The sequence below is a fragment of the Trifolium pratense genome, linkage group LG7 (genome assembly GCF_020283565.1).
Source record: "Trifolium pratense cultivar HEN17-A07 linkage group LG7, ARS_RC_1.1, whole genome shotgun sequence".
Lineage (NCBI taxonomy): Eukaryota > Viridiplantae > Streptophyta > Magnoliopsida > Fabales > Fabaceae > Trifolium > Trifolium pratense.
In genome coordinates this window covers 53749822-53807970 of record NC_060065.1, presented here as the reverse complement: position 1 = coordinate 53807970, position 58149 = coordinate 53749822, and the positions used below count along the sequence as shown (strand labels likewise).

The following is a 58149-nucleotide window of genomic DNA, read 5'->3' as shown; positions in this document are numbered from 1 at the left end:
TTTGTTGAGTTAAGAGTTTGTTGGAGGGCCCAATGAAGAAAAATTAGAAATTTCTCATCCTATCCACTCACTTTCTCCCCTACCCCCCTAGCAATTCGGAAAACGTTTTCCGAATTTTTTATAGTGTAAATTTTACACTAAAAAAACAGTTCGAAACGTATTTTACGATTTTTTTGCGCGCTAGAGGAGTAGGCGAGAAAGTGAGTGGTGGGATGAGAAAATTTCGAAAAATTAAGCTTCTTTATCCATGTTTGATGGTGCGTCTATGTATTAATATGTGTGTTTGTTTTACATATATTGTATATTAACATGATTAGATCGATCATCTTTTGTGTTTGGGAGGAGATTCTCGAGTCACTTTTTTCTTGAGTGAAATCATTGTCATCCATTTAAATGATGAATAGTAATTCACATAATAAAGTAAATTAAATGAAGAGTAGATCACAGCATTGCTCCCTCTCGTTGTTTTTCCACGAGAGGTAATTTGTTATCGTGTTTGGCACCTTCAATGGTGTAGGTTGTGCCATAAACCACAAGTTTTCATAGAGTCTTGAAATTATTTTGTAGTCATCTCGAAGATTTTAATCTTATTTATATAAGTTGACATTTTTATATGGAGTCTTTTGAAGAAAAAAAAATCACGCTATTTGGAATGAAAATAATGTGTTTTATAAAACCATTTTCGTTTTATATGTGAGGAAACATTGTGAGGATAAAATATCTTAATTGAACCAATGTGTTTCTTCGTTATGTTTGGAGTTGTGTAATTTTTGTGGTCATAACGAAGCCCCGAAGTCATTCCATGTCTTACAATAATAGCACATACCTTTCAAGACACACCTCTTGATTTGATTTCTTGTTTGAAATACTTTATTTTTTCTCATGTAATTAAACCATTTTTCTCACTTTGCTGAGTTGTGTCTATCTTCTATTTTGTTTAGTTTTATAATTTAATTTGTTGAAACTTAACTTGTATTACTCTCCTATGACATCACTTACTTTTCCACAAGAAAGTCTTGAGTGATTTGAGTACCAAACGATTTAATTGATGTATATTTTCATGAGTTCATTTCTAAGGAGCATATTAAAGAGTGAAATATGAAAGATTTAGCTAGTGATAGCATGGCAATAGTAACTTTGTTAACAAAAATTGTGTTCTTTGATTACATTTATTTATTCTTTTGAAACCAATTGTTGTTCATTGTCTAATAATACAAAAAATTATTGTTGCTTGGCATTCCTAGTTTATGCATTTGGATTACTTCTCATTCTCAAACACCGCTTCTTTTGATTACTTCTAAGTTTTGTTGTTTCCCTTCTCAATTTTATATCTACTAAACTTTTATTACTATATAGTTTTGTAATAATAATAATAATAATAATAAACAATCATAACACACAACAATTATTTCATTGCTCAAGCTAAATCATTACAAAGGATTTTAAAATACATCCTCTAAAGTCATTCAATACTTTAGTACTAGTATACTTAATTTGCTTAGCAATTAATACAAGAAACTACTAGATTTCATACCTTATTTTATTTCTGTGCATCCTTGTCACAACTCAATACATGAGTACGTGCTACGCAAACTTTTTTATATATAAAATATATTCATAAAAAAAACACAACTTAATGAAGAAGCAAATTACAAAACAAGATACATATTTGTCACACTGATTGTGACTTAAAAAAGATTCCCTATGCATATTCATGGATCTAATCTGTTAGCTAGGGAGTTCCTTTTTATGGTTTATTAGTCATTTTTTTCCTTATTTGTTTATTTCATCAGTTTGGTAAAAAGTTTAACCAAAACAAAGTTATTATTATCATCATCATCATCATTATCATTACTGTTATAATAATGAAATGATGATTATGATTATTAATCATGTCACATACTCACATGTGTGTGTGTGTGTGTGTAAGTGTGTTAAAGGACAAGTTGCAAATGCATGTGGATCTGCAGTAATTGAATTCAATATGTCCATTCATTTGGCAGAATCATATCATTCTGAACATCATTTGGCGATTTTGTTGACTGTTGATTCTCATCAACTGAATACATGCTTTCCCTATTGCTCAAAACAAGATCTGCAAGTTGTTGTAATACCAATATTTTAGTGCAAATTGATGAATATTCACAAATAGTAGTATATAGTAGTAATAATAAAATAAAATATTGCTAGTTGATATAGAGTATTTGGACTGTTGGAAAAAATGACACTAGTTTATCTCCATGAACTTAATTAAGTTGATATAGACATTGTATTATAGATGCTTTTTCTTGAAATTTTCAGCCATTAAACTATTTGACAAAAAAAAAAAACATTTTCTAAGACCAAAATTAGTATAGAGAGATTAATTAGTACTAACTAGAATTAATATTAGGTCTAGCTTCCATGTTGATGGTGATTTTCCTATTCACACTATTAAAATATTGTTGGTCGTTCGACCAAGATTTGACCGTTTAAATTTAAACTTGGTATTATGAAATATGTCGTTTGATCAAATATCGAACGAATCGAGGTCCCACAGAGGAATCCAAATTCTTAATATTTGTATTAATATGCATGATGTATGCCAAAAAAATTTATGAAAATAAAGAACGAGATTATGTGTGTATGTGGCATAATACAATCAACATATATAATAAAAGAATAAGTCTAACATCTGATTAAGACTCTCCTTTTTTAAAACTCACATCTGATTAAGACTTAAGTATAAGCAATTAAATGAATAATTTGATCATAGGAAATAAACTATTTTTAGGATGAGAAATTTAATTCATTATATTCAAAGAACTTTTTAAATTACTAAACAATCTAAAGCAGCTACTTACTCCTATTAATCATATGGATATATGGAGTAGTAAGTAAATGGCATGGCATGGCTATGGCATGAGGAGTAGTAGCAATAAATCAAAGTTGTTGGTTGATAGTAATAGAAAATTAAGAATAGTACCTCTAAGTGGAGGGAAGTCAACAACTTTGGGTCCTCTAGACATTGCAGCTGTTTTGTCAAAGTGTAGTTGCAAAGCCTGCACAACTCTGGCTGGTATAAGGACAGTGGAGCAACCTTTTCCTAACCATATAACGTGCATAAAACAAATCAATTTTGGTGTAAGATGTGTAACAAATTTCATACAATTGTTTGGAGAAAGTAAAGTATATTATTTAAGCGTTCCCATGAGTTAAATTCAGTTGAAAGAAACATTGTATTTTATATGTAGAAGTCGAGTTCGAATTTCAGACACTTCACTTATTCATTTGAAAAGTAAAATTCTAGCCACTAGACTATCTAAATAAAAATATAATTAAGGATTTGCTCAACATTAAAGAATCTTCAATTTTGCTCACCAAACTCTCTAACTACTTAATTTAAAATAATAATAATAATAATAATAATAATAATATCTGTTAATTGGTGTGGAAAATAAAACAGGTAAGGATCAAATCATGAACTCAAACATGTGCAGCATGTAGTAGATTAGAGGGGGCAAAATCAAGTTCAACTCCATAAAGAATATTTGGTCACCACTAGCTATTAGATCACATGCAAACCAGTTTCAAATTTCAAAGGCTAGCTAGCTAGGCTAAACATGGATGATTTAGTAGATATATGAAGCATAATGTAAGCTTATTTATAGTAAATTAGTAATACTTAAATCTATTCAACTGAAAAATAAAAAATAAATTATGTATTTTTATTTTATTCCATTTCCATACTACTTATTTTTAGACAAATGTTATCTTGTAGTTTTATTTAGTTCTTATTATATTTTTTTTAGTCTAAACAAAATTTATTTATATTAAAATTGATCATCGTAATATATAGAATATTTAAATTTAATCCCTTAAAATAAAGACAAAATTAAGTAGTTAGAGAGTTAGAGATATTGAGTTCAAGTAGTTAATAAATTCTTCTTGATCGAACTGTTCAGGAGAACTTGAATTTAATAGTAATTTTTTATCGGAACTTTAGTTACTTCGCAGCTTGATAAATTTTTTTAGTGTTGAGTTGAGACAAATTAAAGAAATCTATCCTAGACAGGAAAAAGCAAGTTGAGCTAGAAACAGAGTAAGGAGTGGGAAAGTAGACATTCCATTTGATTCATATCAACCAACCATTACCAACCAACTACTCAAAAACAAAACATGAAGAGATAATTCATTACCTTGCTTCTTTTTTGTTAATTCTGATGGAGCAACTACGGTTCCACCACGAGGTAAGAAAACACCTGTCCCATTTCTTGAACCAGAACCACCAATAAAAACCGCCCTCATACATCCACCACCACCACCACCACCGATCTGCAATGGAGTTGGCCTTGGTAGACGAGGAAGAACCCTGTTCCTTCCATTACCTTTCTTCTTATCAATCTCTTGTTTCTCTTCATTTTGCTTTGGAGACAGAGCATGTTGTTGATGTTGTTTCTTGATGTCATTAATGTAATGTTGTTTTACTTCAATGGCTTTAATTTGTTCTTGAATCAATGCTTTGTGTGAATAAAGTACTCCATGATCAATATTGTGTTTGGAAATTGCTCTTTCTTCATAGGTTGTTGTTTTCCAACATGGTGTAGCTGGTGGTGATGGTTCTTGAGATGACCCTTCTGAGCTACCTTGGTTACAACTCACCGGTGACCAGAGAGTTGAATCAGGTGAACTCGTTAACTCCCATGGCTGCATAAAAACAAAAAATAGAGCATAGCTCATTAATTACTACTCTGATCTCAATGTCAGAACCGACTCTCGAATCAGACAGCAAAAAAATTAAATTATATAGTACCTCCGGATTAGTTGAGAAATGGAATGAGTTGTGATCATCGTCTTCTTGAAGCATGAAACGAGACATTTGATGTGTTAACTCGGAGATAAAATCATCGTCGGAATGGAGTGATGATGAATTTTTATAATTATCATCAGCCATGATAAAAGGAAAAGAAATTATTCCTACCAAAACAATAAAAAGGAGAGAAATTATAGCGTTTTAAGTATGGTAGAACAAAAGAACCTACTATTATAATAAACAATGAATGAATTTGATTAGAGAAACATGGTGAGTATGGGGCATACAATATGTAAGTATGTAAAAGTTTGTACTAAAAGTTGGGTTTGTTAAAAGCAATTCCTTTATGAAGAAAGAAAGAAAAAACACACGCTAACAAGAGGTAGAAGCTAAAGCTTTAAATGGAAATAAGAATAATTAATTTCTTAGGGAAATTAAGGAAGAAAAAAAAAATGAGAGAGTGATGTATTTATGAAGATAGAAGTGGGTCCTAATGAAGAGAGTATTTTTATGCTGAGAGTTCGGTTTAGTAGTTGGACTAGACGAAATACATAGATACATATAACAAGTACAACTCACCTGCCATTTGTTGGACTTGGTACAGCTTGCACCCCCCTAAACATGCAAACAACTTAACAGTAGGTCATGACTCTTTCACATTATTTTATTGTGTTAGTGTTGTTTTCGATGTTGAAAAATAATTTTCTAAAAAATAGAACTGAAGATTTTATTGGTTGAGTCGTGTACTAGGTTGTTTTCTAAGACGTTTCACGGTACTGTTCAAATTGTGCAAAGCAGACAATCAAATCGTATCGTGTCCAGGATAAAACAGCCTTGGTCAACACAGAACCGATCAATTACTGCATTGTAATGATCGGAGAAGGAACATCTTCTTGAATGATTCTGCAAAACCACTTGAAAATTGATTCAACAATATCAATTTTACTGATGCAACAATATCAGTACTCCTACAACAATACCAATTCACAAAACCAATGAAACACAAACAATCGTCTTTTGACAAAGAATGAAAGACGAGAGCAATATTTGGAGTATATATGAATTGTTTTTGTGCTATATGAATTGCATTTGCTTTTGAAATGATGAATTATATATTCCTTTTCACAAGAGAAAGAATGAAGTAAGTATTTAGAAAATTGAATTGAAAGGCTCCAAAAATAACGTAAGGGACATATTCATTGTGAGGATTAACATAGGACAACCAAATAATAACGTATATGGGACAATGAAATTATGTGTGGATTAATGGATTAATGGATTAATTGAAGGATAAGAATCCGTTTTTCTTTCAAACGGGAAGAAATCAAAATGTGAGTCAGCAATAAGTGGCTTTTTTTTTGCTTATAAAAAAAAATGGTTTTTTTTTGTTACAATAGAGAAAACAAAAGAAAGAAAAACAAAACATCAGTAAAACTATTCTCGGATAAAACCCACGCCCCACGCGTCAGCTAGGAGCGGCAGAGAAAGCTCATTAGGGGTAGAGATTGCCACTAGGGGTGAGGTAGATAGGGCACCCATCTTGACCAATACATCCACACACACATTACTTTCTCAGAACGTGTGATCAATCACAACCTCTCAATCTCTAGCAATAAGTGGCTCCTTTGATCGACCATCTTAATTAACTAAAAAATAGTTATAATTTTGTGATTAAAAAAATATTAGTCACTTTGGGATATATATATATATATATATATATATATATATATATATATATATATATATATATATACTACTAAAGAGAGTGTTCTTAGCAATGTGGAGTTTTTTCCCACTTTTTTCAATCTACCCTCCTTAGTTTCAAGTCCTACAAGACCAATGTATTCTTCTCGTTATTTTTTCAATCACAATGGTGCACCCTCCACACATTAAATGAACTCAACTAAGTTCATTTTCCAACGGTTAGTTTATGCAATTCATTTCGTGGGTGCATGTGGTGTGATTTTTTAATTTTTTTTATGGACTGCGGTGTGAATTATATTGGGAAATGGATCCACAGTATAGCTTATTGTCTATGTCTATGTTCAATTTTTAATTTATACGTAGTTTATAAATTTGTACTATGATAAAAGAATACCTAAAAGGCTTTATGTGGCTTAAGTTTAACATAATTTAACTCAATAGACTTTTCAAAATATTTTATCCTTGTCTAATTAAAACAATGCCTATTGTCAAAGGCGGATTCTAGGGTGGGAGAACTTAATAGGTTTCTCACCAATGCACCCAGTGGCGACTCCAGGAATAATATTAAGTCTGGGCACAATTTTAACCACAAATGTACGAATGTTTATTGGTTTAAAGTTTTCCGATCGGAATTCAACCGGATCTGACCGTTTCTAACTAATAAAATATATATTATTTATATACTGAAATTATAATAAAAATAATTAATTTTAAGGAATTAATCTAAATATTTGATAGTCATAAACAAATAAAGAAAATAAAAACAAAAAAGGAAAGAAAATAAATGAGTGAGGTGGGAGTTGAACACAAGTCCCCCATGTGAGAATCAAATCACAGTGCCACTGGGCCAGGTTACGCGTTCTGTTTAAAATCATGCTTCCTTAATATATATAGGCTTTTATTAAAATAACCTTAAAAACTACTGTTCATCATCTTCAACCTCTAGACCAAAATAAAAAAACGATATTTTTCATTCTTGCACCAAACTGGACAAGTAAATATACCATTTTGCTCAGAATTTCATGAGGATTATGAATATGCACTTAAATTTTATTAATTTTTACTCAAACATTCGAATTTTCAGATTAAAGTAAGAACCCTAAAAAAAAAATTATATAATTGGGAGCCCAGGCACGTGCTGGGCATGCCTGGCGGCATAATCGCCCCTGAATGCACCATATCTTTTATCCATTGGATGAAATGGATTGAATGAGATGTATGATATTATGGTGTAGTATCAGTATTATATAATTTTTTTTTTCACTCTATTTTGTATCAGTAATATTGGTGGATTATCGCAACCAAATTTTATGTCCAAATTTTTCGGGTTCAAATTTAATTAAGATGTTTGTTATCTTTAAAACATCAAATTAAGATTTTGCCTCAACAGGGAGATGCTGAGTAGACTTTTTTGTTGACGTGAATATTTTAATTAACATTTTCATTTAACTTTTCACATTAAAATTAATTTTTTATTTCTCGTAAAAACAAAATTAATAAAAGAAATAGAAGTTAAATGAATGGAGGAATGGAAAACCCATACAATGTTATCCATTTTCGCTATATTTCTTCTTCATTTATCCTCTCCCTCGGTGCCTCCATAATTGTCCTCCTCGTGGTACCTGAATATCATTTTCTACCTATGGAACTGAAGAAGTTTGATTTAGTATTTTCAGAGTTTTATTTTTTTTATGTGTTTTGGATCGAAGTAATTTTGTAGGAGGAAAATGTTTTTTGGAATTTGAATTGTGAAATTTGTTGCGGTGTTATGTAGCAGGAACTTGAAGAAGATGAAGAAAACAAACCCTTTTAATTTTTCCCTTTCAATTTTATTAACAATTTAAATTCTAATATTTAACTAATTTTGTTTTTATGAAAAATAAAAAATTAATTTCAATGTGAAAAATTAAATGGAAATGTTAATTAAAATATCCACGTCACCATAAAAAGTCTAGTCAGCATCTGCCAAATCATCATAAATTTGACATGTCAACAAAAAATTTAATTTAGGGACCTTTTTAAAAGTTTTGAGAATTTGCAGAATTAAAATCAAACTTTTATTTTTTGCAGGGCTAAAATCAAAACAAGGCATAATTGCAGTGACCATTTTCATATTTAAGCCTATGTTTAATTAATACCCCACATTTAATTTTTTTCAAGTAAGATGATAGGAATAAAAAATGATAAGCTATAACCTATAAACTCATGAAGGCTCTGTTTGATAGCTTATAGCTTCTGGTCAATAATAGCCGCCACCTCCACCTTAACCTAGTTTTTTTTTCTTGATCTACCAAGGAGGGGTGATTTTAGGGTCAATTTTTGACCCAAAATCATCCCTCATAATTGTTTTTCCTTTTCTTTTTATTTAAATAAGTGATCTTCACATTGATCAAGTTTTTCTTTTGTGTTTTCTTTTTTGTGATTTCACCGTCTGAGTGCGGCGTTGTGTTGTTCGTCGTCTTGTGCGACGTTTTTGTTGTCCCGTATTGTTGCGGTGTTCATTTGATTTCTATTGAAAAGATCGGCTTCAGTCAATTACAGATTCAACCAATGATTTGGGTTTCAACGCTGCAGATCCGGAGGCATGGATACTTCGGTGACTTTAACTTTATCATATTATTTGTTGTAGGCATTTTGCCGTTGTATGCTATTAACTCGGATGCTGTGAGTTTTGTTCGCAGATTCATCCTTTATGTTTTTAGCGATGTTGATTTCGTGGTTGTATTTGATGTAATCTATCAATTTGAATGAATGAATATCATTTTGTTATTGTCAAAAAAAAAAAAAACCTATAAACTCATAAGCTATTTGAAAAATAATAAACTAATAAAATAAACTATAATTGTTCAAAAAAAAAAAAACTATAAGCTATATCTTAAAAATTGTTATCAACTAGAGAAACACAAAGAGAAACGAGTTGAGATCCTCTCCATTTCTTATGTTTTCCATTTCTTTTATTACCAAAGTTTTTAAATATTTTGGGGTGTATAAATAATATTTGGACCCACTTGATGTCACATTTTTGCATTTATATTCCCAAAACTATATAATAATAGAGAAAATGGAAAGAATTGGAAATAAAGAGATCCTAACTCCAAATAAACCATCTTAAAAATTTATGTCTAGTGTAATGAGTCCATAAAGTTGATTAAAAAATAAAATAAAATTTATCAAACTAAAATCAAACTAAAAATATGAGGTAAATTAAGGTGCCTTTAGAAAGGTGAAAAACCCAAAGGGGCGGGCGGTCGAAGCAAATTTGCAGACGAACATCACCGTCCCGTCGGTAAAAATGGAAGCTCGTCATGCATCTCTAGGTCGACGAACGGTACAATTCTCCTTCTTCATCACGCGCCACGTTCATGCATTACCATTGCCACAAACCAAATTTTATTGCACAAACCAATTCATATCAATCACTTCATCTTCAATTTTTTTTTCCTCAATTTATCTACATTTTATTCATCTCTTTCCCTAACCATTTGATTTCAATTCAATTGCATGATCAAATTCATTCATAGCTTGAAGAAATTCGTCAAAAGAGAGCTGCGGAAAGATTGGTTAAAGCCTCTTCTGGACCAGATCTCAGCCAGGTTCCGACCATCCCCGGTCAGTATTATCTTATCGCCGAATAGAAAAACCCTAATTCAATTTTTCTGTTTCTTCAATAAAAATCTTTTTTTTTTCAGAGATGGCTGGGATGAACAAATCTGATAGCGGAAATAGACTCTCTGAGGTAACAACTATTCTCATTTTTTTTATTGTTGATTGAAGTCTGTGTTGAATGGTTTTGATTCGAGAGACGCGGTTTTTTGGAAATTTGAACTCGATTATGTGTATATTGTTAATACAGACAGATGTTAGTTCTCTATTATCTCAAATAAAAGAACTTCAAAAGAAGAACAATGAGTTGGATGAAGAAAATAAGAAAACAAGTTTAAAGGTGAAGATTCAGATTGTTATTTATTCAGTTGTATTTATAGGTTTACAAAAACAAATGCTTAGGCTGATTTTTAGTTTGTCTATTGTCGCAGCTTCAAACGATGGAAATCGATAATGGTGCAATGCACAAGAAATTGAGTGAACTGGTAAACAAAAAGTGTTGAAAGTGAATTTTGTTTTTCTAGTTTTAAGTTACAAATTTGATACAATGTAGTTAGTAATTATGGAGATTGTAATGGTTTAAAGTTTAAACACTTAGTTATAAAGGACAATTTGATTTGCGTAGGAGCAAAATACGGTGCCATCTCTCAGAAAAGCTCTCAGGGATGTTGCAATGGAGAAAGATGCTGCAGTTGTTGCACGAGTAATTATACGCTAAATTTTATCCCTGTCTCAATTTTTTAAACTTTGGCAATACATACTTTAACTTACGTATTGGTGCAGGAGGACCTTTTAGCGCAGCTTCGTACCCTGAAGAAACGTCTTAAGGAAGCAGAAGAGGAGCAGTATCGCGTATGGGAACTTTTAGTTTATTATTTTACTAAAAAACTATAAGATTAAAGACCATGTTTTATTCTTAAAATCTTGTTGGTTATCTTGCTCTAGGCGGAGGAGGATGCAGCAGCATTGAGAGCAGAATTGAACTCAATTCAGCAACAGTCAATGACTAACACAGTTAGTACAATTCCATCTCTTGGTGGTCCACCAGACCACCATCTTCAAATATTAGAAAAGGAGTTAGCTGGTTTAAAGTTGGAACTACAGGTGAGTTATGACTGTGTTACTGACACTTTGCCCATTTTATTTATTCTTTTCTGTTTTTTGTCTAATGGTGATTTAAATCTACAGCGCGAGTCACTGATGAGGCACCAGGGGCAACAACAATTAGCAAACGAGCAAAGCCGCATTGCATCACTGATGTCTGAAAAGCAAGAGTTGGAAGAAAAACTAAACTCCATGTCAAGAGAGGCTGCAGGTTCTGCTCATAAAACTTACGGATACTCTATATTAAATTTCTAATGGCTTATTGAAACAAGGCATGCTAGCATTCAGTTAAGTAAGTAGTGGTTTTTCTTGGATGCTTTATGTCATCCTTCGATCTTAAATGATATGGCCATAAAATCAAGTTCTTTATTGGTGGAAGCATTCTTCTTTTTAAACTAGTAAATGTTTATTACTACCACCATGTGCTCCTCAAGAAATACTAGGAGTGGTCTCTGGTAACTGCTCTCTGACTTCAAGTAATGTAGTTTCGCATCTACCTATAGATTTGTGCCATGGAATCTTTACGATAGTAGGGTCCCTATTCTTTAGCAAGGATGTCTATGAAATTAGTATTTGGTTCTATTTCACATTGCATTTGACTCAATTTTCCTTCTTGTTGTATTGGTGCACTATAAAATGGAATTGACCCTGGATTTTGCTCATGCAGAAGTCTCAGATAAAGCAACTCACAAGGCATTCACTTTGGTGAGGAAACCTTCTTTGATTTAGTGAATTTTCAATATTTGGCATCTGTTAGCTGATCAATTATGCCAAGAAATTTACATTACTGTTTCGTTTAAATCACTGGTGAGGTATTAGCAAATCAACCCCTCTGAGTGAAGATTTTACATTACTCTTGAATGTGAAGATTTTTCTTAATCTACTTTCCTTTTCAATGTGCCATGTGGCTTATTGTACATCAAACATCTCACCTTTTATTATTTTTATATTTTGCTATCCTCTTAAGTACTAATTACTTAAATGATCAATCACGTAACTTTTTGGTGGTCAATATCAATTTTCAATAACCATACATTTGTAGTTCGTAATTAAATTTTGACAGACCATATTAATTCAATAAACATAAATTATAGTATGTCTTGATTCAATTTATTTATTTTCATAGTTTCTTAGCAATTTAAAAAGTTTCATTTTTACAGTTTATACAAATATCCTTTATAATTTTAGATTTACCTCTTAAATATTTTTTATGTTTATTTTGAAAATTTTAAAAATACCGTGCAATAATCAAGATGCTTTTTAGTTATGGTATTTGGGTTTACTGTGATCTAGTTATAGGTTATAACTTGTTTAAGATTTTAAGTAGGTGGAAAATAACACTTAGGAGAGTCAAATTGAAGTTAGCTTAGAAGAATGAATTCTACTGGTTGTATGGTTGAGGGGGAGATCTCTTTCAATCTTCTTTAAGGATGTAGTGGTAGTCACCAAACTTTTTTGGACTAGATTACACACGAGTTGCACATTCTTTTACAGCCGTTCCATGTTTTTTTATATATCAAGCAAGTGTGAATTATTTTTGTTCATATTTCACTCTCTTTAAGTACTACCACTTCAAGCATAACCATAGTCTTGTTATCTATCACGGGTGTTTTGGCAGCTGATGATGAATGACCTATTGTTACCCCCAACTCCATTTCCAGTCTAATACGTTTTTGTTTAATGGTCAACCTTTTGCCGAATTTCAGGAAGACAAACAGAAACTTGATAAGCAGTTGCATGATATGGCGTTAGCCGTAGAGAGGTTGGAAAACAGTAGGCAGAAACTTCTAATGGAGGTAAATTCTTCATATCTGAATTTAACTTTGTACTTTTCTGTGTATATTCCATCTGATAGAGTGGTTGGTTTGTCATCTTGTTGAAAGATTGATTCGCAATCTACAGAAATAGAGAGGCTTTTTGAGGAAAATTCTAATCTCTCAAATTCATATCAAGAGGCAACTGGAGCAGCAACGAGATGGGAAAACCAGGTAACAATTAATATCAGGAGTCTGACTCAATGTGATATCAGGTCTCATCTATGCAACCATGGTTTAATATTTTATTTGACTTGTTTTCTTAATAGGGAAATTCTTGCCTATTTATTTAATAGAAAAATACTGGTTCCGATCATTTTTCTTTCGGGGTCAAGGCTGAAGAGTCTCTACATCTTTTGACTAATGAACATCAGTGAACAAATTCCAACTAAGAATTTAGTGATGTTGTTGATTTATTTGAGAATTTTTGTTCAAAGGCTCTTAAATAAATGAAATCTAGGTTCATTAATGTTGTTCTAAATAATGTGTTTTGCCACAGACGAATATCCTTGTGTGTTTTGCAAAATCTTGCCTCACTTGACAAATTAGTAATACACTGGTGGATATGACACCCACTTTTTGGTTTTATTAGTGCCGGTCATATATTATGTTATTATGGCTTGCTGGTGAAGCAATTTTATGTAGAGTCTTATACTGAGAGGTGATTTTCTCTTGCATGTATATTTTTTCCTGCATTCTATTTTGGCTAAGACTGATATGATCGTTAGATATATTTTAGTGTTGACAATTTTTATCTATTTATGCTGTCTTGAAATATTTCTTTAGGGTGTATGCATTATGCCAAATGTGATTGTTCCAGACTGAAGAATTTTGTTTCTTACTATTGCTGTGTTGACTGGTGATTCTGCAGGTGATGGAGTGTCTTAAGCAAAACGAAGAGCTGCGTGGGCTCCTAGAAAAATTGCGAGTGGAACAGGCTAATGGCTTACCAGACTCCTCTAAGAATGGGGTACATGAGGTTGGTTCCTCGACATCTACAGGAGAGGTGGCATCTCTGAAGGTTATTATACTTACCCTACTCATAACTTGTTGTCCCCTTCTTGTCTTCTTGGGTCAAAAGTTTATTCTAAATATAACTGTCAAACTGTAATTTTTTTATTTGTCTTATGAGAAACTTCAGGGAATTTTGTTTCATTGAGGTCCCTCTGTTCTCAAAACTTTGATATCTTATCATCTGTTTCGTTCCTTATTTCTACACCTGTTTGATTGCTTGACAGGGCCAACTTGTGAAGGAACTGGGCAGAGCAGAGGCACTATCAGCAGAAGTCATGCAGCTCTCTGCACAACTTGAACAAGTCAAACAAGCATATGATGGTCTTGCTCGCTTGTAAGTCCACTCTCTATTTTTTCACTGTATTAAGCACATCATTGATTCATTCTGGCGTTAAGTTTCTTGTATCGGATGCTCCTTTGTTAATGCAAATCCATGATATTGCAGTTATAGGCCAGTGTTGCGCAACATCGAAAGCGGTCTCATAAAGATGAAGCAAGACAGCTCATTGGCTGTACAATGACGGCAATGAGCAGTTTCATGAATGATACTCTGGTTGTGATTGTGAAGTCCTTCATTGATGACATGAATTGCAACTGTAAATGGTTTTTTTGTACTATCCTTCATATCAGTTTGATACAAACGAAGCAGGATGGTTTAGTAAACTGGTGGTGGTGGAAATCACAGTTCTGTTGGACTCGCAGCATTAGAAACCCTGTTATACAGTGACATGAATTTGTATAATGTATCATTCTTTATACCATATTTAATATGTAAAAGACAAGCTATCAGATCAGGGTATATTTCAGTGATAGTTTTGTATAAACCACACTTAGATTGAAAGAGTTGTATCCTAGGGTGCATAACAAAGTTGTTTTCTGAATTTCTGTTGTTTGATTTTTGAGGAATTACCTTCTAGTTTAATATCAGAAAATGCTTTAATGAAAAGAAGAAAACAAAATGACATCGATGTTACTTCTTTCCTTGTTATCATCATCTTGGAGTATAATAGAGAAATTATGTAAAGTGAAGCTTTTGTTGTGTGTCATCATGGGTTGTCTAGTCACTTTACACTATTAACTTGAATTATATGAAACAACTTTTAGAGAATAAAAGGTTTATGGTAAGATAAATCAAATTCACTGACATAACATATTAAAATACTCCATAAAACAAATAATAAATTCAAATTAAAAATATAAAAAATTAAAACCAATACATAATAATAAAACTCTAAATAAACAAGAAATTAACCCTACTTAAATCTTCACTTAAGTCCTACCAAATACCAATACGTAATAAAACTCTAAATTAAAAAAAGAAAATACTACTTAAAACTTAGAGAACCTAATTAACATTCAAATTCCAACACTTAAATTTTCACTCCAAACACCACCAAAACAATATCTTCACTCCAAGGCTTTGAGCATGAAAATTCATATAAAAGTTGCCAAAACAGCCACCAAGAGCATTCCAGCAACACATGGACGTTTGGTGAAGAAATTTCTGAACTTAACCATCATATTTGGTATTGATATAGGGAATAAAACGATGATAATCGCTAAAAGCCACGCAAATAAAGCAACAAAGGAATAATCGGTAGAAAACTTGAACATGATGATAAGTGAAGCACCAGCATACAATGCCATAAAAACAAAGATTTGAAACTTAGTTTTGAACAATAAAGAAGAATAACCAAGAAGCCCGAAAACCATGAACTGAATATAAAAACAATGCACAAGTAAGTTCAAAAAAGAGTCTATATAGAACCAAAAACTACAAGATGGAAGAAGTTAGCCATAGCAATTTGGGTTAGGAATTTCAAGGCTTCTCTTTTTTCAACCGTTTTTGGTTCACGAGGTTGAGCTCGAATTCTTGGTTGTGGTGGTTGATGAGGAATTGACATGCACATGGTGTTGGTGATGGAAGTTTCTTGGTTGAAGGGGGGAATGAGATTGAGATTTTGTAGGGTTTGAGAAGAAAATGGATATATGAGTAATGTGAGTCTCGGCTTGTAAGTTATCTTTTATAGCAAAAAAAAGTGCAATTTATTCTCCAAGTAGTTTTCAAAAAAATTTATTCTTGTAAATCTTGGTTTTGTATTTTAGTTTCTTGCGCACTCTTGGAGTAATAATAATTTTATCCTTTACTTTGTGACTTTATCATTAACTTCAAATTTAAGAGTTTTCATGGTGGGTAATCTAACAGTAAGAGATATTATTTTTAACGTTTTAGCTGACGTTATAAAAATGATAATTTTTTGAAAAATACGCCCGCTACTTAAGTAGCTGAGGTTATAAAAAAACAAATCTGATAGGATGTTTCTGGGATGTATCCGCTATTTAAGTATCAGACATGATTAGTTTTGTAAATTTTTAGGGTGCGCAAGAAAATAGATAAAGTGACGGAAGAAAATCTCAAACAGTAATAACTAGTAACAAATGAATAAAGGACTAATCAATCAATACCGGTATGTTTGGTGATTATTCCTTTATGAAAAGCAAAACCATAAAACAATTATAGGACCAATCAATCATGCTTATGGTTTTGTTATAAAAGAGGGAAGAAGAAGATGTAAGCTGGCAATATATCCTATTTTCTTTTCCTCTAAACCTTCAATTACTTCTCTCCAACCATGAAAATCAAAACCATATTTTTCTGCTTCAAAGGGAAAGAAAGCACGGGTAAGGCAAACGAGGTGGAAGATTTAGAGAAACTCTCTGATGACAAGCATAGTCACAAGGGAAAACATAAAAGGCATGTTTCAACAACTCATGCTGATGATGGTGGCGGCAATGTTCATGGAGCCAACACGATCGCTAGCACCAATGCAGGAGTAGTTGCTGCAGCTGTGGTGACTGCAGCTCAGGTGTCTTTGATGAGTCAGGATGGAAGTGGTCATGGTGGAGATGGTGCGGGATAGTACTGATCGATTAATACATCATACATGTATAAGCAAGTTTTTTTTATTTTATTTTCCTAGCTGCTACTACTATAACTTGGTTATCTTTCTTGTAATTCTCTTCTCATCTACCTGCTTGCTTTGCAAATTGCAAGCTTATAAGAAAGCTTTATTGCTTTATATGGTCCTATCCTATGAGTTGTTTATGCATTATTACATGCCAGTTTTTCATATTTTACGGTTTAATCAATGCTACTTGCATCACTTTTGAGTTGGCTCTGTTGGATGAAATTAAGCTAAAAGCATACGGCTGAAAAAGTTATAGAATTAAATTAAAGTGTTTGGTAAATTTAGTGTCTATTTAGTAAGTTCAATAAATTAGCTTTATAGTTTATTGATCTAGTTTATAAGCTTGTTTGATATATTAAAATAGGAGTTACGATCCTCTCCATTTTAAAATAGACGTATTTGGTAACAAATTTCTCTAATTAACTTATAGTGTTTTTTGAGAGACTATTTTAAGTGGCATTCGAGCTTATAACTTTTTACATCTTATTTCACTTTTACCCTTATTATTTTCATTTTATCATTTCTTATTTTTTTTTAAAATATAATAACTACCCATTAACCATATTTTTTAGTAGATGGTTTTTTATTTAAAAAATTAAAAATTAAAAAAATTAAAATAATAAGGCTAGAATTGGAATGAAAGGTAAAAAACTATAAGCTAGTGAAAAAAACTTGTTATCAAACTCCTCTAATTTTATGAAACAAGTTTATAAGCTAGTATAATAAACTATAAGCTAGCTTATTTATGTTACCAAAGAAACACTTAATATTTTTCACTATGTATTTATAATAATAGTGAATACACTAATACTTAATAAATTTAATTTAGTAAAAGTAAAATTATATTTATGTTATTTATTAATTTTTTTGTCAAGCAAAAATAGCTAAACTCACACATTTTATAAGCATGGAAGAAATAGGAAATCTGAAGTTTGAGTAACTTTTTTTTTTTTAACCAAACAAACTTACTGCATTTTATTAAATATCAAAAGTTCAATACATGAAGGAATAATCTCAAATCTATGGAAACTAGTCCAGGAATTGGCAGCCCTAGCTAAGGTGTGAGCAACCGAATTCACTTGTCTCCTAATAAACTTAACTTCAAAGTTCACACATGAAAACATAACAAGAATAATTTCATTAACGATTGAAAGAAACTCTGAATTGCCTCGCCGTTTGGTACGAATGGCATCAACCAACACTTGAGAGTCACTTTCAAACTGGACGCTTTCAAAACCTCTACTCTTAGCTTCATTCATGGCTTGCAATAGTGCCCATGCTTCACCCTCCTCTGTTGATAAAGTCAGTTGCTAACAACTGAGCTACACTTACCGAACAATTATTTACTTTATTTTACCATAATTATTCACTTTTTTTAATCCTAATAAAATGGTTAAACGAGTCTCTAGTTATAGAAAAAAGGGTAAAATGTTGGCTTTTGCGGTCCACAAGTCCTAGTTTAGTTTTTGTCAAAAAAATAAAATAAAAAGTCCTAGTTTAGTTAATAAATGTCAATATTATTATGACAAAAACCTTCACTTGAGTTTGAATCCATAACTTTTTTTTTGAACCAAACAAACTTACTGCATTTCATTAATTATCAAAAGTTCAATACATGAAGGAATAATCTCAAATCTATGGAAACTAGTCCAGGAATTGGCCGCCCTAGCTAAGGTGTGAGCAACCGAATTCACTTGTCTCCTAATAAACTTAACTTCAAAGTTCACACATGATAACATAACAAGAATAATTTCATTAACGATTGAAAGAAACTCTGAGTTGCCTCGCCGTTTGGTACGGATAGCATCAACCAACACTTGAGAGTCACTTTCAAACTGGACGCTTTCAAAACCTCTACTCTTAGCTTCATTCATAGCTTGCAATAGTGCCCATGCTTCACCCTCCTCTGTTGATAAAGACAGTTGCTGCCACTGCGTAATTCCAGCCATAAACTTACCAGAATTATTACGAAAACAAGCACCCATCGCGGTCCTACCTGCACCGACAAAAAATGCTGCATCTACATTGCACTTTAACCATCCTATACGAGGCTTTTCCCACCGAATGGTACTGACAAGCGGAACATCATGATCTTCGTTACTTCGCAACTTATGGACGGCAATCCACTCGTTCCACTGATCAAATGCAGCCCGGCCAATTTGGGTTGGGCTTCTAACATTATCGTTCCAAATTTTATCATTTCGGTTATGCCATATACTCCATAATAGCATAGCCACTCTACCTATAGTAGCGTAATCCTCATTCCGACACAAGGCAAACACTCTATCTGCCGCACTACCTTGCTGACAAGCTGCAGAACCCAAGACTGATGACAGTCCAGCTGCTTGCCAACTGGATTGAGCAGAAGCGCAGGTGAAAAAAGCGTGTACATCATCTTCTACCTCATCTTCACATAATGGACAATGAACATCACAATCAACATGACGTTCTAGTAACCGACACCTCGTTGGAATACATCCCCTACATAATCGCCAAAGAAGGTGACGCGCTTTATGAGGAGCATGCGCTTTCCATATTTCTTTCCAATTACCTTTCACATGGTATTTATCATTACGGAAAATACACTTCATAGCAAGCTTGTATCCGGATTTGACAGAGTAACACCCATTTCGTTCCTCCTCCCAAACCATTTTATCCACATAAACCGACCCAATGAGAGGTGTCGCAATAATCCTCTCTGCCACCTGGACTGGGAATAACATGCGAATTTTAGTCACATTCCAAGCTTTATAATTATCTACCATCAGGTCCCTAACAAATAAGTTATACATCCCTTCAGGTTGAGGCGAAGGAATCCAGCGTTCCCCATTCCCACGTAACCAAGGATCCGACATGACGTGTATCTTATCACCACCACCAATCCTCCACCTACACCCAAGTAACAGAACCTGTCTAGCTTTCCAGATGCTACGCCATGCAAAACTAGGATTAAAGCCCAGGGACGCCTCCAACAAAGTACATCGTGGAAAATACCTTGCTTTAATAAGTCTAGCCACCAATGTATCTGGATTTTGTAAAATTTTCCATGCTTGTTTCGCTACCATAGCCATATTAAAGGCTTCAAAATTCCGAAAACCCAAACCCCCTTTATCTTTGGGGCAAGCAAGTCTCTCCCATGCCAACCAATGAATACCTTTACTATTACCATTACCACCTCCCCACCAAAAGGCATTTATCATTTTTTCAATATCATCGACAAAAGAAGAAGGGAGGATAAACATACTCATAACATATGCTGGGATTGCTTGAAGCACTGACTTTATCATAATCTCTTTTCCAGCTTTCAATAAGGCTCGTCCTCTCCATGAATTTATCCTCTTCCAGATACGATCTTTAATATAGGAAAAAATTGCCTTCTTACTTCTACCTACCATAGACGGTAGGCCGAGATAAATACCTGTGCCCAACACATGTCGCACACCGAGTATACCGGCTAAATCTGCTTGAGCCGCCTGTGACATATTGCGACTAATGAACACTTCAGACTTAGACAGGTTAATTTCCTGACCCGATGCCTGTTCATAAGTTTGTAGAATACTTAAAAGTTGGGTCACCTCAGCAACATTAGCTCTGCAAAATAAGAAACAGTCATCTGCAAACAAGAGATGAGACACTTCAGGGGCGCCTCGACAAATTCGCACACCATGAATGTCTCCTTTACTAACAGCTTGGTGTATTAGAGCAGTCAGTCCTTCCGCCACAAGAATAAATAAATAAGGGGACAATGGATCTCCCTGCCGTAAACCTCTTCCCGGAGTAATAGGACCAACTTTGTCAAAATTCATAAGCACTGAATAGTTAACAGAACTCACACACATCATCATCCATTGTATCCACTTCTCTCCAAACCCCATTTTGATTAACATACCACGAAGGAAACCCCAATCCACCTTGTCATAAGCCTTACTAATATCAATTTTTAATGCTAACTCACCTCTATATCCTCTAGTCTTTCTCTTCATAGCATGTATAACTTCAATAGCAATAAGGGCATTATCAAGGATCGACCTACCTTCGACAAAAGCTGACTGCTCCTGGGAGACACATTTATCCAGACAAAGCTTCAACCTATTAGCAAGCACTTTAGAGACTATCTTGTAGAGGACATTACAGAGAGCAATAGGTCTCAAATCTTTCATCGAAGTAGGATTATCACATTTAGGGATGAGACAAATATTAGTTTCATTAAGGCTAGAAGGAAAATACCCCCTATCTAACCAGGAAGATGCGGCTACAAAAATATCATCTCCGCAATGTTCCCAGAACCTTTGGTAGAAAGCTGGGTTGAAACCATCAGGACCTGGTGATTTATCCGGGTGCATCTGAAATAAAGCTTGTTGTAATTCAATTTTGGTCAGGGGTGCCATAAGTAAATGATTATCCTCCTCTGTCACCCTTTGCTGGATAAGATTAAGCACAGGTTCATGAATACCACTTATATTTCTGAAGAGAGCATTAAAATAATTCTTAGCTACCCCGCACAAATCCTCTTGAGTATGAACTATAGTACCTGCGTCATCCATAAGTTTGGTAATCCTTTTTTTCTTACTACGAGCTGAAGCGGACATATGAAAAAATCGAGTATTCAAGTCACCTTCTTGAAGCCAATGCATCTTGGCTCGCTGCTTCCAGTACCCTTCCTCCTGCACCAGTAAAGTAGCATGCTTATTAGAGCATTCCTGAAACCTCCTACTCTCTACCTCCCCCTGCTTATCCCTCAACGCCTCCATCTCGCGGACACATTCTTCAATCTCCTGTTTAAACTTCACTCGTTTCCTTTTGCCCCACCTTTGTAACTTGTTAGCACACCGAACAACACGATCAACTACCGCAACATTGTCATTCGCACCCCAACCATCAATCACCGTCTCTTCCAAATCTGGTTCCTTCAGCCATTTATTCTCAAACCGAAAGGAGCCATTGAAGCGGACTGTTAAAGTAGGAGAGCATTGAAGTAAAATTGGGCTATGATCTGAATGTGAGGCCAAGAGGTTAGATAGTCTTACGTCAGGAAAGAGATGCAGCCAACTCGTACTAGCCATAGCTCTATCCAACCTCTCTTCAATAACATGAGGTGTACCTCGACTTTTGATCCAAGTAAATGGGTGTCCTGCAAGAGGAATATCGATTAAATTACAGTCAGCGATAGCTTGTCTGAATCCCATACACAACCAATTAGGATGTGGGTGAATGCCCTTTTTATCCTCCTGTGAAAGTAGATCATTAAAATCACCAATTATACACCAGGGTACAGGGGACACATTAACTAACTCTCGCAAAAGATTCCATGCATGTCTCCGTCTACTACGCTCTGGATATCCATAATAACATGTTAACCTCCACTCCCCCTTCTGCTCATCCTCCACTAACATATTAATAAAATTTCTCGAATAGTTTAAGACGCTACATTTACTATTATCCTTCCAGAACACCGCCAGACCTCCACTCTGCCCCTCCACATCAATAGCCAGACAAGAATCGTAACCCAACGTGACCCGAATAGGTTCAAGGTGTCTAGCATGAGATAATGTTTCAGACAAGAATAAAATATCCGGCTTATGTTCTCGGGCAAGCTTCCGCAAATTAGGAATTGCACTCGGGCCGCCCAAGCCCCGACAATTCCAACTAAGAATATTCATGAGTCCCGGCAGTCCTGGGAACTGCCAGGACCTGCCGATAAAAAATGCTGGTTAAGTTGCTCATCTGTCACTGCTGGAGTTATGCCATCAGCACGTCTGCGCTTTTTCTCCATATGAGTTTCCATCTGCTCAGGGTGAGCCCCTTCAGATAACAACGGGGTAATCTGTCTACTTTCTCTCAGATTGGATCTAGCTGAGAGGGCTAAACGCGGTGTATCCACAGTCCTAGTAACACCTGGTTCAGTGGGGACAACTGAATTTCGTCTATTAGCTACCATTGACGGGGTAGATATTATGTCATTGTTGTCATGAAGCACCACAGAGTTAACCCCTGGTTCACTTTCCCTCTCCGTAGCACGTGCACTTGGGCGTTCTGAATGAGATTGGGAAGAATGCGAAGAATTCGGTACACTTCCCCTTGACTGGCTTCCAGTAAACGTATCAGCCCTACCTCTCCCTTCCTCATGCAACCATCGCGAGTCCATACGACCACCAGGACGGCGGACATCTGCTCTAATTTCGCTAGACCAACTTCGCCTCCCATCATCCCTCTCCATGGCATATCTAACATCACACTTATCTTCGGAGTGGCCAAGGATACCACACACAAAGCAAAAGAGTCCGAGTTTTTCATATTTGAATTTTACAACACCTCCCTCACCACCATTCACAGCAATCTTCTTCTCGATTTTTAATGGTTTTCTAACATCTACCCGAACTTTCACCCTCATATATTGTCTCCAGAAGCTCGTATTATTATTTTTATCATACTCCAAAAATTCTCCAATATAGTTTGCCAACCCTTTCCCTACCTTCTCAATCATCATTCCTACTGGAACGTTATGGACTTGCACCCAAAAGTTGACATGAAATAACGGAATATCATATAGTGAAACTCCCACCTTCAACCTTTCAACAATCAGTGTGAAGTTGTCAAAAGTCCAAGGCCCACCCTTGATTACCGCTTCAATATCCAATGGATGAAAGAATTTGAACAAATACAGACCATGTGAAGACTGCTTTACTGACATACTCTTCACCGGCCTCCATACCTCAGCCAATCGCACCTTCATGACGTTGAATTTAATAGGGCGGTCATGGACAAACCGACCTACTAAGCATAAGCTAACATCATCTTGTTCAGTTTCATTCTCCTCCAACTCGAAATTCAAAACCTCCTCCTCACCTAGATTAAGGTTCTCTAGAGTTGCTTCCATGGTTAAAACAAAAACGCAGAAACCTGACAAAAATCAGAACAGAGCAACAACAACCCAGACAATTCTTTGAATGCGAAAACGCAACGCAACCAGGAGAATAAGCACACCGTGACAGACAGGAAAACAGAGCAAAATAAACGGAAACAAAAAAAAAAAAAACGCACAACTCTCACAATAACGGAGAGATAAACTAACAACTCTCACAAAGGAGACAATCCCAAATCCCTAGCAAGACCCCGTGGCTGTCTTGCTATAATTTCCAATAACCCTGGCAAAACCCCTTGAATGTTTTGCCTATGTTGCAAGCTTAACGAGAGACAGAGGAACGGCGGAACCAGTATGAATCGAAAGGGAAAAGATGCAACCGAGAGACAACACAAACATTGAATCCATAACTTTGATAGGATTGTTTGTATTTATATTGCAGAAGTTGATACCGTTGATGATTTTTTTTTTATTTTTATGTGTTTTACTACGGGAGAAATACACTATATGTAAGGAATCCTCAAATCTTTCTCATTATTATTCATAGTTATATATATTTTTTTGAAAACTAACTATATGTTAGAGCTACATTTTTGCACATTTTCTTTATTTTAATCTACCAATAAATTTCAATAAAAATATATGTGGCATTTTTTGTTGGACAAGAAAATCAGTATAAATAAGAGAGTGTGTATTTTGGATCAGTATATAAAGACGACACGTGGGGGGTCGGTGATTATAATCGGATGCAAACCTATTTATATTCCTCTCTTTATTCTTCCTTTCTCGTCCGCCTCTTGTTTTCTCTCATTCTCTCTTCTTCTTCCTTCATCTTCCTCCTCCTTCTTCTTCTTCAATCACAAACCCTAAAACCAAACTTACCTCTTCACTCTCTCCTTCAAATCCATGGCTGCTGCCGCTTCATCCACAAGCCAGGTTTATATCGATGTAATCGAAGATGTCATGACCAAAGTTCGCGATGAGTTTGTCAACAACGGTGGTCCTGGTGAAGAAGTTCTCCGAGAGCTTCAAGCCGTAATTTCATCGTCTTCCTTTTTAATTAATTCATTAATTAATTCATCGATTTAGTTTTTTTTGAAGTAATTTTTGATTTAGGGTTTTGGATCTGAGGATTAGGATTAGGATTATGATTATGTTTAATGTTTTTGATGATTTGTTTAGATTTGGGAATCGAAGATGATGCAAGCTGGTGCAGTGGTTGGTCCAATTGAGAGGACTAATGGACCGAATAAACCGACACCTCCCGTTCATGATCTTAATGTTCCGTATGAGGGAAATGAGGAGTATGAAACTCCTACTGCTGAGATACTTTTTCCTCCTGTGAGTTTTAAACCTAAACTAGAGTTATTAGTTTTACAACTAAGGGTTAATGTGTTTGTTGTGTGTGAAATGTGAATGGAAGTTATTGGATTGTTGATATATGGGTTTTCCGATGTATAGACGCCATTGCAAACTCCGATTCAAACTCCTTTACCTGGAACTGGGGAGACCCCGTCATATAATATTCCTACTGGACAGAGTGACTACTCTTCTGGGAATGATACTGGTGCAAATGCTGATCTGAAAGGTGGAAGAACAGGCCCTTACATGGTAATGTTCATGCTTTTAACCTTTTGATATGTCGTGAAAGTTTTACATGCTAAATTATATGTTTTTCTGTGAGGGTGGGTGCTCTCGTGCATGCATCTCTTGAGGGTAGCAAGAGAATGGGGAGGGGATTTGGAGAGAGATAGAGACAAATGAGTGTTATAGAGGGATTTGTGGGAGAGGATCAAAATATGTTTTCCATTGTTTGTATTAAGTTTTTCAATTGCTATTTTCAATTTGTGCAATTGATTTAATCTTTATCTATTGTACAGCAACCTCCTTCTCCTTGGATGATGAATCAGAGGCCCCCACTTGATGTCAACGTTGGTAAGTCTCGTTGAATTGATTAACATTAATAAAATGGATTTGCAGTAACGATGGATTACATAACTGTAGCTTATGTGGAAGGACGGGATGAGGCAGATAGAGGAGCTTCGAATCAACCTACGACACAGGTAAGCAAGTCATTGAGGGCTTATAGAAGACCTAGTTCACTGTTTTTTAAGATTTGATGAGACCTTATGGTTGAGCTGTTTTGTTTAAGCTTTTGCAAATATTGCTCCTTTCATGCTCCAAGACATTTAATGGGTATTTTTGTCGAAAATGTCAAGTCTTGGATGGTTATATTTTGGCGAGAAAAACTATAGACTAAAGTCTAAACCATTAAGAAGGATTTAGATTTGATTGCTGTCATTATTCATAGTTTTCAGTAAAGCTACATTGTATGATTTGGTCTATATAGCCAACTTCACTTTGTGAAGGGAGACTTATTGCTTTTCGGCCTGAACTTGAAATCAAGACATTTTTAATAGATGTTTGAAAAAATTCCAGGACTTCTTCCAAATGCCTGGTGGAAAGCGGAAACGCAATGATTTGCCTCCACCATATGATGCTGGAGGATATATACCTCAGCAAGATGGAGCTGGTGATGTTGTGTCTGGCGATTTTGAAATTGAGGTGTGATATTTATCCCCCAATTGGTCAGCATCAACCTTTTATAATAATTTAAATTATATAACCTAGGTGGTTGCATATCATTTGCAGGTAGTTCTGTTATAGTGTTAATAGTCAAATTTATTGTTTGTATCATCAGTGTTGGTTTTTTGCTGTAATTGGTGAGTGTTGATTTATAAAGCAAGAGATTTCATATCACTTTGTTGGATTTAGCACTTCCGCTGTCCTTTTAATTTATGGGGCAGGGGCGAGACAACAAGACTACAAAGTGGATGGTGCTTATCGGAACTGATTTATTTTTTTTTTGGGATGGGAATTGGTGTGGGGTTAAGACAGGGTGGGGCACCAGGGATGATGGAATTTGGAGGCATGTTTTGCCATCTCTACCTAATTTGCATCTTGTAATTTTAAAAATCGGTGTAGGTAATGAACAAATACTTTCATATGTGATGATGTACAGTGATGGTTTTCCAAATAATTCTTTAATGATTTCAAGCACTTCAAAGCTAGCATCCACTATGGTGGGTGCTTCACCTATTAAGCACCAAACTAAATAGGCATCCCCATTGTTGAGTTGTAAATTTTGGTGCTTATAGAGAAGGTTTTTCTATGGAAGCACCCACTCTCTTCACTTTTTTGCTAGCTTCATTCCCAACTCAGTGTCGTACATCATTGTGTTGACTTTTTGTAATACATGCATTGTTTTATTCTTTCTGTTTGTTACTTAATTCATCAACTTGCTCAGTTGGTGGAAACATGTTTTCATTTACTAAGCTGTTGAACATAATCTTTTAGGTATGTGGAGGGAGCATCTCCTTCAGTTCACAACACACTAACTCAAAAGGGAAAATTCCCGCAAATTTGGAGAGACTGGCTTCTAGTTCTAGGATTCCTCAACTTGATGGACCGATTCCTTACGAGGATGATGTGCTTTCTACTCCAAATGTAAGTAATATTTTTATCCGCTCCTGCCTGTGCTCGTGTGAGCTTTTATAATGGAACAGTTTGCTATTTGTTCTTTTGCTATTTGTTCTTCCCAACTCAGATTTGTGTTCTACTTTATTTACTTGTTGTAGTTCGCTGTTTTCGCACTGTATTATTTTGAGAACAAATGCATGCATCCACGGCCTTTGTTATTCGTAAATAGACACAATGACTTTAAATTTTGACATTTAATAATCCCAGTTAATGTTAAAAGGGCTCTCAATAGGCACTTCTTTATTTGTATTTGTGAATCTGAATCTGGTTAGTTTTTGTTTTGCAAAATAAATAAGAATTCGACTGTATCTCCTCAGATGTTTGTCATTTTAGGAAGTACTAAACAGTGAGAAAAGTCATTGTTTTGAGTACTCCCATATGAATAAGTGTCTGTTTAGTTTGGTGTAAACAGAACGACTGCAACTGTAATTCAGAAAGAATATATAATTTATAACCTGATGGATACTGTAATGTGTGTATAATTTATAATCTTGTTTCCAGTTGTGTAAGTTGTTGAATATTGAATCCAAGATGGATGCTGCTGTAATATTTGTATAATTTATAACCTGAATTAGTTGAATATTTTATTGATGGGCTAGCTGCTTTGATATCTCAGAACTGAATGCTACTTTTGGTCCCTGAAATCTTCAATTGATTGAATGGGCTTATATTTTTTTCTTAAAAAAAGATACAAGGAGATTGAATGGTTAAATTCCAGCTTATTCATTCTATGTGTGAAATCTTTGAGTTTCAACTGCATTATGCTTCAATCAAAACTTCCTTGCCGTAACTTTATCTTACAGGGTTTTGTTTTATTCTATTTTATTCTATTTTGTTGCAGATTTACAATTATGGTGGAGTTTACAGTGAAGACTACAACATTGCAAATACACCAGCTCCTCCTGGTAACTTGAAAACGTAAATTATATTTTGAAGACTTGTAGCATATGATATATATATTTTTGACAATTGTTGCTGTTTTCTTTGGTCTTATCAGAAGTACCAGTAAGCACACCTGCTCTCGTAGCTCAAAATGAGGTGGTAAATGATGATGAAGATGATGAGCCTCCACTAAATGAAAATGATGATGATGATTTGGATGACTTGGACCAAGGAGATGATCAGAATACAAGTCATCTCGTTTTGGCCCAATTTGACAAGGTAACAACCTCCTTCCACTCTCAGTTAATTACATCTTGACGCATCAGCGCTATAGTATAATGATACATCTAATGGTTAGGGGTTGGATAATTATATCGGTACTAATAGAGTTGGCTTATTAAAATTCAGGTGACACGTACCAAGAGCAGGTGGAAATGCACATTAAAGGATGGCATCATGCACATAAATAACAAGGATATTCTCTTCAACAAGGTTTGTTAATCTTAGAATGAGAAGGAAATACTGATATTTTCTCATCCTTTCAGTTCAGTTTTTCAAATTGTCATTATTAATGATACAATACACTTTTGCAGGCAAACGGAGAGTTTGACTTCTGATTTTGTTGTGGCCATTGCTTCGGTGAAAGCATAATTCTGAGTTGTCAGTGTTTCGTGATATTTCTTTGATTGTAGTTATTATTAAGAGAGAGATTCAGGAAGAGAGAAATCCTTACACTTTCAAGACTGTTTTGATATTGGCCTCTTGTGCATAATGGGCAATTTTTGGCCTTAACATGAATGGTTAGATACTCTGAGCATTTCCTCAAGTCCATTTGTCAAGTATGTAGTTCATTTAGTTCTGTATACTTGGACATTTTGGTTAATTTCAGAGCTGCACTGTATGCTAATGATAGTCTATTTACCCTTTGGTTTGCGTTGTCTTCGATCTCTTGATTAGCTTTTGAACACAAAAATGCGGGTGGGTGGCTATGTTTAGCGTGTAGGTTTGACATAGTGATATTCGATGAAGATAAAACTCTGCAGGATTAATGACCAGTTGCGGCATTCTACCCTTTTTTAATTAAATAATCAAGCTTTAGTCCCTCTATTTTGGTCTATACTTATATATTAAAAACTTAATTTTAGTTTTAGTCCCTCTATTTTGGTCTTTCACAGAGTTAGTTCTTTTTATGTTAAAATCAACTTATTTTTAGTTCTCCTTTCAGATATTTAGACTCAAATTGGGTGGTATTAGTTTTTTTTAATGATGTGGTGCAATTTATGCTCATGTGTCTTAACTCTTAATTCACATGTATTAATGGAGTACATGTCATTAAATTTTGACCGTGTAAATTAAAAAAATCAAAATAATTTCAAAATTTTAAAATCAGTTTGAGCAGTTTTATTTACAAAATCAGTTTCTATTACAGCTCCAAATCTGTACCAAAAATAAAGCCCACTATTGTAACTAAAATTTAAAAATAAACCCAGCTACATTGTCCTCCATCGTTCTTATTTTATGACAAAAATTAAATTAAACAAGTTTTTATCAAAGTACTAGCTTCATCATTCTTCGTTCTTCTAACAAAAATGAATTCAACTAGTTTCACCAAATCCAAAATTAAACCAAATTTCACCCAGATTTGGAGACACGAAGGTAATCTTTATTTACTTCTCTCTTTATTGATGAACACCCATTTAGATCTGTTACGATCCAAATCTTTCACAACAGATGTTATAATTTATTCTTCCAATTCTTCACCTCACACTAACATACGCATACAATTAGAAGAAAACACTCCTACTAATGCTAACAACCATTCCAATTTCCAATGTAGAAAATCAAAACACTAAAATTTCAACTTTTATCAACAAAAACTCAATTTTGTCCAAAGTTAGTCTCGCCATTTACCCCAACCAAAATCCTTCACTCCACCAAACTGAACTTCCCCAACACAGTAACGCATTTGCGACCAATCTTCAAATTCAAATTTTGCGACCAATCTTCAAATTCAAATTTTGCATGCCTTCTATGCAACTTGCACCGTCAAAATGTGTTTTTTCTTCCGACGAGGCAGTGACACTATGACACAGGTGGTATTGTTTGCGGCGTTGTTATGACAATGAGCTTCCTCAAATTGATTTAGGGGATTTGGATATATGAATTGATGAATTTGGGATTATGTTCAAACGATTGTGTTAAAATGTTGGATTAATTAATTTAAGTGAAACTTATATTACTTTAATTACAACAATTCCATCCTTTTAAGATTTGAAGTCCAAGCTAACCACAAAACTAGTTTTAAAGTATTACCAATTTCATGGCCATTTGATTTTTTTACAATGGAATTATATGATTGATTAGTACTAAAAATCTTGAACAAAACCTCATTGCCCCATGATCCAATAGTCATAAATATTTTTTCTCTCTACATTATTGCCGAATTCCCTATCATATTATTATCCTCCGTGTTCTCTCTATATTTCACAATAATTAATTCCTTTAACATGTAAAATTATTGCTTTTCATCTTTATTTTCCAAAAGTTTGTATGGTATTTTCCATTTGGGGTTTATCACTTGGCTTGTTGTGCATGTGATAAAAAACACACGCTACACCTTGCAAGCTGTATTCTTGCCCAAAAAATTACCAAACACACAACAAGATATTAAATACCAATCTGACCATGCATGAAAATAAGCTAGCTAGCTAGACACCACTAGTAAGTATTTTTGGCAGAAGACCAAAACACTTTGTTTCTTGACTTCTCCCTTTTCCATTTCCATGCAAGTAAACACCACACCTAACAATTTGGCATTTTCTTAAGAAAAAAGTGACCTTCACCTAATATATGATCATATGATGGTATGATATAAAATGAGGAGAAAGGTTTGAGAGAATATATGGTTATGGAAAAAAGAATGAACACAGAGAAGAGATTGAGCAAGATAAAATAGAGATGAGAGCTAGCTATTGAGCCACAAAATCACATCAACATTTCCACATTCAAACACCAACCTTCTTCATCACACAACAAATTAACCATTATCTTTAACCCCTGTAAAAAATAACCAACAGTAAAATGAAAGAGAGGTAGAGAGAAAGAGATGAAGGAATATCATCACTTGTAGCAAGCTGAGTTGCTGATTGTAGCTTCCAGACTCCTCAACTACATGTGCTAAATAAGTACTCCTCTTGCCTTCATTAATTGAATTGATCAGGTATATTTCAATTTCCAAGCTTTATATGGATTTGAGATCCTCTCCATTTTTTATAAGAAATAAAGATGTTCAAAGACCCATAAAAGAGTTTGGTAACACATTTTAAAAATGATTACTATTTATCTAAATTCAAATAGAACTCAGTTCGTTTGGATTAGTTTTTTTTTTTTTTTTTAATGGGCAAAAGGGGCAGCACCCCTAAAAACAAAGTTAGAAACCACGAGTAAAGCTAATACAAATAAGATCGGTCCAATGAAATAAAACTAGAAACAAATGACATTAAAGATCGTAGGATTTACATTTATAGATAAATCAAATTTAGCTAAACGATCTGCCACTAGATTTTATTCTCTAAAGACATGATTCATACAACCGGATGAACTTCATGAACATTCTTCACATGTGTTCGCGTGGAAGTGAGTGGATGAGCAACTCTCTTCAAGTAGCTTAATAGCCAACAAAGAGTCTGAATAAACTTTAATTTTGTGAAATCCTCTCTCTCACGTCAACGCCACTAAAAAGCAACTATTGTTGTCACGCAAAAGACCTCTATACGGTGTGTGAAGTTCTTTTGCGAGACAATGATAGTCGCTTTTTTAATGGCATTTGTAGCTATGAAAGAGTCTCATGCTTGAATCAAAGTTGTGGGAAAGTCTCTGTGGACTTAAATTGGTATGGGAGATGATTGCAACATTAAAGTTTACTCTGACTCTTTGTTTGCTATTAGCTACTTAAAAGGATTATGCATCCACTCACCTCTTCGCACACTTGTGGAGAATGTTCATCATGAGAATACAGATGAATATGGATCCATGTTTTTAGATAATCAAATAAAGTGACGGATCATTTAACGCTGTTGGTAGGGACATTGCATGTATAATGCCGGGATCAGGGTTCGAACCCTGATACTCCCACTATTTCACTTTAACGACGACTTTTATAAATGAAGATTTTCTTTTTTCTTTTTAATTAATTTGGCACTAATGACCATTTTACAACTAAAATTGAAATTTGAATATAGTACTATAATTTACAATGCTAAGTTAGCACCGTCCTCATGTGTGTAACATTTGAATTGGTTGTGATTGTAAATTAGTAAATAAAAGCTAAACAACTATTGTAATTAATTCAATGAATGCAATGGATGGGGAAGTGCAGAATTCCCTCCCTCCTGTGGAAAAATTCCACAACTAGAAAAATATAAAAAGAAAATGTGAGGTGATGATATAATTCATTGGGCATTGTTGACGAAAACACATTGGTTTTGGAAGAAACTACACAAAGAAGATGGACTTGGATATGAAGCAATTGCTGGATGTTCCCACCCTTTTGATCCCGGCGTCGAAGATGATGAACTACTACTACCCTCATCTATGCTATCCTCTGATTTAAGAGCTTGAAGGGCAATGTCTGCATAGATTAATGGCTTTGGAGATAAAATAAGTGGTGATAATAATGGAATAGCCCTTGAAGGATCACCAAAAGGGTTAGAGGGACGTTCATTAAGAACCATATGAATGTCTAGAGAGGCTGGTGCATGTTTTTGGAGCCTTGTAGGGCACCCTCCTTTACCTCTCTTTATCAATAATTCACTTTTGTTCTCCATTAAAATAATAATTATTATTTATATATTGTTTCGTTCAAAATTCAGATATTATCAAGAACGATGGATAGAGTATTGTATTGTATTGATCTCGTTGTGATGATAGATCGATGAAAGAAATTATAATGTAAAATGTTACAATGTTCGATTATGTAATCGAGGTTTTTAAGAAGCTTTATAAAGATAAAACAATAATACTTTGAATAACACTCATAACATAATATTGTTGATCATGTCCAAAAATGTAGTTAGATTTGATTTAAAAGGAATGTGTCAAAAAGGGACAAGACAGAGGGGATGGTAGAATTGACTCTCCTTTTTTAACGGTTAACAATTGTAAGTTAGCAACAAAATGATCCTAAGTTTGGTGTGTCTTATAGCTTTTCTAGGAACCTTTGTCCCAATAGTCAAAATTTGATCACATTGAAAGTCATGGTTTTTTAGTTCATTCATTCACTGTTATTATTAGCATGATAATATTATATTATTCAATGTTTTTTTTTAAAGGATATTATTCAATGTTTTTTTCATCAGTTGTGACTTCATGTTGTTGTGGAAAATGGTTATAGGTAAATATTATAGCCATGTTTTACTGTTAATAGGACTGAAAGTTTCCAAGTAATCCCTATTAATAGTCAATACACTTTTTTGTTTTTGGGATGGTAACAAGTGTTTCCATTCGAATTTGGCTGTCTTGCCAACTATTTTACTTTTGTTTTTGGGTTTTCATATTGCATCAACTAAGGTGTGCATTATATATATCAGACTACTCAAACTCCTCACTACTAGACCAAACCTAGTGGCTTATCTTTGATCATTAATATTTTGGCTGACATATTAAGAAATAATATACTACTAGATATGTTAATGTTACCTTAGCACAAGACGTGCTAACATAACAGAAACATTACAAGATAAAAAGTCCATAAAAAATAGTACAAGCATAAAAGATTAACCACATTTAAGAGGATTTGTCCTCCAATGATAACAATCATAACGAAAACCAAAGCATTTTGAAGTGATCCACCACCAAGAGCTAATAATGACCCTCTCAAAAATATCATCTATGGATATAACCTTTTACCGAAATAAACAACTATTTCTTCTTTCCATATCGACCAAGAGCATGCCAACCAAATAATAATGAAGATGCCCTTCTCAAACTTGATATTATTAACTAGACCACAAAATTGTCGACCATGAACAACGGGTGAATTTGATAATGCGCTACGAACATCCAACCAAACTAGAATACAACCCCCAAACTTTACTAAAAACAAGGCATTCAAAAAGTATGTGATTCAAGCTTTCAGCACAAGAACAACCCTTTTTGCCATTAATTTACTTTTTACAAGTAAAATTTATTTAATTTATACTTTTGATTTATTTCTTTTTTTACTCAACGGATACTTTTTTTAAATGAATTGAAGTTTCGGGACAAATATTTTTTAAAGAATAAAAACTAATGACATAGATATTACTCCTCTATCTCATGTAGAATCAAGCAAGATGGCTCTAGAGAAGTCAGGAGGGAGCATTTACCATGGATCAACAACCAACTGCTTCAAAATATAAGGAAATATCAATAAGGATAATTTAGTAAATTTAATTTGTATTTTACATAAAATTCTTATAATTGTAACCACTTGCCATACTCATTTTAAATTTTGGTTCAAACTCTAATCTACCCTGCTCCAAATGCAGCTAAAATCTCAAACAATGATGTTAAAATCGCGATTTAAAACGTAAAAAACCATAGATTTAACGTTTTTAGATCAGTATTTTGAGTTAAATCGCTGGTAGAATTGTTTTTGGATATAATCGTTTTTGGGTTAAATTGTAGTCTAAAAAGATTTTCAATGATTTAAATTGCTCTAAAATCGCTGAATCATATAAAATCGTTTGTTTTTACCCTTTGAGACGATTTTACCTTCTTTTTATTGCGAGTTTTAAAAAGCCCCATTTTATATCGGGAGAAGATCAAATTTGATGAAGTTGAAGATGAAGACATTGATGATGATGTTGAAGGATTGAACATTTTATCATGTTGACGATGAAAACAATTGTTTTTTTGAACTTGAAAAACTTATGAAATTTGAACCTCTCTTGTTTTTTGGATAATTTTCTGGATGTTACTTCGATGATTTGGTTTGTAATTTATGTGGTTTGATCCAAGTTTATAAATATTACATTTTATTATGGTGATTTAGTATATTTTTAATTTTAAATTAAGTTGAAATTTTAAACTATTGATGCATTTATAATATTATATAAGTATATATATTATTGATCCCGCAACTGTGATCGGAGGAAGTTGGAACCACTTGATGTCAAAAGTGACTCCGAACTAGATTAGGCAGATTAAGCAGTCTAATTCCTACGCACTACTTGTACACATTTTTAGGTAATCTGTTGCACACACCACTTATAGTTACTTTATTCCATACAAAACTAATTTTACACAATGTTGAAATTGATGTTTTTAATCTAATTATTATTGGGCACATATACACAAAATACCGAAAATACATACATAGATATATACATACATATACTGACATATAGTGAATACAAATGGTGATATATACAGAAGTGTAGAAAGTACATAATTGCAATAAATAACTTTTAATTTGTCTGAAGAATTCTTCCATGGTTCTCCGCTCCTTGACCAACTGCAAAATGTGGAATGATCACATAAATCAGATACATCAGTTATTCAATTGACCTGAAAAAAAAATCTTTGTTTATATATAAAACCAGAAAGAGTATAGTTTAAGTACATTGTTTAAGAAAAATGTGCTTATAATTAATTTACCTTCATGAGTAGTAGTGTTGCTTATTTGTGAAGAATTAGCACGTGTTGTAGGACTTTTTACAAAATATTTTTGTTGTGGTTGTTCATCATTTCTTAGCAAAGAATTTACAGCTCCTTTCACCTTCTCAATCACACTAATACCATTAGAACTTCTCCTAGGACTCATTAATGATTGAGAATTATTTGGACTTTTTGGACTAGTAGCAAACTTCACATGACTCAATGGCGAAGATGAGGACGGTGAAGAATTATTTCGCATCATTGATGAACTCAAAGGAGCAACAGGAGTAATTATAGAAGTAACATGAGGTTTTGAGGAAGCAGAATGAGTTAATGCCTTTGCTGTTTTATCAACAATGGTTGGTGTGAGTTTTTCATGAGTCATTGTTGTGTCTTGATTTGGGCTATTAGTAGTTGTTGATGATGTTGCAAGTTGAGGAGTTATTGTTGTTGAGGATTTGACAGGACTAAGTGCATTTTGTTTATCTTGTTGTTCTCCTGGTTTCGTCGTCTTCAAAACGCGCTTCTCAGAGATTACTGGATTTGCTCTTGGATGTTGTCTTGCATTTTCTTTGTATTCTTCAGGGGCTAGCTCTGATTCATAGACTGAAATAATAATAATGGAATAAGAAAGGTTAGAATGAATAATTAAAGAAAAAAATCTTTGCAAAAATGAATCACCTAGGACTAATTAAGGTTTTAAATCACGGCCGAAATATCATGACCGTTAAGAGTTTCATATTGGTTGAAAGATGATTTGAAAAATGTTTATAAGTGGAGACTCTTAACAATGACTGATGCGATCATGGTTGCAGCCACGATTGTGGTCCATTTTTAAAATAATGTTAGTATAAGAATTTAGTAATTATGTTTATTAATTACTTGGAGCTCCAAGGTATTCGGCATCTTCTTCTTCTCCTTCTTCATCTTCTAAACTAACACCCCAAGACGGAGTGAAATTATCTTCGTCCTGGCGTCTCCTACTGAGGCTGTTGCGTGATACTAATTTCTTGGCTCTCTCCTTCACTTTGCTGAGAACCGATTTTCTCTGATATAGGCCTTGATCTTCTTCAGGGTCATGGTGCTTCACCTTCTCGAAGTACGAAGACGAAGGGGAAGAAGGGGAGGTGGAGTAGGTTGGTGACATCCTTGAGGATTCCCCTCCTGCACATGAAAACAGAATATACATGAATATGATATTTCGAACATAATTAATAATAGCCTTTGATTTGTTGATAGATTGTTTACTTGTTTGACAAGGTATACAACATTTTTGTTAGCAACTAGTACAAGTGTACAACATAATTAAGCTATAGCTAAGATTATGATTAATAATTGTTTAAGATTAAAAAAGGATTAATTAATTACCTCGGAGGAATTGTTCCATGGTAGCAATGCTAGGACTTCTTGTTGTAGTATCAACATGTTTGCAAGCACGTTCTGTCTGAGGCATTTTTCTCAAAAAGTTCCCTGAATATTGCAATGTGATTAACCTTTTAAAGTAACCTTGTTTTTATATTTTGATTAATTTCTATGGTTAATAAAAAAAGGGTAAAAATGTAACACAAAATGAACCGTGGTGGAGCAATTGCTTTTAAAGAAGGTTTACATTTGTGGACACATTTTTTGCACGTTGGAGAATCACAAATTTTCTAGCTACTAAACCAAATAAGTACTTTACCTTAAATAGTAATTTGACCAAGCCATGATAACAAATTGAATCTTTATTTTCAATAAAGGGAAAATAAATTGAAAATTGAAACACTTAGATTCTTAATATATGGTACGAAGAGGACAGAAAACTAAGAAACTATGTATATCCAAATATTTTTAGGTATAGAAGTCTCAAATTTGTCATAAAAAAGAAGTTTATAGAGCTCACGGAGTTTACATCCTTGTATAATTAAAAGAGTTTAGTGACAAATTAAAGTTAGTCATTTGGTCGGTACATTGATTTTCCTCCCTCTAATTGTATGATGAAATTGGACTTGTTAGTCTCAGGCTAAAAGGTTGCAAATGTGTTGCACCAACGTGGGGACCGATCCACTAAACTTGCAATTATCTAAAATCATGTTAATCAAAATTTTAGAATCACTTTTCACAATGAGTTGAGGAATACGCTTTCGCCAAGTCATATCTAAACCAAGATGCATGCTCCATAGTTCAACATGAAGTTCATCACACACTCCAATCTTCAAAATATAGTCTTTTTTAAAGTTGCGAAAGAGGACTCCACATCCTCTCTTTTTTCTTAATGGCGAGGACTCCACCTTCTTTGTGAGCATCATCACAGTTGAGTCTTATCCAACCTTCAAGGGTTTATTTCAATCTATGCAGATTGTCTCCTTTATGTGAAGATTTCTATCACATGTTTTGGATCACCAACACAAGGTTATTTTGAATCCTTTTTAAAATAAAGATGCAATATTCTATAAAAAAAATGGATATCACAAGTACTAAAGTTTAAGTGTATAAATACTCAAATGATGTATCTATTACTAATATATTAAAATCGATTACTACCAAATTTATTAATTTATCCTTATTATTTTTAATTACGTCGCAAGTTGATATATTTAGGAATAAGGGCTAAACTTAAAGTTGGTAATTTTGAAAGAAAAAAAAATACAAAATAAATAGCATCCTAGCCCTAGACCTGATACATTTGAACCCCAAACCCAACACCATATTTATTTATTTATTTATTTATTTATTTATTTATTCATTATTATAAATTTCTAGCAACTAAAGATCAAAGGAGTTAAGGTTCCCTCCATTTATTTTCTCTCCATTTATTCTCCATTTAGAGAGAGATAGACACATGAAAAAATTAGTGGGATCCACAAATTAGTGGGACCCACTTTTAATGGGTCCCATTAATTCTTAATGTGTCTATCTCTCTCCAAATGAAGAATAAATGGAGGGATAATAAATGGAGAGAACCTAAACTCAGATCAAAGAGTCTAAATAATGAAAACAAAAACAAAGCATTTGATTTCGGGAAGCAAAAACCCATCATAAACCCTCTTTTCTCTGTCTCTTTCTTTCTTTCTCTTTTCACTTTTGTTCTATCCGTCGCAACCGTCGCAAACAATGATTTCTTCCCTTGTTGTTCCCTCCCCCAAAATCGGCGTTGGGCTTTCCTCCAATCGTAACAAAAACAACAACAAACCCCCTCTCCCCAAAACTAACTCTTGTTCACAACCCTTTAGCATAACCCTCCCGGGGAACCAAAATCGCCGTCGCCGTGTCTTAAAAACCCTCTCCACCACCCTCACCGTTACCTCCGCAACTTCCATCGCTCACCACATTATTCGCAACGGAAACAACGGCGGCTTTGGTGGTGGAAGTAATGGTGGCGGTGGTGGTGGTGGTGGAGGATGGTGGTTTGGTGCTGGTGGTGGTGAACATTTCGGTGGTGGTGGAGGATGGTGGTGGCGGTGGTTTTTTACTCCGGCAGCAGCAATTGCTGATGAAAATCAATCTGATGAGTTTGATTCTCATGGTATGCCTGTAAATATTGCGATTCAATTGAACAAACTTAGTGGATTTAAAAAGTATAAGGTTTCTGATATTATATTCTTTGATCGGAATCGGAAAACAAATGTTGGTTCCGAATCCGATGATTCCTTTACCGAGATGATTACTATTGTTCCTGGAGGAGTGTACACTAAAGCTCAACTTCAGAAAGAATTGGAGACTTTGGCATCAAGTGGAATGTTTGAGAAGGTTGATTTTGAAGGAAAAACTAATGCAGATGGAACAATAGGAATCAAGGTTTTGTTTAGTGAGAGTACTTGGGAAATTCCTGAAAAATTTCGTTGTTTAAATGTCGGTACAATGCCGCAGACAAAGCCGGTTGAATTGGATCCTGATATGACTGAAAGGGAGAGGATGAAATACTTTTTGAGTCAAGAGAGGGAATACAAAAGGAGGATGGATAAGGCGAAGCCGTGTATTTTGCCTAAGACGGTACATATGGAGGTTATGGATATGTTGAGGAAAGAGAAGACTTTGAGTGCTAGGTTGTTGCAGAAGATAAGGGATAGAGTTCAGAAGTGGTATCATGATGAAGGGTATGTTTGTGCTCAAGTGGTTAATTTTGGAAATCTTAACACTAAAGAGGTTTGTTGTGAGGTTATTGAAGGAGATATTAGTAAATTGTCTGTTCAGTTTCTCGATAAGCTCGGCAATGTCGTTGAAGGCAATACTCAAGCCTCTGTCATACATAGACAGCTTCCCAAAGAGGTATAATACAATATACATTGCATAGTGATTTTATTTTTTATGGTAAAACTGCTCATTGGTTTTAGTTACTCACTTGATTCATGTTTGTATTGGATTAACAGCTGTTTCCGGGTAACACCTTTAACATTGAAGCAGGGAAGCAAGCTTTAAGAAACATACATTCCCTTAATTTGTTTTCAAATATTGAGGTTAATCCACGGCCTGATGAGAGTAGTGAGGGAGGCATAAATGTTGAAATTAAGGTAAAAGAGGCGGATCAGAAGACAGCTGAAGTCAATACTGAATGGAGTATTGTTCCTGGACGAGGAGGCTATCCCACTCTGGTATTTCCATAAAATTAAATATCAATTTTCTTCAACAACTGATGGGTCTTTTCTGCTCAATTAATCTGATTGTTTGCTGTTCAATTTTTGTTCAGGCCTCACTTCAACCCGGTGGAACTATTAGTTTTGAGCATCGAAATCTTCAAGGACTGAATAGAGCTGTTAGTGGTTCTATAACAACCAGCAACTTCCTCGACCCTCAGGTACTCTTGAGCTAGTCTGCTGAGTTTCGTCATTTTATTCTGCAAATAGTTGTGTTTCGTCAATATTGGTATCTGAAAATGTCCATCATGTTTTCTCCTAGGATGATCTTGCATTTAAGCTAGAGTACGCACATCCATATTTGGATGGTGTAGATAATCCACGGGACCGTACTCTCCGTGTAAGCTGTTTCAATAGCCGAAAGCTAAGTCCGGTATTCACTGGAGGGCCTGGGCTGGATGAAGTGCCACCAATATGGGTTGATCGTGGTGGTGTCAAAGCTAATATAACAGAGGCAAGTTACTTGTTCTTTATTGTTATGTGAACTCATAAACCTTGGAGTGCCTATTTAGGCTAATGTGGTGATTTTTATCTTAATTTTTATGGTTTGTGTGCCGAGCAGAATTTCACGCCACAGAGTAAATTCACTTATGGACTTGTAATGGAAGAGATAAGAACTCGTGATGAAAATAGTCAAATCTGTGGAAATGGTCAAAGAGTATTACCTAATGGTGGAATTAGTGCAGATGGACCTCCTACCACCCTCAGTGGTACTGGCGTTGACCGCATGGCATTTTTACAGGCAAATATCACTCGTGATAACACACGTTTTGTGAATGGTGCTATAGTTGGAGAGAGAAATATGTTCCAGGTGACTTATCTAATCCTAGCACTAAATGTCTTTAAAGTTGCTCAGGTGGATGCTTTATACCTTTTTATTATTCTTGTGGGTTTTGGTAATAGTTACCAAAAAAAGAACCATTTCTGAATATTCTTTCAGCTTTTTGTTTTGCTAAAAATTCAAATCTTGACTTGGGTGGGGAAATAAGATGTTCTGAAGAAGACAAAGTGGTGTAAGGGCAGAGGCTGTTATCTCTGTACAGATGCTTTTTATATGTTTTGAACCCGAGTGATGCTTTTCTATTAGCTCTCTCTCGAGTAAAGTTTGCTAGTTGTACCCTTTTGGATCAATACCGAAGTTGGCATATAAAACATTAAAACTTATCTAACATGACAGAAGTAGCTAGAATATGCTATAAGGATATTACCTTACCGTGCAGTGACTTGTAGTCAATACTGTGCCGTAGTGTCTTAGTAGAATGGCCGGTGGCCGCTATCGAAAGTCTGTAGCAGAGCTGTAACGACTGCTATAGCAGCTGTTCGCACCACGACAACTGCTAAATGTTTCAGGGTCAAAATCCCGTGGTATCAGTTTTTATTTTATTTTTTGAATTTGAATTTTAATGTTTATTTACTGTAAGGCCTTCAGATGCTTTAACTTGTTTGTTTTATTGACTTTTTTTTGTTGTATTTCTATGTTTTATTATTTTATGAATATTTCATGAACTTTAAGTATTATTTTTATTTTCAGCATGTATATATTAATCTTTAATAAGCATATAAAATTCAGAATAGCGCCCTCCGGCTGTAGTGCTTTTTAGCTTGGCCTCTAGGCATTGTTGTCCTGTATTGATAATTATGGATCTTATATGAATTCAAGATGGTAATGGTAGTTTAGTGTATCTGATCTTTTTGAGGTTAACTTGTTAGAGGATCATAACTCGGCTAATGTTAGCATGATTCCATCTTTTGGATGTGGGAGCATTCTTTTTAACCAACAACCAAACCTTTTCCATTATATGACCCCGGCTGGGTAAACCAATACAGTTGAACTCTACCTACAACACATTTTCAGTTAACCCTTTTAATTCAAGGTCCAATTTGCAGTACCTTCGAGGACAAGATATTGATGTTTTTTTTATTTATTTTAACTCTTGAAGTATGCTATACCAATACTTTCTGATTACCGGTTCTACAATTGCAAACTGCAGGTAGATCAAGGCCTGGGCATAGGCACCCAGCTCCCATTCTTCAATCGCCACCAGCTAACTCTGACACGATTTATCCAATTGAAGTCTGTGGAGGAAGGAGCTGGTAAACCACCACCACCAGTGCTTGTCCTCCACGGTCGCTATGGCGGTTGTGTTGGTGATCTTCCAAGCTATGATGCGTTTACTATTGGAGGCCCTTATTCTGTTAGGGGTTACAACATGGGTGAGCTTGGTGCTGCTAGAAACATGGTGGAGGTAGGAATGACTAGACTCATTTTATGATTCTTCATCAAGATTTGATTTTAGTTAATTTTTATTATCTGTGTACTAATTTCTTTTTCTATCTACAGCTTGCAGCTGAGTTACGGATACCTGTTAAAGGCATGCAATTGTATGGGTTCGCGGAGCATGGCAACGATCTAGGGAGTTCAAAGGATGTTAAAGGAAATCCTACAGAAGTCTATAGGCGAATGGGTCAAGGTTCATCTTATGGGGTTGGTGCTAAGCTTGGTCAGGTGAGAGCAGAATATGCCATTGATCATAACTCAGGAACTGGTGCATTATTTTTCCGTTTCGGAGAGAGGTTTTAAGTTGTAAATTAGTCACAGTATATTGTTAAGAGGCTTTATTAAACTACATTTTTTGTTTAATTGGACGCAGTGCTAATATAGAGTAATAGACTCTATTTTTTATTAGATGCTTTTTATTTTTTGCGGCGCAGCGCCGGCTAGTGATCATTACAAAGTCCACAAGTACAAATATGAACTTTCATTGATAAATATAATTGTTCGATGTTTTTATTTTGACAGGATAATTGTCTGATGATTAAGGATTTGAATATTGATCATTTGTCTGCATAATATAAGTAAATTCTTATATCTCATGTTTTGGACTTTTGTCCTAAAACATGTTTGTCCAATGTTCGCATAAAAAGCTTTAGAGTTTCACTATATTTCCACATTTTCTTGGTTTCATGTCACCAAAAATACATCCCCGATTGAAGTTGTAGCCCGGTAGTGATTAGTATCTCTGTTAAGTCATTTTACACAGTCAACCCAAAACTAAAAATAATAAATAAATGACACAAGTGATTGTTCTCTTAATCCTTATAATGACATTGAATTGTTAATGTTAGGGATGCATTTAAAACTAAGTGAATAATGTTAGAAATGTATTTTAATAACAAATTCATACAAAAAGAAAAACTTGATTAACATTTTGCAATTCAAAAGATCAATTTAAAATATTGATATATAAAAGACTATATTGATACAATCCTATAATTTCAAGGACTAAATTACATATTTACTCCTCAATTTGGTGACTCAAGTTTGCAAGAGCCACCAAGAGATAAATAAATGAGAGGCAATAAATTGGCATGTACTCTTCAACTAGCTATCATTTTGTTCTATAAGCCTAACTCCTTTTTTAACTGTGCTAGAGTGGCTTCTATTTCATCGAGGTTATCCTCAACGCTTGTGTTTCCCTTGCTAGCTTTGCCTTGAGTGCTGTTGCTTGATGTCTCTGTCTCGTATAAATTGGATCGATTTCCTCCCTGAGGATTGTCATTTTGATCAACAATATTGAGTTCTTTCTCAAGAAACTCCACAAATTCTTCTCCAATTTCCTGAAAGTTAAAATTCCAAAAATTGAGTCCACGTGTAAATTCTTGTTGCACACCAAGCATAGCGAAACATCATTTAATAACAGTTCAATGTGTATGTTTAGTGAATTTTTCTTTAGTAAACTCAGCATTTCTGTATCAATAAATAGGCACGCGACCACGTCAGAACTCAACTCCAGCACAAACAAAGAAAATTGTTAGCGAGGAGTCTCTCACCGACAATTCCTCCCATAGGCTCTTTGGCTTTCCTTGTGAAGCTGCACTGGCTTCCCAATTCCTGAATTCTTCTTGAAGATCCTTAAAGAAGTCTCCTGAAATAACAAAATCATCAAATTTCAAACGCCACATGAAATGAAATATAAAATTAAGTTGCAACTTGTAACACTAGAGACATCCCTTTCCCCCAGTTGAATGATTTATAGAAGACACAATCATTGTCCAGTAAAATTTGTAATGCAGTGAAGCCTAAACTTATGGCTGGCTTGATCACCAGAGAGTATATAACTACCTATTGTTATTTGAGCATCTCTCAAAAAATTACCTGCAGCAGTAAGATGATGTTGACATAAGAAAGAATTTTTTTTTTTTCAAAAAAACGTTGCTAACTTGATGAATGACAACAGGACAGGAGGAAGCATAAGAAGAATTGAAAATGTAATCTTTAACAGCCGCGTATGCAATAACAAAATTGAAAATGTATTCAAAATTAAAGTTTGTAGATGGATCTCCAAACAAGACTGCAAATGAATATAAATTTGTACCTAATCCATAAAATTCTTCTTCAGCTTGTGGATTCCGACTTTGGCTTCTTTGAGATGAATTATAACCACGACTTCCAGAATCATATTTTTTGCGAGAACTAGAATTTAACAATGTATTGTATGCATGTTTTATCCTCATAAATTTCTCCTGAGCCTTATCCTGCGAGAATACACTTTAAAATGCATAAATAAGCACCAAGAATTTGTATCTTGAGTTAACTATTGATACATTTATTGGAAATATAGTTAAAATCAAGGAATTGTCAGATACAATACTCAAGAACTTTCTTAGTATTTTCATATATGACATTCATAATCCACAATTTTTTCCAACTGATGAGAACATAAAATAAATTGAAGAACGAAAGTGATTTTCTAACAAGGATACTAGCCGTTTGGATTAGCTTATTTTTGAGCTTATGCAAACAGCTTATGCAATATAAATTAGGTTTTATGCTATTTTATAAGTTCACACTAGTGAGAATTGTATTTTTATAAGCTATTTTATCATAAACTACCTTGACAAACTTATAATAATACAGAAAAATCGCATAAGCTCAAAAATAAGCTAATCCAAACGGGCGCTAAGACTTAAAAGTCACATTAAAGATGGTTCTAGAGCAGTAAATGGCCATTTATGAAAACTTTGGCAAAACTAAAACTTTCTGACAGCAATAGAGCCATGAAAACAAATTACTCAGACCTGGTGCGAAAGAGGGAAAAAATGCAGAACCCTCGGTAGAGAGCATACCGACATGCTTTAACTGTAAGCGTATCTTTTCCATTATAGATAACACCATGTTTGAGTTAAATTTTGTGCAAACCAGTAAAATTTCATGGGACAATTTAGCGACATCAATGAAAACCAATAAAGTTTGCAACCACTAAATATTTATTTTCAAACAAAAACTGGCTGCAGCATTGCAACCTTATCTAGCACGCCACAATGTTCCAACCTCATGTTGACTGCACCGCTTTTCTAAAGTATTGTCCATTTCGGATCCTGCTTAAGCCCTCACGGTTTTGTCCTCAAAAGTATTAGGTTGGGGATTGCAAGTGTTTACCAAGCATCCTTAGCCTCGATTCCCAAACAATGTTGCTGAGTATGGCTCATACGCATCAGGAAGAGGCTGGGGGTGGCCCAGGAGCTGAGCTAGTGGAGGTACGGTTCAGAGGCATTTATTGTGGTTATCTAGGCCGGACTATTATTGTTAAAAATACCACTTGTAACACTGAAACTCTAATAATTCATTCATATGATAGAAACATGTTGTAGCAAATTCTAAGGTCGGAGACGTAACCACCACTTGGGGAACTCCGCTATCAAACTTCTTATGTGTTCATTGTTTGCTTTAGTCGTTATTACTCTTTTGTTACTAGTTGTTCCAACAAATGTGGTACTTTTTGGTATATCAGAACAAAAACTAATACAATGCTTAAAAGCCCCAATTATAAACATATTTCACCCAAATCAAATCAAAAGTAAAGACTTAATCTTCAATAAGTTATATCTCTAACAGCACAAAACTCCAACAATCATGAAACTTAAATTTTCAAATCTATACAAAGAATTGCACAAGTAAGAACATAGCAATTACCTCTTTATTAACATCAGGATGATACTTAAGAGCGAGTTTCCTATAGGCTTTCTTGATTTCATTCACAGATGCAGAAGGAGACAAACCCAGAACTTCATAAGGAGATTCACCACGCTTTGCTCTTACAACAAACGTTATTCTATTGCCACCTCTTCTTTTGTTCTCATGATGATATATAAATCTTTTGTGACTGATTTTGCAACTGGGTATGGAAATTGAACAATTTGTTTGGTTTTGGAAGCATTGGAAACATGAAGATGGTTGAAGAAATCGGTGGTGAGTGGGTTGAAGAGAAAGTAACATGTTAGGTAGAAGGGTTAATCCATTCATGTTAATTAATTAAGAAATCTTTGTTCTTTTTTTATCATGTCTTGTCTTCCTCGTTCGCGTCTATGTTGTTGTTGTCGAGGTTGTTCTGGATTTTTGTCCGCCGTAACTAACCATATAAACTGCAAGGATAGATTTGGAATAAATATCTCAAGTAATTCGTTTATTTTTCTTTACACTTTCACAATTTTTGTTACCTATGAAGTTTTTACGCCCTGTAGCAAACCGCTGTCAAATAATGACGCAGTAATCAATCAGAGACGTTGATTTAATATCAGACGCTTTAGTTTAAAATACAGTTTTATAAATTAAAATAACATCAGTTGCCAATTAGAAATCAAACGGCTTAGACCAGTTATGGCACCCTGCTGTAAGTGTGAGAAATCATCCCACTAAAGGTCGACCTCCTAATTATTTGTTTGGGGAGTTTAAACTTCTTACCACTTAGATTAGTTTATACTTTATTGTTGGTATCTATGTGCTTATAATCTCTTTGAGAGTCATCACATAATGATTTTTTTTATAAAAAAAAATTGAATTTAACTCATATCTGCAAAACTTATTTATAAGATGACGATTGTCTTCACTTATAAATATATTTTCAAATCAACTTTCAATTATTGTAAGACTTTTAACACATACTCTCATGCCCGACACTATTAGATTTTGGTGCGTAAATATAAATAGGAGATGTTTGATAGTGAAAACGTGATAGTAGATGATCCATCAGATCTTGGAAGAGATTCTCGTACTATATTAGAATTTTAGGTTGAGTCTAACTCAACCTTATCCGCCTAAACTCATCCAATAATACACATTATAATGAGTAAATCATCAAATTGGTTCCTGATTTTATTGGGTGTTCTCAAATAGGTTCTCGACTTTATGAATATTTTAAAAAAGTTCATGACTCTATCATATTTTATTCATATTAGTCATTCTGAAAGTATACTATAGACTAAATTGATAGTAAATTGATAAAGTTTTTTTTTTTGAAGTAAGTTGATAAAGTTTTAGATCAAATTAATAGTAAATTATTAAAATATAATAACTTAATTGATAGTGATAGTAAGTGACAAAAATAGAATCTAATTTGACATATTAATAAAGTCAAGAGACATTTCCAAAAGGTTAAATGCATCCAAAGGTTTTAAGTTTTATATTTGTAATTTTCAGATCATTTAAGTATTCTATGTATTAAATAAGTCATTTAAGTTTCATGTTTATAACAGTTAAGTCTTTTTTGTTAATTTCCTCCAACACATGTCTTTTTCATCAAAATATTCACCATAAGTAGAAGTCAACGTTAACAACAGCCACAGTGCAACAATGTAATTGGAACATTAACAAGTTTTTATAATGGATGATAACTGAAATATTAACCGTGCAACAAATAAAAAATTTAAATACCTATTTATTACTTAAAAAAACTTATTCGAATGGTGGTATTAGCTTGAGATTTGAGAGTGTATTCATCCTTAAGATCTCAAGTTCGATTTTCTCATATATCAATTTGGGTCGACTAATTTATCTTATTCAAAAAAAAATTTAAAACCTCTTAATACATTTCGTCTTGATAGTTTAGTCACCCTATGACAATATAATGTTGGACCAAAACTCATCCAATAGGACCGAGACTCCAAGAGTATCCTCAACTCAATCTCAATCATATCCCTTTGGATGTTGGAGAAGAGAAGTTGTACAGTAAGCTTAGAACTTAATCATAGGATAGGAGAATCTAATCAACAAGGATAGAAAATCAACCCAACCCAACCAAAGCTATAGTTGGGCCACGTCATCACAGATAACACAAAAGTGATTGCTATGGCCACTGCTGCATTTGCATCATCTCCGCAGATTGCAACCTTCCTTTCAAAATCTTCTTCTTCTTTCCATTTCCACACACCCTTTTGCCCTCTTAGTCTTCCAACTACTCCATCTTTCTCTCCCATTATCACCACATCTACAAAATCATTACTTTTTCAAAGAAAATCCAAACTACTATGGCCAAATCCTGTTGCTGCTGCTGCTGCTGCAGCTGTTGAAGATGCTGCTGTTGATGCTACGGACCAATTGGTCTCAACCACCTCAGATGATGGAGTGTCTGTAGTTGTATCAGTTCTTTTCTTCGTTGCTTTTGTTGGCTTATCCGTTATCACTGTTGGGGTATATTCGTAATTTCATTCTCAGCTTTTCTATTTGTTTATTTATAAGTAACTTTTTTTTTTAATCAGCAAAAAAATATTATTAAGGCAACTGAATTAGTGGTTAAGTTAGCTCCTTAGTTTACTAATTGAGCTGCCAATTTCAGTTTTTCCCTTAACATGCATTTATTTAGTTAACTTAACATTGAGTTGTGTTATTTTGACTCACAAATTTAGACAACAATTTGGATGATTAATGCAATTGAAATATGTGATTAATTACGTTTAATAGATGGTTAATGAATATTGCAATGTAGTATTAGAGCTCATTAGTCTTTCATTGAAGGTAATTGGCCACAATTTTTAGGTGTATATTTGACCACAAATCACGATTAATAATTGATCAGATTCATTCATTATTCAATGAATCTGAAAAATTACTTTTTGTCTATATTTAGAACTGGATGGAGTAAATGTCAAGTATATTTGAAAATCGTGCTTAAATACGTATATTGGACGGCTAATGAATATGTTAATGAATTGAAACACTATGTCATATTCGTTAACTATTTACTTAACGTAATTAATCTCATATTTAAATTGTGTTAACTATCGAAATCGCTGTCAAATTTATGTAAAAGTATCATTTTTACTTAGCATTGGTATATTATGGGAGGATTTTGTTTGTTTGTGTTGTAGGTTATCTATTTAGCAGTAACAGATTTCTTGACAAAGAGAGAGAAGGAAAAATTTGAGAAAGAAGAAGCAGCTAAGAACAAAAACAAGAAGAAGACGACGAAGAAAGAGAAGAATAAATTGAAATTTGTAAGGGCAGGACGGAAAGCAGCTGATCGAAAGAATATTCAAGATAGAGATGATGATTGATTAGGTCTTCCTATGCATTCTTCCATTGAAAAGAGATTTATTTTCCCCTATGGTTTAGCAAATTTTGTAATCATCAGAAATGTTTGAACAAAGGGAAGCTAGGGAATTGGTGTGGATGAATACATACAAGAAATTTTCTGGATTTTTTCATTAATATTTGAATTTTATTTGATGAATAATGATTCATGCATGAAAGATATGAATTCAACAAATCCTAATGCAGGAACATTATCAACATATGCTCAGAAGCTTTAATAACTGTGAAGCATACAAGTGCGCCAAAACTTATATAGTCATTTTATAGAATACATTTAAACTTATCCTAAAATAGAGGCGTAGTCTAATCATGTTGAGAATTGATCAAAGAAAGTTTTTCTCAATGCTTGTATCATCAATTCTAAGTTATCTTGAAAGGAGCGGATTTTAGAGAAGGATTTGCAAAAGGACCTTCGACTAATCCTTTTGCTATTAGCTTATAAGCTGCTTCGGTCATGTGGTTTTCATCCCAATTTATTAGTTTAGAAGGTTCAGCGCAAACGGTTGTACCGGTTCACTACAAAATTTCTCATCAACATGGTATGGACCACTTCCTCCACAACATGCTTTCATAATCTCGACCTTATCAGAAGCAAAGCCTGCATCATTAATGTAAATAAAATAGATTGGCTTCTTAAAAAATGGATCAATCACTAAAAGTGTTGTTGGCATTCCTTAATGTATGGACCATTTGGTCTTTTGTACACTAATCCCTCTTATTTTTATACTTTATGACGGGTTAAATCTGTTCTTCATCTCGTTGTTTACATAATGAGATGGCAATAATAGAGCAACAAAAGGCTGATGAACAAATGATGCATTTGGCCGAAGAACACAAGGCACAAATTTCATTTTCCTTTTATCTAAAGTATTTGATTCAGTTACTTGCCTACACTTAAGTTTTGAGGACTCTTTTGGTTTGAATGTTGCAGAAAGAAAAGGAGAAACTTCACATGAAAATTCATGACCTGGAGAGAGAACTTGATGCAAAACATGGATTGGAATTGGAAATTGAACAGCTGAGAGGAGCTCTCCAAGTAATGAACCACACTGGAGAGACTGATCTGGAAGAGAAGGAAAAACTGGAGGCAATCAAAATGCATCTGCAAGAAAAGGAAGAGGAATTGGAAATCGTGGAAGATCTTAAACAAATGCTGGTTATTTGGGTGCGCAAAATTAATGACGAGTTGCAAGATGCCCGCAAAAAGTTAATAAGTGTATGTGTCTTTCTCAAAATATAAATCTAAATATTATGATGTTACTATATCTTTTTGCCATCAACTCATCCAATGGTCTGAAAATCAACTTTACTCAAGTAACTCTTTTTTTTTGTTCACAGTGGATTTGCTGCTGCCCAGAGGCTCGAGCCACAATTTCAGTGAAAAGGATAGGCGAACTTCCTGTTAAGCCGTTTTTGGAAGCAGCTAAGAGAAAGTTTTCTGATGATGTGCATGTGAAAGCAATGGAGTGGTGCTCACAGTGGAATGAACATATTAGGGATCGCAACTTGCTTCCTTTCAAAATTGTAATCGGCAAAGAAGGGAACTCCAACTTCACGTTAAAGTTAACATTTCTCTCAATTTAGAGGCTGATTCTACTACTCGAACGTGTGACCGTAACTGCAACTGTTGTACTAAGACACTTCTTTTGAAATATGTATCCACTATAAATATTATGCATCGTTTCTTAATGATCACAGCGTGTTTCTTCCTATGATGTGAACTGCATGGACCATGATCTAATATATGTTAGTTATATCTCGTAGGAAATTTTAGACGAAGAAGATGAAAAGATGAGAAGTTTGAAGGATGAGTTTGGAGATGAGGTGCATGATGCAGTAGCTACAGCTCTAAAGGAGACAAATGAGTACAATCCTAGTGGTAGGTACTCAATACCGGAACTCGGGAATCATAAAGAAGGAAGGAAGGCTTCATTGAAGGAGGGTGTTTCCGATTTAATAAAGCAATGGAAGCGATCAAGATCAAATCAGCGAAGGAGAATTTGAGGCTTTATTTTGGCGGTAAGAACTTCGAATGTTGGTGGTGATACTTCGTATAATTTTATATATAATGCTAATATCATATATACTTTTTTAGCAGATAATGTGAGTATGAATTTTAGCTACTACTAGTTTTTTTAACAATGTTTTCAATTGTCTAAAGTACTTGAGAGATTTAATTTTCTAAATTCTTTTACTATAATTATCTTAAATATTATTTGCATGATTTTAGACTTGAAAGATTTATGAGTACCTAGAGTCTCTTGTCCTTGTCCACCCACATTGGTTGTTGATCTTTTTCATTAGGATGTTTAATAAGAATCTGATATATCATCTCTCGATCAATAGGAAGGAATGTTCTATCAGTTTCAACAAATTTTTTATATTTTTTGGTTTACAGTTTCAACAAATTTTTTCTGCATTTTCGGTGGGCGTCCATACAGAGCAAAAAAACTCTGGCTTTAAATGGGCCTCCCGCAAGTGGGCTGTGGGATTGGTCTCCTTGGATTAGTCGGTCATAGGGCCGGATACGAAGTTTTAAAAAAAAAAACAATTTTTGTCTGCATCAATAGGAAGGATGTTTAATTATTTTCTATTTAAGTTAAATCACCTAATCAGTCAAAGCAAAACTATCAAATTCAATGAATAAACTTTAAAACTATTTTCTATTTAAGTTAAATCACTTAATCAGTCAAAGCAAAGATATCAAATTCAATGAATAAAATTTAAAATTATTTTCTATTTAAGTTAAATCACTTAATCAGTCAAAGCAAAAGATAAAATTTGAAATTTCAGTTTCTAGAACATTCTTTTAGGGTTTTCTTTTCATCTTCTTATTCATTCACACCGTTTTCTCCTCTGCTTTTCACCATCAACATTGCTCACAAATCGAATTCTTCAAGCACAAGGTAACAGTACTATCATTTATTTCTACTGTTTCATTGATTATTGTGTATTTATACTCTAAATCTGCTTCATAATTGCATTTTTTCTTTTAAGAATTGCTTTGATTCAGCTTAATAATCATCTAGAGTTCATTTTATGATTTTCAATTTAGTCATCAGATCACTCTAGGTAGCTATTTGTTGTGTTGCTTGCTACTTGTTTAGAGTTGATTTTATGATTTTCATTTTAGTCATCACTAATTCACTATATGAAGCTAGCAATTTATTTGGAGTTGATTTTATGATTTTCATGTTACTCATTGTATGTAACTATTTTTTTGGTGTTGATTTTATGATTTTCATGTTAATCATCACTGTATGTAGTAGCTATTTGTTCTGTTTCTACTTCTTTAGAGTTGATTTTATGATTTTCATGTTTGTCATCGCTGTATATAGCTAGTTGTTGTTTGCTATTTCTTTGAAGTTGATTTTATGATTTTCATTTTATGCTTCACTGTGTGTAGCTATTTCACTTCATTTTCACCTCTGCTTTTCACCATCAACATTGCTCACAAATCGCATTCTTCAAGCACAAGGTAACAGTACTATCATTTATTTCTACTGTTTCATTGATTATTGTGTATTTATACTCTAAATCTGCTTCATAATTGCGTTTTTCCTTTTAAGCATTGCTTTGATTCAGCTTAATAATCATCTATTTCTACTGTTTCATTGATTATCGTGCATTTATACTTTAAATCTGCTTCATAATTGCGTTTTTCCTTTTAAGCATTGCTTTGATTCAGCTTAATAATCATCTAGAGTTGATTTTAAGATTTTCATTTTAGTCATCAGATCACAGCATGTAGTTGTTTGTTGTATTGCTACTTCTTTAGAGTTGATTTTATGATTTTCATGTTACTCATTGTATGTGTTGATTTTATGATTTTTCATGTTAGTCATCACTATATATATGTAGTAGCTATTTGTTCTATTGCTACTTTTTAGAGTTGATTTTATGATTTTCATGTTAGTTATCACTATATGAAGCTAGCAATTTATTTGGAATTGATTTTATGATTTTCATGTTAGTCATCAATGTATGTAGTAGCTATTTGTTCCGTTCCTACTTCTTTAGAATTTATTTTATGATTTTCATGTTAGTCATCACTGTATGAAGCTAATAATTTCTTTAGAGTCGATTTTATGATTTTCATGTTTGTCATCACTGTATATAGTTATTTGTTATGTGTGATGCTATTTCTTTGAAGTTGATTTTATGATTTTCATTTTCAGATGGATCGAAAATCAGAACATATTTATGAGTCTGATTTTGACTACTACCAAGATAGATATTACAGTGACTTGAAAGATGGTTACTGTAGGTTGAAAATCTCAGGTTCAACATATAGGTGTCCATTCTGTGACAACAAGGATTATTACTCTTTGAGTGAGCTTCAGAGACATGCTTCCAGAATTATGGATGACTCGCGCGAGACGGTTAAGGAAAGTGCCAAACATTCTGCACTTAAAATGTACATTGGTAAAGAAGAGCCACCTACTGTTAAAACCAGTAGAGAAAAGTTACCTGCTTTGAGTATTGCTGAGAACCAGTCACCGAATGAGATTGTTGCTGGTGATGAATTGTTTGTCTGGCCATGGATGGTAATTCTGGCAAACAATGTTACCACATTTGACCCGAAGAGCGGAAAATATGTTGGAAAGAATCGTGAGAAAATTAAGGAGGAGCTGATCATGAAAGGGTTTCAGCCGCTGAAAGTTACTGTGTTGTGGAACTTTTATGGACAAACACCCTTTGCTATTGTTGAATTTGGCAAAGAGTGGGATGCTTTCCACAATGCTGTGATGTTAGAAAGGAGCTTTCAAGCAGAGCATTGTGGTAAGAAGGATTATTTGAATTTAGACAAGCAGGATCGAGGAGATAGACTCTATGGGTGGATGGCACGTCATGACGACTATAATAATTATCGGGATACATTTGGCAAACACCTCCGGGCAAATGGGGATTTGAAAACTGTTTCTGGAAAAGAAGCTGAGGATAATAGGAAAGCAAAAAAGCTTGTCATTGGTTTGGCCAACACTTTGCTGATGAAAAACAAGGAATATGAACAGACAGCAAGCAAATTTCATGAGGCTAGTGAGACCCTAACAAAAGTAATGGTTCAAAAAGAGGAGATGCTTGAACTTTTTAATAAGGGTATGTTGATACTTATATTGAATTATTCTAATTAATATTGGTATTCTGTTAAACTGAATTTAGAAGTGTAGCATTCTGGTTCTTATTATTATTTACTATACTTTTAGTGTAGCTTACAGTCTGTTGCATTTTGGAATTATTTGTTGTAGTTGGTTGGTGTGAATTTTTAATATTTCATGGTATCTGACTCTGTTTCACATTTTTCCATTAGAAATAAGCAAGATGCGGCAGGATGAACGTGATTATCTGGAGAATGTGTCTAAGGATCATGAAAAAGCTAGGTTGGAACTGGAAGCTCGGAGGAATGTACTTATGTCCCGTGAAAAGGATCTGCAGAAGCGTCAAGCAGACAATCATAATGAGAGAGAAAAGCTATATCTTGAAAAGAAAAGAGTAATTTATTTTGGCTCTTTGAATTTATGGTAGCAATGCTCTAATAATTCTTTACTCTTGAACACACTTTTTCTGATAGGTCTAATTAAAATTTGAACACATTTCTTTGAAAGTTATCAATTTACAGGACAAGTATATTGGCTTCCTGTAAAATGGACCGATCACAAACAATATTGTTAGTTAGCATTGCTTAACGTATGGACCATTTGGTCGTGTCAAATTATGTACACCAATCCCTCTTAATTTTATACTTTTATGACGGATTAAAGTATTCTTCACCTTGTTGTTTACAGAATGAGATGGCAATAGCAGAGCAAAAAAAGGCTGATGAACAAATGATGCATTTGGCTGAAGAACACAAGGCACAAATTTCATTTTCCTTTTAACTATAATGTATTTTATTCAGTTACTTGCCTCCACTTAAGTTTTGAGGAGTCTTATGGTTTGAATGTTGCAGAAAGCAAAAGAGAAACTTCACAAGAAAATTCATGAGCTGGAGAGGGGACTTGATGCAAAACATGGATTGGAATTGGAAATTGAACAGCTGAGAGGAGCTCTCCAAGTAATGAATCACATTGGAGATACTGATCTGGAAGAGAAGAAAAAACTGGAGGCAATCAAAATGGATCTGAAAGAAAAGGAAGAGGAATTGAAAGACGTGGAAGATCTTCAACAAACACTGGTTGTTCAGGAGCGCAAAACTAATGACGAATTGCAAGATGCCCGCAAAACTTTAACAAGTGTATGTATCTTTCTCAACATATAAATCTAAATATGTTTAGCTAGTTTGTTGCTGTTGCTTTGCTGCCATGATTTCATTGTTTGTTTTGTTCAAGTAACTCTTTTTCTTTGTTCGCAGTGGATTGGCTGCCCAAATGCTCGAGCCATAATTTCAGTGAAAATGATGGGCAAACTTGATATTAAGCCATTTGAGGAAGCAGCTGAGAGAAAGTTATCTGACGATGTGAATATGAAAGCAGCAACTAAGACAAAACTTTCCTCTGAAGTGAAATTGAAAGCAATTGAGTGGTGCTCACAGTGGGAGGAATATCTTAAGGATCCAAGTTGGCATCCGTTCAAAATTGTAATTGACAAAGAAGGGAACTCCAAGGTACAATCACTTACAGAATTATGTTATGTTAAACTTAAAGTTAATCTGTTTTTCCTCTCAATTTAGAGACTGTTTCTACTACTCGTAAATTTAACTGTTCTATTAAGAAAAGAAACTCCTCTGGATATATTTATTTCCTAAAAATATTACGCGTCATTTCTTAGTGATTACAAAGCATGTTATGCTGGTAGTATTGTTAAGAGATCTATTTACCGAAAAATTGTCGGCTGCATAGTCGTTAGCACTTATTTGGCATGTTTCTTTCCCTGACGTGGACTGAAAGGACTATGATCTAATATATGTTAGATATTTCGTGCAGGAAATTTTAGATGAAGAAGATGAAAAACTGAAAAGTTTGAAAGAAGAGCTTGGAGATGAGGTCCATGATGCAGTAGCTACAGCTCTGAAGGAGATGAATGAGTACAATCCTAGTGGTAGGTACACAGTACCAGAACTCTGGAATTTTAGGGAAGGAAGGAAGGCTTCGTTGAAGGAGGGTGTTTGTCATTTAATGAAGCAATGGAAGCTATTGAAACCAACTACTAAACGAAAGAGAACTTGAGGCTTCATTTAATGAAGCAATGGAAGCTATGTTAAGACTTTTCATACAAGTTGAACTTTTAAAATTGTTGATTACTGGTATGATATCATTGCTAGAACTATTTTTGAGCAATTAGCCAGAACTATTATATTTACGTGTTATGGTTTGTGCCTAGAGAAGACTTTCTCTATATATTGATGTTCTATAGTTTATGGGCTCGTTTGGCCCAGCTTTTTTTAGAGTTTATGCAATTTTTATATATTATTATAAATTTGTCAAGGTAGTTTATAAGCTCTAAAAAAAGTTGGGTCAAACGAGCCCTATATACAGTTCAATTCTCGAAAGTACTTCAGATATTTACTTATCTCAAACTGTTTTGACAGGAATTATAGTAAATATTATTCTCATAATTTTAGGCATTAAATAGTGAAAGGAAAATGCTAGTTCTAGACATCTAGCAATAAAAAATTCTCCAAGATATCACGATAGAAAATTGTAACTGCAGCGGACCTTTGATATTTTTACTTATACTGTAGAGAGAACTAATCCTCATAATTGATTCGTGATGTTTTCGCGATAATAATTGTTGCTATTTATAAATAGCAACAATGATAATGAAAATATAGCAAGCTAGATTTTTTTCCCCAACAATAATAATTTCTCAAATACTGCAATTGATGGCCATACTTTGCGTTAGGTTAGATTTATGGGTAAATTGACAAATTTGCATAAAGTGAAAAAGATAGTTTAAGAATTAAATTGATAGTTTTATTCTAAAATAATCAAACGCCCCAACTTTAGGTTAAAATACAACTTAGTTACCTACAATACCAAACTGAGTGTGGTAGTAATTATTTTTCCCTATGGTTTAACAAATTGTGTAATCATCATAATGTTTTAACAAAGGGAAGCTAGAGAAATAGTGTGGATGAATACATATAAGAATTTTCTGGATTGTTCATTATTATTTGAATTTTATTTGATGAATCATTGATTCATGCATGAAATATATGAATTCAACAATACAATCACAAAATAACTGCAGGAACATTATCAACATATGCTCAGAAGCTTTAATAACTGTGAAGCATACAAGGGCGCC

General features: G+C 34.1%; 11 protein-coding genes across 14 annotated transcripts; 6 read left to right on the top strand and 5 right to left on the bottom strand.

Annotated features, from left to right (window-relative positions):
- Window positions 1-1392: 1392 nt before the first annotated feature.
- On the bottom strand, window positions 1393-5229 carry LOC123899962 (bromodomain-containing protein 2-like). Its single transcript, XM_045951236.1, has 4 exons — window positions 4793-5229; window positions 4179-4686; window positions 2966-3085; window positions 1393-2095 (listed from the first exon to the last, which is right to left on the bottom strand). The coding sequence occupies exons 1-4, from the start codon at window positions 4931-4933 to the stop codon at window positions 1980-1982; spliced, it is 885 nt and encodes a 294-aa protein (XP_045807192.1). The 5' UTR covers window positions 4934-5229; the 3' UTR covers window positions 1393-1979.
- Window positions 5230-9653: 4424 nt separating this feature from the next.
- LOC123898632 (myosin-14-like) lies at window positions 9654-14947 on the top strand. Its single transcript, XM_045949643.1, has 15 exons — window positions 9654-9824; window positions 10018-10105; window positions 10186-10232; window positions 10350-10439; window positions 10531-10584; window positions 10725-10802; window positions 10883-10951; window positions 11045-11203; window positions 11288-11414; window positions 11871-11908; window positions 12910-12999; window positions 13087-13191; window positions 13889-14038; window positions 14256-14365; window positions 14477-14947. The coding sequence occupies exons 1-15, from the start codon at window positions 9789-9791 to the stop codon at window positions 14550-14552; spliced, it is 1317 nt and encodes a 438-aa protein (XP_045805599.1). The 5' UTR covers window positions 9654-9788; the 3' UTR covers window positions 14553-14947.
- Window positions 14948-22656: 7709 nt separating this feature from the next.
- Window positions 22657-23877, bottom strand: LOC123896641. Its single transcript, XM_045947008.1, has one exon. It carries the CDS (start codon window positions 23875-23877, stop codon window positions 22657-22659), a length of 1221 nt encoding a protein of 406 aa, XP_045802964.1.
- Window positions 23878-24521: 644 nt separating this feature from the next.
- On the top strand, window positions 24522-29187 carry LOC123898605 (transcription initiation factor IIA subunit 1-like). Of its 2 annotated transcripts, XM_045949600.1 has the most exons (11): window positions 24522-24897; window positions 25045-25203; window positions 25324-25473; window positions 25743-25797; window positions 25867-25925; window positions 26302-26427; window positions 27220-27369; window positions 28244-28307; window positions 28400-28563; window positions 28693-28776; window positions 28878-29187. In XM_045949600.1, the coding sequence occupies exons 1-11, from the start codon at window positions 24769-24771 to the stop codon at window positions 28899-28901; spliced, it is 1164 nt and encodes a 387-aa protein (XP_045805556.1). In that variant the 5' UTR covers window positions 24522-24768; the 3' UTR covers window positions 28902-29187. The 2 variants fall into 2 exon arrangements, with proteins under 2 accessions (XP_045805556.1, XP_045805557.1); XM_045949601.1 differs by lacking the exon at window positions 26302-26427 and having other exon boundaries at window positions 24643-24897.
- A 3548-nt stretch (window positions 29188-32735) lies between these two features.
- Window positions 32736-33110, bottom strand: LOC123896640. The gene has a single exon (XM_045947007.1). The coding sequence runs from the start codon at window positions 33108-33110 to the stop codon at window positions 32736-32738; it is 375 nt and encodes a 124-aa protein (XP_045802963.1).
- Window positions 33111-35732: 2622 nt separating this feature from the next.
- On the bottom strand, window positions 35733-37375 carry LOC123896638. The gene is made up of 4 exons (XM_045947006.1): window positions 37291-37375; window positions 36805-37086; window positions 35923-36528; window positions 35733-35779 (listed from the first exon to the last, which is right to left on the bottom strand). The coding sequence occupies exons 1-4, from the start codon at window positions 37373-37375 to the stop codon at window positions 35733-35735; spliced, it is 1020 nt and encodes a 339-aa protein (XP_045802962.1).
- A 1510-nt stretch (window positions 37376-38885) lies between these two features.
- On the top strand, window positions 38886-43334 carry LOC123899575 (protein TOC75, chloroplastic-like). Its single transcript, XM_045950741.1, has 7 exons — window positions 38886-40170; window positions 40272-40493; window positions 40589-40696; window positions 40798-40989; window positions 41098-41346; window positions 42527-42781; window positions 42877-43334. Exons 1-7 carry the CDS (start codon window positions 39016-39018, stop codon window positions 43114-43116), a joined length of 2421 nt encoding a protein of 806 aa, XP_045806697.1. The 5' UTR covers window positions 38886-39015; the 3' UTR covers window positions 43117-43334.
- A 383-nt stretch (window positions 43335-43717) lies between these two features.
- Window positions 43718-46959, bottom strand: LOC123899717 (dnaJ homolog subfamily B member 8-like). Of its 2 annotated transcripts, XM_045950929.1 has the most exons (5): window positions 46510-46959; window positions 44912-45071; window positions 44659-44691; window positions 44367-44461; window positions 43718-44153 (listed from the first exon to the last, which is right to left on the bottom strand). In XM_045950929.1, the coding sequence occupies exons 1-5, from the start codon at window positions 46837-46839 to the stop codon at window positions 43935-43937; spliced, it is 837 nt and encodes a 278-aa protein (XP_045806885.1). In that variant the 5' UTR covers window positions 46840-46959; the 3' UTR covers window positions 43718-43934. The 2 variants fall into 2 exon arrangements, with proteins under 2 accessions (XP_045806885.1, XP_045806886.1); XM_045950930.1 differs by lacking the exon at window positions 44659-44691 and having other exon boundaries at window positions 46510-46953.
- A 1473-nt stretch (window positions 46960-48432) lies between these two features.
- Window positions 48433-50073, top strand: LOC123898251. Its single transcript, XM_045949158.1, has 2 exons — window positions 48433-49002; window positions 49680-50073. The coding sequence occupies exons 1-2, from the start codon at window positions 48661-48663 to the stop codon at window positions 49863-49865; spliced, it is 528 nt and encodes a 175-aa protein (XP_045805114.1). The 5' UTR covers window positions 48433-48660; the 3' UTR covers window positions 49866-50073.
- A 104-nt stretch (window positions 50074-50177) lies between these two features.
- LOC123898250 (factor of DNA methylation 4-like) lies at window positions 50178-57306 on the top strand. Of its 2 annotated transcripts, XM_045949157.1 has the most exons (11): window positions 50178-50441; window positions 50834-51118; window positions 51241-51557; window positions 51667-51921; window positions 53309-53380; window positions 54081-55002; window positions 55214-55395; window positions 55689-55757; window positions 55853-56137; window positions 56255-56506; window positions 56826-57306. In XM_045949157.1, the coding sequence occupies exons 6-11, from the start codon at window positions 54081-54083 to the stop codon at window positions 57066-57068; spliced, it is 1953 nt and encodes a 650-aa protein (XP_045805113.1). In that variant the 5' UTR covers window positions 50178-50441; window positions 50834-51118; window positions 51241-51557; window positions 51667-51921; window positions 53309-53380; the 3' UTR covers window positions 57069-57306. The 2 variants fall into 2 exon arrangements, with proteins under 2 accessions (XP_045805113.1, XP_045805112.1); XM_045949156.1 differs by having other exon boundaries at window positions 51241-52808.
- LOC123896637 (factor of DNA methylation 4-like) lies at window positions 50678-51906 on the top strand. Its single transcript, XM_045947005.1, has 4 exons — window positions 50678-50740; window positions 50834-51118; window positions 51241-51426; window positions 51667-51906. Exons 1-4 carry the CDS (start codon window positions 50678-50680, stop codon window positions 51904-51906), a joined length of 774 nt encoding a protein of 257 aa, XP_045802961.1.
- Window positions 57307-58149: the final 843 nt, after the last annotated feature.

What these genes read in the sequence shown, in the direction of transcription:
- LOC123899962 (XM_045951236.1), bottom strand. Translation starts at nt 4,933, where the DNA reads ATGGCTGATGATAATTATAAAAATTCATCATCACTCCATTCCGACGAT. An exon ending in ATTTCTCAACTAATCCGGAG is followed by an intron (nt 4,687 to 4,792) that starts GTACTATATAAT and finishes GTTTTTATGCAG; the next exon opens with CCATGGGAGTTAACGAGTTC. An exon ending in TGACTTCCCTCCACTTAGAG is followed by an intron (nt 2,096 to 2,965) that starts GTACTATTCTTA and finishes AACAACTTGCAG; the next exon opens with ATCTTGTTTTGAGCAATAGG.
- LOC123898632 (XM_045949643.1), top strand. Translation starts at nt 9,789, where the DNA reads ATGGAAGCTCGTCATGCATCTCTAGGTCGACGAACG. An exon ending in GCGGAAATAGACTCTCTGAG is followed by an intron (nt 10,233 to 10,349) that starts GTAACAACTATT and finishes TTGTTAATACAG; the next exon opens with ACAGATGTTAGTTCTCTATT. An exon ending in GGCAGAAACTTCTAATGGAG is followed by an intron (nt 13,000 to 13,086) that starts GTAAATTCTTCA and finishes TCTTGTTGAAAG; the next exon opens with ATTGATTCGCAATCTACAGA.
- LOC123896641 (XM_045947008.1), bottom strand. Translation starts at nt 23,877, where the DNA reads ATGGAAGCAACTCTAGAGAACCTTAATCTAGGTGAGGAGGAGGTTTTG.
- LOC123898605 (XM_045949600.1), top strand. Translation starts at nt 24,769, where the DNA reads ATGGCTGCTGCCGCTTCATCCACAAGCCAGGTTTATATCGATGTAATC. An exon ending in CTGGCGATTTTGAAATTGAG is followed by an intron (nt 26,428 to 27,219) that starts GTGTGATATTTA and finishes ATAATCTTTTAG; the next exon opens with GTATGTGGAGGGAGCATCTC. An exon ending in ATGTGCTTTCTACTCCAAAT is followed by an intron (nt 27,370 to 28,243) that starts GTAAGTAATATT and finishes ATTTTGTTGCAG; the next exon opens with ATTTACAATTATGGTGGAGT.
- LOC123896640 (XM_045947007.1), bottom strand. Translation starts at nt 33,110, where the DNA reads ATGGAGAACAAAAGTGAATTATTGATAAAGAGAGGTAAAGGAGGGTGC.
- LOC123896638 (XM_045947006.1), bottom strand. Translation starts at nt 37,375, where the DNA reads ATGCCTCAGACAGAACGTGCTTGCAAACATGTTGATACTACAACAAGA. An exon ending in CATGGAACAATTCCTCCGAG is followed by an intron (nt 37,087 to 37,290) that starts GTAATTAATTAA and finishes TTTCATGTGCAG; the next exon opens with GAGGGGAATCCTCAAGGATG. An exon ending in CGAATACCTTGGAGCTCCAA is followed by an intron (nt 36,529 to 36,804) that starts GTAATTAATAAA and finishes TTATTATTTCAG; the next exon opens with TCTATGAATCAGAGCTAGCC.
- LOC123899575 (XM_045950741.1), top strand. Translation starts at nt 39,016, where the DNA reads ATGATTTCTTCCCTTGTTGTTCCCTCCCCCAAAATCGGCGTTGGGCTT. An exon ending in GAGGAGGCTATCCCACTCTG is followed by an intron (nt 40,494 to 40,588) that starts GTATTTCCATAA and finishes ATTTTTGTTCAG; the next exon opens with GCCTCACTTCAACCCGGTGG. An exon ending in GAGAGAGAAATATGTTCCAG is followed by an intron (nt 41,347 to 42,526) that starts GTGACTTATCTA and finishes TGCAAACTGCAG; the next exon opens with GTAGATCAAGGCCTGGGCAT.
- LOC123899717 (XM_045950929.1), bottom strand. Translation starts at nt 46,839, where the DNA reads ATGAATGGATTAACCCTTCTACCTAACATGTTACTTTCTCTTCAACCC. An exon ending in ATCCTGATGTTAATAAAGAG is followed by an intron (nt 45,072 to 46,509) that starts GTAATTGCTATG and finishes GTATTCTCGCAG; the next exon opens with GATAAGGCTCAGGAGAAATT. An exon ending in GCCTATGGGAGGAATTGTCG is followed by an intron (nt 44,154 to 44,366) that starts GTGAGAGACTCC and finishes TTTAACTTTCAG; the next exon opens with GAAATTGGAGAAGAATTTGT.
- LOC123898251 (XM_045949158.1), top strand. Translation starts at nt 48,661, where the DNA reads ATGGCCACTGCTGCATTTGCATCATCTCCGCAGATTGCAACCTTCCTT. An exon ending in TATCCGTTATCACTGTTGGG is followed by an intron (nt 49,003 to 49,679) that starts GTATATTCGTAA and finishes TTTGTGTTGTAG; the next exon opens with GTTATCTATTTAGCAGTAAC.
- LOC123896637 (XM_045947005.1), top strand. Translation starts at nt 50,678, where the DNA reads ATGGCAATAATAGAGCAACAAAAGGCTGATGAACAAATGATGCATTTG. An exon ending in ATTTGGCCGAAGAACACAAG is followed by an intron (nt 50,741 to 50,833) that starts GCACAAATTTCA and finishes TGAATGTTGCAG; the next exon opens with AAAGAAAAGGAGAAACTTCA. An exon ending in CCCGCAAAAAGTTAATAAGT is followed by an intron (nt 51,119 to 51,240) that starts GTATGTGTCTTT and finishes TTTTGTTCACAG; the next exon opens with TGGATTTGCTGCTGCCCAGA.
- LOC123898250 (XM_045949157.1), top strand. Translation starts at nt 54,081, where the DNA reads ATGGATCGAAAATCAGAACATATTTATGAGTCTGATTTTGACTACTAC. An exon ending in ATTTGGCTGAAGAACACAAG is followed by an intron (nt 55,758 to 55,852) that starts GCACAAATTTCA and finishes TGAATGTTGCAG; the next exon opens with AAAGCAAAAGAGAAACTTCA. An exon ending in CCCGCAAAACTTTAACAAGT is followed by an intron (nt 56,138 to 56,254) that starts GTATGTATCTTT and finishes CTTTGTTCGCAG; the next exon opens with TGGATTGGCTGCCCAAATGC.